We start from the raw sequence: 72089 nt of genomic DNA on the forward strand, positions 1-72089 counted from the left end.
GGGCGGCGGCGCGGAGGCGGGAGGTTGGGAGGGGAAATTTCCCTCCCGCGCGACGAGGAAGAGGAGTGCGGGTTGGGGGCTGTTTGGCCTCCCCAACCCCTACTTCTACAGGTTAAAAATGGGTTTGAGAGTTGGGCCTTTAAAACTCTTTAAGGGTTCGAGGGTTTATGGGTTCTAGTCTACGCGTTTTTCCTCTCATAAACTGTAAAAAAAACAGTTATTTTTGAGAGTTTAAGCGTTGAGGGCTCTACTAGTGATGCTCTTAGGATCGGAGCGGTACCTTCCATCTAGGACCGTTGGATAACTGAGCTCAAAATCATTGCCACATCCCTTGACACTTGTAATTCTTCAGTTAAGCCAGTTTTGACAGGCCCGCGTGCCGCTGGATGCGCTCACCGACCTCTTGACGTGCCCACTCAGCCAGGACCTCTTCCGGGAGGCCTCCGCCTTCGTCGAGTGCCTGCACACTTGTGAGTTCTTTTCTTTCTCTCTACCCTGCCGCCTCTCCGGCTTCGTTTCTTCTTGTCCCTCTGCTCTTTCGCGTGTAAGACCCACGCGCTTCCGTCACACGTCCTTGGTTTTGGTGTCTGATTCTGCTCTGTTCGGGTATCCTGGTGACCAGGTCGGTCCCCGAAGAGCGCCGCCGCCGTTCTCGAGTTAGTTTCCTCTGTAGGAGCTGCAACTCGCAGCCCCCTTCTTCCTCTACCTCTCAACCCTCTTGTTTATCTCATGAACACACACAAGAACACACGCACACAGGACCTGGACACACACATGCAGCTCGTGGCTACATTGTTTCCTCTGCCCGCAGGCCTTAACTTTTCTCATTAGATTGCTCAGACTTAAATAGCCAGTAGTACAAGATAGACTCACCCACTAACTCCACTAACTAGCATGCACACATGCACTAACAAAGCTGACCTATTCCTAAGCCTGCGGCCACACGACTCGGCCGCTTAGCCCACCCGGCCAGATGCATGCAGCTTATCTAACTAACTCGACTAACTAAACACGCTCAATTTGCATGTGTACAGATCATATCTCGTGCACACATTGCCGCAGCCTCACGCCTATGAAACTCAAGTACGAAATAAACATGATCTAACTACTAGCTAACAAGATTGGTTCCAACAATCACCTCCCCAATCTTGTTATTGCTTATTCCTCTCTTGAAACCAATGGACGCTGATGCCGTCGGTGCAGCACGGAGACGGCCACCAATGCCATCTTGCCACACCGATTGTCGTCGTCGCCGCTGGCCTCAATGAGAGACACACCTCCTACACCTTCACCGCGAGCGCGCCGCCGTGACATGCTCGCTGCCGCATGTTCGCCACCGGTGCCGCAAATCGCCGGTGACTCACCTCCATGTTGCCGCCGATGACGCACACCTCCTCAACGACTCGCACATGGACTCTTATTCACCACCGGTGCCGCAACTCACCGGTGACTCGCCTCCATGTTGCCGCCATGACACACCTTCTCGACGACTCGGACGTGGACGAAGAACTCCTCCCGGCAATGGCCTCACGATTTGGCCATCACCTCCTTGCCGCCGGTGGCACAACTTACCGGGCAGCACATCTTCTCCTTCGCTCGTGACGCAGCTCGACGACGACGGAGACTCGGACCTCGACGAACGAGGCTCTGATACCAAATGTAGGAGCTGCCACACGCAGCTCCCCTTCTTCTTCAACCTCTCTCTACTCTCTCACAAGAACACACCCAGGCTAACACACACACACACATGTATCAAGGAAGAACACAGAAGCTTTGCCGCGAGACTCCCCTCACAACCACAAGTGCTACATTTTCCACTCTTTCTCATATCTGAAACAACCGGTTACAGTGCCTTTAAGTAGTGCACGCGCATACACTCGGTCAAATTCACGAGTGCCTGATCTCCACTAGCCAGTAGATAAGAGCTAGTAACCACGATGGCCGAACCACTCGGCCACTCTCCTCGCAGCTGGAGAGACAACGGCTGATTACTAGGTCCACTACCTATCCGTGCATGCACATGTATATCTCTTCTCCTACTAGCCAGGCATGCAACTAAACTAACAAATATGCAGACTTGGCACCGTACAAACACAGCACCAAGCCAAACTTTGACACAACTAACAAGCTTGCATGCACACGTGAACACACACATCTACGGTGCAGACTGCCGCAGCCTAGACTAGATGCAAAACGGACTAAATAAAATATGATGAACTACTAACTAACAAGATTAGTTCCAACAATCACCTCCCTAATCTTGTTGTTACTTATTTCTCTCTTGAAGCTTATGGTCGTCGATGTCGTCGGTGCACCTCGCAGATGGCCGCCAATGTCATCTTGCACGCCGATTGCCGCCGTCGCCATTGGCCTCGCCGAGAGACGCACCTCCTACGCCTTCACTGCGAGTGTGCCGCCATGACACACTCAATGCCGCATGTTCGCCGCCGGTGCCGCACCTCGCCGGTGGCTCGCCTCCATGTTAGCCACCAGTGCCGCAACTCGCCGGTGACTCGCCTCCATGTTGCCGCCGATGACGCACCTTGTCGACGACTCGGACATGGACGATGAACTTCCCGCGGTAATGGCCTCTGCACCTTGGCCATCACCTCCTTGCCGCCAATGACCCAACTTACCGGGCAGCATACCTTCCTCCATCGCTCGTGACGCAGCTTGACGATGATGGAGACTCCGACCTCGATCGCACGAGGCTCTGATACCAAATGTAGGAGCTGCAACTCGCAGCCCCCTTCTTCCTCTACCTCTCAACCCTCTTGTTTATCTCATGAACACACACAAGAACACACGCACACAGGACCTGGACACACACATGCAGCTCGTGGCTACATTGTTTCCTCTGCCCGCAGGCCTTAACTTTTCTCATTAGATTGCTCAGACTTAAATAGCCAGTAGTACAAGATAGACTCACCCACTAACTCCACTAACTAGCATGCACACATGCACTAACAAAGCTGACCTATTCCTAAGCCTGCGGCCACACGACTCGGCCGCTTAGCCCACCCGGCCAGATGCATGCAGCTTATCTAACTAACTCGACTAACTAAACACGCTCAATTTGCATGTGTACAGATCATATCTCGTGCACACATTGCCGCAGCCTCACGCCTATGAAACTCAAGTACGAAATAAACATGATCTAATTACTAGCTAACAAGATTGGTTCCAACATCCTCTCCTTCTAGTCGCGTGCCCTGCGAGTCTAGCCTTGGCGGCCAGCTCGCGCCGCGTTCGCTCTCGCGTAGTGGCCGGGGCTCACCGTGCGCAGCCAGGGGCGCGTCTCGTGGTAGCCGCCGGCGGCTGCGATCCCTTCTGCGTAGCTAGGCCGTCTTTTGTTTGCCCAATTGCCCGCGCCCTGGGCTGCGGGCGTGCGCTCCGGAGCCGCCATGCCTCCTTCTCCGGAGTTGACAATGCTGCAAAGCTGCAGACTTGTGCCTCTCCGGGTGGTTACTATGTCCCGTCACCGTGGCTGCAGCACATGAGCAGTTTGAGCAGCCGTCGAGAGTTCCTGCCTCGCGCACTCCTTGGGGTGGACGCCGGCGCCCCTTCCTGGGAGAACACTGAGTTTCCTCACTCTGAACAATTTTCGGGCTGCATTTTGTTTTTCGAGCTTTTGAAGCTGGAAGAAAAAGTTGCAAAGCATTGGCACTTTTGCAGGATGTATGTGTGATGTCGAGGCACTCTAGTAGCATCCTGCATGTTCAGTAATGGTGGTAGAGCTTGTAGATGGTGGCACTCTCCGCTGGCTGTAATCAGAAATGCCTGTTGGTTCTGATTAGCAGTATTAGGAGTCAGTGGCGTGCTCCTCTGGTGCTTTCTAGTTTGTGTTTGGAGAGAATTGTGATCATTAATGATTTAATTCAGTATTGAGAAAGTACTTAAATTCTCTATGTTTTCGGTACAGCGTGGAAATCGGGGGCTTCACATTCTTGAATAAATGGGTGTATCTCATGATGTAGAAGCCGAGAGGATGGTTGCTCTATTATGTAAAGTACATTTCTTGATCGTAAGCCTGGCACTGCTTCTGCATCGTAAGTGATATTGTCAGTCTTGGCTGCACACTCAATCTTTTTCAGTCAAGGATTTTTTTTCCAGAAAAACACTTGCTTAATCTTGATGCAATCAATCATCTACTCTATTGCATTTTCATACTTGCTAGGATTTCTTTCCAGAAAAATGCACGCCAAGTTTTGATGTGGCAAGCACATAAAATTCAGTTCTTTCAAATCTCAAACTAGCATCACTGTCTCTAGAGTTGCTCTTGTGACCATCCTTTTGTAAGCAGTTTGCCGGGAGTGTATTAACAATAAAATAGATGATGAAGAGATCGACTCCTGCCCAGAATGCAAGATCTGGCGGACAAATTCATTGTGCGATCAATGCCCGAAGATTGCTGGATTTGATGTTTTCGATCGGGCGCACCCATGTTTTTTATCTGACCGTTTGGTTTCACAGGGAGTGCTTCGAAGCTCTTCTAGTTGTTAATATCATGGAGCTCGTTTTCTTTCCATGGTGCTGGCGGAGAAGGTCGTAAAAACCGAGATCGGTGGAAGAGCAATGGTGATCGGATATTGGTGATGAGGTGGAATTGGCTTGGAGCTTTGTGACTTCAAACATCGACCTGTATGTGGAAGTTCAGAGTTCTATCTCTCAGGGTGAAAATCCAATGTCTGGCCTTAATTGGTTGTGCCTGGCAATTTTCTTGTTGAAAGCATTGTTTTGAGAGGTATGACTTTCTTCGGGGTGAAAACCTAAGATCTATGATCAGGTGACGACAGCATTTGGGCACTGTTTCCTTCTTAGAGGTGTCGCTTATGGAGAAGCTGATCTTAGGGTCGTCGGGCTAAGCCCGGACGACGCCGACGGTGGCGGATCTTCGTCTCCCGCATCACATGGGGAGGGGTTGGGGCCTTCTTCCTCCATGGAGGCAGGGCACTTTCGGGAGGTGGATCTCATGACGGCCACGACGGGCACCGACGGCGCTCAGCTCTGAACCTCGACGCCCAGTCTCAGATGGGATCGGCCAGGTACATGGGTTCAAGCAGCCGATGGCTTGGCGGTGGAAGACTTCCTGATGGTGGCGGTGGTGGTCGCCTTTGGCGATCGATTCTAGAGGCGGCATCGATGCAGGGGATGGGCTCATTGGGTGAAAACCCTAGGTTCTTCTCTTTGCCCTCTTCATGATCCCATCTGTCGCTGGTGGAGGGCCGACTGGATGCAGGGCATTGCCCAGGTCTTCCTGGTGTCTCCGTGTTGCTTCAGCTGGCTTGGGATGGTCGGCTGCGTTGGGGCACGACCTGAATAAAGGTGGCGGTCCTAGGGTTGCTCTTGTGCAAAGATGAAGACCTGCCTGAGGCATGTCCTTCTCGATCTGGTCATAGTGTTGAGTTCCAGTAGGCACCACCGGTGAATGTAACAGTGCACATATTGTCTGGAGTTTGTTGGACAGGGTGGTATTCGGTCGTGCGCACTCATGTGTTCATTCCGACCGTTTGGTTTTCGGAGGGAGCGGCGCGAAGCTCTGTTCTTTCTTGCCATACAACGCCATTTTGGCCCTGGGTGAAGTCAGAGGCGGAGAATATCATGATGGCTGGATTTGGAGTACTAGCAATACAGGTCTAAGTCTATGAGCCGGTGAGAAACTTGCTTGGTGTTCTGTGCTTGCAGCAGCAATATGAAAGTGGCGGCGGCAACACATGTCAAGTTTAGAGTCCTGCCTTTTAGGATGAAAATCCAAGGTATGGCCTTAATTGGTTGTGCCTAGCAATGACCTTGTTGAAGGCATTGTTTTGAAAGCGCGGACTATCTTCAGGGTGAAAACCTAATATCTTTGATTGGGCGACGACGGCGCTGGTGCACCGTTCCCTTCTTGGAGGCATCGCTTTTGAAGAGTCTGAAGTTCAGGTGATGTCATGGTGGTGCTTGTATTGTTGTTGTTGGGGTTGGAATGTTGTGGCGGGGCTCTTTTTTCTTAGTTTCTATTTCTTTTTTGGCTGTGTGCATCCATATGGCCATTAGGGTGGTGTGTTGTTGTAGAGGCTGGATGTAATTGGTATCTTCTGATATTAATATATTCCTTTTATATAAAAAAGGAGGTCACGGGAGGGGACAAGGTTGGATGCCGCCTCTCCCTCCTGCCCCCCCCCCCTTCCCCACCACCACCCAAGTGGGCTGGCCGAAGGGCCCTCCAGAAACCTGGGTCACCCCTCTTCTTGGGGTGCATTGGTTCATCTCCTTAGGGGACTTTTAGGGTTCGTTCGGCTGGCCTAGGTGGACCCCTAAGGACCCATGTGGCCATCCTTGAAGGCATGGGGCCTTTTGGCCACCCATGTTTTCGTCTGGGCCTCTAAAAACAAATCTCTTCGTCTGGAATGATTATGAGACCTCTCTCGATGTCTGGAACTCCTAAATTCTCTCAAATAAAATTCGTGGAACAATTTCGAGTAATCATAAAACTATTTTTATCACTTTAGAACATTTAAAAAGTCTCTCTATATTAACATGCAGGCGACACGATGCAAAGGGCAACGCTTAACCCTAGTTTTTATATGGTATCAAAGCCAACTTCTTCCTCAAAACACATCTAACTTCCTTCCCAACCATGGCGTCCTCATCAAGCGCAGTGGTCGGGAATCCTTTCAGTCCAGATGTGTCGGAGAAGCTCACGCCAGAAAACTTCCTGGTATGGAAGGTGGTTGTGCTACTTGCGGTCCGTGGCGTGCGCCTGATCGGCTACCTTGATGGCACAATCGAGGCGCATCCAGAGGAGATCACCATCGAGAAGACATATGGAGCTGGGAAAATGGTGCCGGAGAAGGTGGAAAACCCTGATTTTGTGATGTGTAATGAGAAGGATTAGCAGCTCATGTCCTATCTTCTTGGCTCAATCTCTCAGTGAGGTCCTGGTGCAACTCACAGAGCATCACACTTCGCGTCTACATTGGCAAGATGAAAACAATTGTTGATGAACTGGCCATGGCAGGCAAGAAACTTGACAAAGATAATGTCATCAATGCAGTCTTAAACAGAGACTAGATGCGGAATACAATCCACGTGTGGATGCGATCAATGTCCATCTCCAACAGACTAGGATCTCACTTACTGAGGTCTATTCGATGCTCCTTTCTTCAGAGGCTCGTCTTGCTGCGCAGAGTGAGGACACTGGAAGTGGTGTCTCTGCCAACCTTGCGTGTCGTGGTGGTGGTGGCAACTCGGGTGGTTATCCCGACGACCATGGAGGAGGTCGCGTTGGTGACAATACCTATCGTGGTGGCTTCAGCAACTACGACCGTGGTGGCGGAGGTGGTCGTGATGGCTACCAAGGTGGGTGTGGCGGCTACACTAGTGGTGGCTACAATAATCGGCAACATCAAGGTAACCGTGCTCGCTACATTGTTCCACCCTATCAAATTTGTACCAAGCCTAGACATCCCGCCTACAAATGCTTCAAGAGGTACAATAGATCTTTTGTTACACCCGAGGTACAAGTCAATGCAGCAATGACAGGTTCTCATGGAGTAGACCCCCACTGGTATATTGACACATGCGCAACTGATCATATCTTTGGTGAGCTGGACAAATAGGCCATCTGTGACTGCTACAACGGAAATAAACAAGTCCACATGACAAATGGACTAGGTATGGAAATATAACATATTGGTCATGCATCGTTTCATACTCCTGGTCGTCCTATTTATCTAGCTTAAAAATATTCTGCATGTTCCTCAAGCAACAAAAAGTCTTGTTTCTGCATCAAAACCTGTCTGATAATAATTCCTATGTTGAAATTCACCCTAAATTCTTAGTTGTCAAGGATCAGGACACGATGAGTACCCTTCTGTGCGGCGCGAGTAGGGACGGTCTTTATCCTCTTCATGGATACCCTTCAATCTCTAGACAAGTTCTTAGTGCAAGCACTTCATCTGCTGCTCGATGGCATTCACATCTTGGTCATCCTTTGTCTTCTATAGTTAAACAAATTCTTAGTAGCAATAAAATTCCGTGTTCGGATATACATAATGAGTCAGTTTTTTGATGCATGTCAAAAGGGAAAAAGTCATCAATTACCCTATCGTAAATCTACTAGTGTTTTTAGTGCTCCCTTGGAGCTTATTTTCTCAGATGTTTGGGGCCATACCTATGTTTATTTTGGTCATTATAAGTACTATGTGAGTTTTATTGATGATTTTAGCAAGTTCACCTGGATTTACTTGCTTAAAAATAAGTCTAATGTTTTTCAGAAGTTTCTTGATTTTCAGTAGCAACGTCCTTTTGATAGAAAAATCTTATCGATTCAATCTAAATGGGGTGGTGAATATCAAAACCAGAGCTCTTTCTTTTCTCGTGTTGGGATTGCACATCATGTGTCATGTTCACATACTCACCAACAAAACAGTTCTGCTGATCGCAAGCATCGCCACATAGTAGAAGTTGGTCTTTGTCTTTTAGCGCATGCATCTATTACTCTCAAGTACTGGGATCAAGCTTTCCTTACCGCTGTTTATCTTATTAATCGCTTACCTAGTAAGGTTATCCAACATAATACACCAACTAAACTTTTGTTCCAAACACCACCAGATTAGATTATTCCTTCCTTCGCACTTTTGGTTGTGCGGTTTGGTGAAATCTCCGTCCCTATAACCAGCATAAACTTCAATTTCGCTCCAAAGAGTGTACCTTCCCTTGTTATAGTGGTCTTCATAAGGGTTACAAATTTCTAGAAATCTCTATTGGTCCTCTCTACATTTCTCGTGATGTTACATTTGATGAGTCCATTTTTCCATTTGCTCATCTCAGGACGAATGCTGGTGCTTTGGTCCGTGCTGAACTTCTTCTTTTACCCTCTGTTTTAACTTTTGAGGAATCCTTCCATGTTGGACCAGGAGAATGAATTACGTCATGATCATATGTCTATACCTATTAATTTTTCTGTTGATGATAGTTCACAGGATCCGTCCGTCGCAGGAAATCCGGGCGGTAATCCCGATGCTAATACACATGCGGATTCTCTGGACAAAAGGTCTGTCTTCGTCTCGGGATTGGAGGCTTCGTCCTTCCCGCGTCGTCCCCTACGCGCACCTTGCCTAGCGAACCACATAGCACGCCCTCAACCACGAGTTCCCCCGGGACCAGCCCCACCTCCCGGTCATGCAGAGATAGCGACATCGTTGCATCTCCTGCATGTCCTCTGCCCTTGGTGATCTCGAGAGATCCTCGTCTGACTCACCCGATCGAACGGGATCCTCTGTGTCGTCGTCACGTGTGCCTCCGCCAGCACCTGATCAACATGTCCGTACATGTTCGCAAAGTGGTATATTTCAGAAGAAAGAACTACGTGATGACTTTATTCGATGGGGTAATTTATGTGCTACAGGTGAACCTGAATGTCTTGAAGAAGTCCTTGGCCATGACAAATGGAAAGCAGAAATGGAGGAGGATTTTTCTGCCCTCATGCATAATCAAACATGGCACTTGGTTCTTGGTCCAAATGGCAGCAATATTATTGACTATAAATGGGTCTATAAAGTCAAGCGAAAATCTGATTGTATTATTGATTGATACAATGCTAGGCTTGTTGCTAAAGGGTTCAAGCATCGTTATGACGTTGATTATGAGGATTCTTTCGGTCCTGTGGTAAAACCTACAACAATTTGAATTGTTTTGTCTATAGCCGTGTCGTTATGCGTTAGTTAGATGTGAAGAATGTGTTTCTTATTGGCGTTCTGAAAGAAGTGTATATGAGACAACTTCCCGGATTTGAGCATTCTGTTACTCCTGGATATGTGTGCATACTTGATAAATCTCTCTATGGACTAAAACAAGCCCCTCGAGCATGGTATTCTCGGTTATCTTCCAAGATGTATGCTCTGGTTTTCCTTCATCCAAAGTTGATACTTCCTTATTCTTCTATCGTAAGAATGGCCTTAGAGCATCTCTAGTCACATCGTTTGAGGGATCGCGGACAAGAAATGGAGAAAACTCGTTCCAGTAGCGTCCTCCAAAGCTAAATAGCACCTCATATTGTGTCCGTCGTCCCCGGTAGAGACTATGTGTATATAGTCTCTACCAGGGACGCCGGACACAAAAACAGCGTCCGGATGCATGCATGCACCCCTAGTTCCCACATGTCATTCTATTTTCACACACTTTCTCTCACCTACTTTTCCCACATGGGATGGTCCCCTCTATAAAAATGCATGCTTCCGGAACCTGTTTGATGGACACGGCTAGGAAGGGCCTCTTTTTTATACAGATTTTTGGTATTTTTTTGTCCGGCGCTCCCAAATCATTGTGCCGGACGTTTTTTGAGGGACGCGATTGGAGATGCTCTTACTATTTTTATGTTCATCTATGTTGACGACATCATTGTCACTAGTTCTTCATTGCAAGCTATTGATGCAGTTCTTGCAGATTTGTGCATGGATTTTGCGCTCAAGGATCTTGGCTCTCTTCGTTATTTTTTTGGCACTGAGGTTCAGTTCCTGATGGTATCATATGTTCTCAAGCGTGCTGGCATGGGGGAGTGTAAGGTTGTTACCACTCCGCTTTCCACATCCGAAAATCTACCCCTTTCAGAAGGATACCCTCTTAATGTTGACGATGCTACTCGCTATCGAAAAATAGTTGGTTCTCTTCAGTATGTTACTTTAAGTCGGCCAGATATATCTTTTTGATGTCAACAAGATTTGTTAATTCTTGCATGGACCTACAACTCTACATTGGACAACTGTGAAGCGGATTCTTCGGTATCTAAAGTTTACCATCTCTCTTGGACTAAAGCTTGTTAAATCTGAGTCTACTTTGGTGAGTGCTTTCTCTTATGCAAATTGAGCAGGTTGTTCAGATGACAAGAGGTCTACTGAAGGTTTTGCAATATTTGTTGGTAGTAATGTAGTGTCGTGGAGTGCTCGCAGACAAGCCACAGCGTCCAGGTACAGTATTGGGTTGAATATAAATCTTTGGCAAATGCTACAGCTGAAGTGATTTGGGTACAAACTTTGTTGACTGAGTTGGGAATAGAACTTCCTAAGGCAGTGTCATTGTCATTGTGGTGTGATAATCTTGACGCCACATATAACCCAGTATTTCATGTTAGGACAAAGCATATAGAAGTGGACTATCATTTTGTTCTAGAAAGAGTTGCTAATAAGCAGTTGGATATCAGGTTCATTTTTATAGGTGATCAAGTTGTTGATGGCTTCACCAAACCATTGTCAGTTAGATGGATGGAAGCGTTTTATCGCAATCTCAACTTATATAAATTCAGATTGAGGAAGAGAGTAAAATAGCGTGTTTAAGTTGTACCGTGTTGTAGCTGTGTAATCATGCTAGTTAGGGATTCTCCCCATATGTTAACTTTGAGTAGAGATAAAGGAGAATCCCAACCGCACCAATCTCTGTAATCCGATGGATGTGCTATCTATATTAACATGTAGGTGACTCGAGGCAAAGGGCAAAGTTTAACTCTAGTTTTTATAATGCCGAGCGAAACAAACTTTCCTGCATGTACTTTCCCATGCTACAATTTTCCCTGACAACTTCCTTTTGTCGTGCTAGCGTAGACCCGATAATTATGGGCAAGCCTCGTCATTTGAAGCCGCCACGACCCGAGTATCGTGTTGTACTTATTGCAATAATATTGTAGTGTCATATCTTCAAATACTCCCTCCTTCTACCAAAATGAAAATTTTGAAAACACGAAGCCCACTTCCTTTCCCATATGGATTATTGCTACAACGACTCGAAGGGGTCCGGTTGACGCAGGGATCTGACGTGGTTAGATGGAGTCTAAATGAGAGTGGAAAATTCTCGGTAGATTCAATGTATAAAGCAATAATCCAATCAGATACGCCAGTAATTAATAATAAAAAAATCTGGTCTATGAAGATACCATTGAAAACAAAGATTTTTGCTTGGTATCTTCGTAGGGGGATAATTCTTACTAAGGATAATCTTGTTAAGCGTAATTGGCAAGGTAGTAAAAAGTGTGTATTTTGTCATCAGATGAGACAATTAATCACCTTTTTTTCAACTGTCAATTTGCGAGATCTATATGGTCAATAACCCAAATAGGTTCGACCTTGTATCCTCCTCAGAGTGTTGCCAATTTTTTTGGCAGTTGGCTCAATGGAGTTGATCGTAGGTATAAAACTTTTATTAGGGTGGGGGCGATTGCCATTATTTGGTCGCTTTGGCTATGTAGAAATGACAAGATTTTTAATGATACTAACTCTTCTTGTTTGCAGGTTATCTACCGATCCACCGCTTTGCTCCGTTCGTGGTCCTTGCTTCAGAAGACAGAGAGCCGAGACCTCTTTATGGAGGTTTCTACACGATTGGAGGATGTGGCGAAGGATATTTTTTCCCAACATGGATGGCGGCGTAATCTAAGGATAGAGTCTTAGCTGTCCTTATGTATCGTAGTCCTTCAGTATTGGGTTTTATCTTTCTTGTGTGAGTACTACTATGTCACTTTGTGAGTGTGCGGCTGTGTGCATCTTGTTATGCAGAGGCCGGGTGTGCTACTTTTAAAAGTAATGAAAGCGCCCTTTATCGAAAAAAAAATGTATATGCTTTCGTTATTTATTTTCTTACGAAGTTGTTCATCATCATATTAAATTGGGAGTCCGACTTTCTAATCACGGAGAGCTAGATCTTGCGTGCACTAGACTGCAAAGAGACCTGAAGCGGAGGCACACAACAAGCGAAGCGACGTAGTGTGGACTTTCACCTTGGATTGTCTATCTAACATTAATTGCATTTCCTTTTTATTAACTAAGAGTGCCGACGTGCCGAGCAGCGCGAGAAGGGCTAAAGCGGCGCACAACAAACAAAGCGAGATAGGTAGGCAGCAAGATCATGACGTGTGCTTTTTTATCGCTTCGACTTAATAAGGAGCGATAATGTCGCTAGCCGACATGTGGCTGCATTCTTTGGCATCGATGGTAGGGTATAGGTGCTTGTAAACCCAAATCAAGGAGGTATAGAGTATACCTGGCCATGGGAAGCCTGGCTCGATCGGCCCGGCCCCAAATTCCTGGGCTTGGGCCAGCCCGAGTATGCTCGTGGGCCAGGTCTATGCCAAAGATTTAGGTCCGATGGTTGCGCTGGGCCGGGCCTAGGCTTGAGAAATGTGCCAAATAAGTAAGAGGCGGGGCCGAGGCCCGAAGCCCGATGGGTATTTGTTGTGATGGGCCGGGCTTGGGCCAAAATTCTAGTCCCGACGGTCGAGCCGGGCCAGGCCTAGTTTTTTTGCGTCGGCCTTTGTTAGGCCCAGCCTGAAGCCCAGCCCGGCCCGAACTATGCCCAAGTATAGTATAGAGTGTTCTCAACAAAAAAGAGAGGAGGTATAGAGTTACACCACGAAAGTTATAGGCCCCTCTGCCAGAAGAAAAGGTTAGGAACAACAGTGTTATACAAAAAAATATCGGAAACAATAGAAGAATACTGTTCTTGAATACAAATGGTACGTAGATCGGCAGCATATACATACACCAGAGGGTGTACTCGTACTTAGAAAAGGTACCCCGGAGCTAAAATTCTGGTGGGCCCCGGTCCTAGGCTATGCGCACCCGGCGCCGCCCACACGCAATCGCCACCTCCCCACTATTTATACACAGCCAAATATATCAAATAGACTTTGTTGGTACTTCTCGGTCCCCCCAACCCCGTACCTCGCCGGAGCTCCGCCGCCGCCGCCCCTGCCGCCTTCGCCTTCACCCGCCCGTCAAATGCCCTGCACGCCACGGCTCTGCCTCGCGTATTCGTGATTCTCCCCCGCCCCAGGCCAGACGAGGAGGATCCTCCAAGAGAAGGAGGTGGTGGTCGGCGTTGTTGCCGGCGGCGGGGAGAGATGGAGACGGAGAACGGGGTGGTCCGCGTGCGGCGGGATGCGCTCACCGCCCGCTTGACATGCCCTCTCTGCCAGGACCTCTTTCGGGAGGCCTCCGCCTTCGTCGAGTGCCTCCACACTTGTAAGTTCCTTTCTCTCTCTACCCCGCCGGCCGCCGCCTCTCCGGTTTCGGTTCGTCTTGTCTACGCCCCCCACGCGCTGACGTCCCACGGCCTCCTGCGCCTGCGCCGCTATCGTCGCGTCGCGTGGCTTTGGTTTTGGTGTCGGATTCTGCTCTGTTCGGGTGGCCTGGTGATCAGGTCGGTCCTGGAAGAGCGCCGCCGCCGTTCCTCTCCCGCTGGTCGCGTGCCACCACGTGTGTATGTCCGTGATTCACCGTGCTCTGGGCTCACGCGCTTTCTTTCCTCGTGGCCGTGCCGTTATTCTCGTGGAGGCTCACCGTGCTCTGCCCTGCGCGCGTCTCGTGGTCCGCGTCGGCGGCTGCGATCCCTTCGCTAGGTCGACTCGTGTTCTTGTTGGGGGATCTCTCGGGTTGACTCCGACGGCCATCCATTCTGTCTGCATTGTCGTCTCGTCCCGGAGGCAGGCGTTTGCTATCCCGCACTACTCCGGAGAACTTCCGCGCGGCCGCCGCCGAGCGAGCCGTCTTTTGTTTGCCCAATTGCCCGTGCTCTGGGCTGCGTGCGCTCCGGAGTCGCCATGCCTCCTTCTCTGGAGTTCACAATGCTGCAAAGCTGCAGACTTTCGCCTCTCCGGGTGGTTACCATGTCCCGTCACCGTGCCTGCGGCACATTATAACAGTTTGAGCAGCCGAGAGTTCCTGCCTCGCGCACAGTTTCACTGCAGTGGACGCCGGCGCCATGGATGGCGTTCGTTCCGAGTTTCCTCATAGTTCAGAAAAAAAAAAGACACGAACTTGTAATAATCTGGCAGTTTAGAAGCTCACTGTTCTAGCTCGGTTTGTAGCTTAGGCGATCTACATGACCAGAGTGTGATATCTTCTGCCACCTGCCAAAGGAGCTGCCTTCTCCCAACCTGCTTATTTTTAAAGAACCGGACATTTCTCATTTTCCATAGATTAAGCAGCCCTGCTGGAAAACAAATTGCCCAAGCTTCTGCTGTGATCCCCCTGAATGTTTGTTTGGACAGTTTTGACAAATTGGGTAGTCGAGTTGGACTCGTTTGTTCATTTGCAATCCTCCATTTGTCCCATATCCAGTGTGAGTGTTTGCAGTGTAGTGCAATATGGTCGATTGATTCAGTTCCTGGGCATAGATGACAGCCAACATCGATACACCATTTTTTTTTTTTTGAGAAACACAGTACAACGTAGACACTCATATACACGCGCATACACTCACCCCTATGAACGCACACATGCACACCCTACCCCTATGGGCTGTTTGGTCGTCCGTGAAATGCCAACAAAGGAAGAACTTGTGTCTGTGAGGCACTGTCTGCGTCCAAACCATTGATGTGGTAGTCATCTGACACCGTGATCACAGAGCAGCTTGTAGTATTTTCCGAGCTTTTGATGCTGGGAGAAAAAGTTGCAAAGCGTTGGCACTTATTGCAGGATGTTGGGAACTGGGGGTTGTTAAGGCATTCTAGTAGCTTGCGGTGTGTCTGGTAATGGTGGCGGAGAGCTTGTATATGGTGGCATTCTGCGCTGGCTGTGATCAGAAATGTTGTGTCCTCGACACTTCTGGTTAGCAGAATGGGAATTCAGTGGCGTGCTCTCTGCTTCCTTCTAGTTAGTGTTTAGAGAGACAGTGGTGATCTGTAATTCTGTACTGTGAAAGTATTTCAATTCTCTGTGTTTTGGTTATAGCGTGGAAACCGGGCTTCACATTCTTGAATATAATTTATGTATCTCATGATTTAGAGGCCGGGAGGGTGATCGCTCTATTATGTAAAAGTACATTTCTTGACCGTAAGCCTGGCACTGCTTTGCACCGTAAGTACAGTGATATTGTCGTCTTGGCTAAGCGCTCAATCTTTTATTTGCTTGATGAACTTGTGGGTATCCAGGCGTCCTCCCAAATATTTATTTGCTACCCGTCTCCAACTTTCCAGATACATCCATGCTTGAAGTTTTCTTGCCCGCCATGATACTTTGCAACATGAAACAACTCCCAATTTTCAGTATAGTGTGGAAATCCGGGCTTCACATTCTTGAATAAAATTTGTGTATCTCATGGTGTAGAGGCCGGGAGGGTGATCGCTCTATTATGTAAATCACATTTCTTGATCGTAAGCCTGGCACTTGTTCTGCATCATAAGTACAGTGATATTATCAGTCTTGGCTGCACGCTCAATATTTGTTTCAAGTATTTTTTTTTCCAGACAAATGCGTGCTCAATCTTGATGCAGTCAAGCCTCTCTATTGCATTTTCAGTTCTTTCAAATCTCTGTATCAAACTAGCATGCTTGTTTCTAGAATTCCTCTCGTGACCATCCTTTTGTACGCAGTTTGCCGGGAGTGCATTATGAAGAAAATAGATGATGAAGAGATCGCCTCCTGCCCAGTATGCCACATTGATCTTGGTATCGCTCCTGAAGAGAAACTGAGGTAAGTAATGTTTAATATCAAGGTTTATCCGTATAACATTGTTTTTTCAACTTGTCAATTCTCTTTTCTTTCAGGTTACTGCATTTGAAATGTGTATGTACATTTCAGTAGAGCATCGTACTTACACACAACATTTTCACAGTTACAGCAGACTTACTCATTTTCGACCCTTATCTAACATAAAAATGTACTACTAAACATTGTTTGTCAAGGACAACTGGACAAGAGTCTCTGTACTGTTAAAGTAGCTCTATGCATTTAAATCGAAAATAGTTTCTTGTGGTTATTAGTTGAGAGTATACTACTACAAATTCTACTGTGTAAATCTAAGTTGCAATAGCCCTCAGGGCGCCTCGTGCTAACTGCCTGCTACATTGTTATCTTGTATAATAGCATTGGCTAAAATATGCACTTAATTGTCTTGTAAAGTAAAAGTTTAGTGTTCCAGCCATTTATTTGTTTTCATTTTTTTCGTGTGATATCGACTCAAGTACTCAACTATATGCTGCTACCTGACATGATTAGTTTCCTTCTTTGAAGGCCTGATCACAATATTCAGAGTATCAGGAACAAGGTGTTTCCACACAAGACAGAAGTTGATGCTTCTAAGGTTCCAAATATTACATCGCCAGCAAAGAGAAAAGAGAGGTCCCTTTCTTCCTTGGTAGTTGAAACCCCGAAGATAGCAACACAGACTAGTCTGACAGGACATAGGACCAAAGCTGTAAGAAGGACAACAACCTCCCATATCACTTCTCTCATTACAAATGGAACCATGAAATTACTAAATAATTCCGAAGGCCGCAATCAGAAGACTGAGAAAACCTCAGCACCACAGTCTAGCAAGATGACAACATCTGCAAATAAAACGCAGGTACTATTCAAGAACTATCAGATATGTGCACATAGTTTTTTTTTTGCAAGTTTGATACCAATTATCTTAATATTTGTTTATGTTAACTACACATTCTATCCCAAACAGATTAATGCAGATGTTATAGCCTCAAACCAGCCATCTTCTGAAGTTGGAGAGAATCGTGAGACAATTGACAATGAAGAACTTCAGAAACCCTTACACAGTTTGGTCACGGAAAGTGGGAAGAGATCGCTTAGATTAAGTCTTAAAAGAAAGTACGCTGCCGCCAAGGAGGACAAAATGAAAAGCACAAAGGGTGAAATCTCAATAAGGAAAAATGTCGCAGCAGATAAAGTGGCTATTACTGGAATAAGGGTGGGTAAGCACCCAAACAAGTTAAAACTTGTAGACGAAAACAAAGGCAATTCTTCAGAATCTGTATCAACCAATGATAAAAGAACCACAGAGGATAGTCTGAGGAAAATTACAGAAGCAGACTTGCAGGGAAAACCCTTGAACAGTTGTATTGAGGCAAGCAGGAATACATCGCTTGGATCAGGTTCTAAGAGCCATGGCGCTACCGCCAAGGAGGACAAAATTAAGAGCACAAATGGTAAACTCTCCATAAGGAAAGATGACATGGTAGAAAAACTGGCTATTGCTGAACTAAGCCTGAGTGAGCATTCCAATAAAACAACCACGGAGGATAATCTGAGGAAAAGCCCAGAAGCAGACCCACGGCAGGAACCGGTTGGTTCTACAATCACTGGTTCTTTGCATGATGGAGTAACTACCCCAGTCTGGTTTTCACTAGTCTCTTCACCGAGCCAGTAAGATTAGAGTTTATTCAATAGTTATACCTATTCTGATGGACCAAATATTTATTTCCTCACATCAAAATTTAACTGTGTTGCAGGGTACAAGATAAACTGCTGCCTCAGATACCAAATATGTACTTGAGAATTAAGTGAGTTTCCCTTTAATCTTGCAGTTTCTTTGACTTCTAGAATACTAGAGGCTTCTCAGACTTAGCATCCTCTTATTTGTAGCCTATATTTCAGGAAATACTTACCCAGCTTTATATGGATTGTTGTATCTGTTATGTTTTCTACTAGTAGCACCTGTGTATAAGCAAGTGTTTTTTTTTAAAAAAAATGTACCAAGGGGAAGTATGTAGAAAAACAGTGTTCTCGGGAATTTTATCAGCAATGGAGAAGATGTTTCATTTGAAAATCCTGTGTTGTTTGTTTAGTCTTCCCTACCAGCAATTCAGTTTTTCCCGATCTAATAACATGTAACTAGATTGCAAGAATTTAATATATTATGTTCAATATGATTTTTCTACTTGTTTCAGAGATAGGAGTATGCAGATCTCCTCCGTCCTGACTTACATTACAAAGAAACTTGAGCTAGCAAGTGATGATAAGGTGAGCTATTTATATGTCCTTGTAATTTCATTTTGACTGCTTTCACTGTCCCCGGCGTTTTCCACTAAAGAAACCACCAGGCTGCATTTGTAGATTTTGATGGTTACATATGATTTATGTGCATCATTTGTTAGTCTTTTGTGGAGGTGCTTGCTTTGAAGTATCAGATCATCTACCAATCCGAATACAGTTACCTGCTAGACTGGAGTTTGCTGCGTTTGGAGATTTGTTTTCATAAATACTGAAGGGGCCACTGTCCCCCACCAATTCCTGATAAAGAAACCACTAGGCTGCATTTGTAGATTTGGATGGTGACATAAGAACTATTTGCATCATTGTTCTGTTGCAAAGCTCCTAAAGAAAACACCACTGAACCATTGCAACGCAATGATCCATCCTATCATATCTTCCGGTTAGCTTGTGTGCGTGCCGATAAAGTATGTATATACATGCACAATGCTGAATCTGCTATTTCTCCTGATCCTGTACCTCTCTGCATGTGCAGCTGGAGATCCTATGCAATGAATGGCCAATCTGCCCCTCGACAACGCTACACCGCCTACGCGAACAGTGGTTGAGCCGCAAGCCAAAGCAGGAGGTCCGGGCGGCGGTGGGCGGCCCGGCCAAGGAGTTTGTCATGGAGCTGCGCTACCGCCGGCGGCCGGCGGCCGTATCTCTGTGCTGCATGATGAAGACAAACTCCGTGACAACCTCCCTCCCATGCTACTGCAGCACCTAGGTTGCAGGAGAAGAGAAACATTTTGCTGCTAGCTCCAATAATCGTTTACCAGCCAGTCAGCCTAGTAATAGTTGCATAGATATATTTGACCTTTACAATTTTGTGGGCCGAATGGGCCGTGTAAAGAGCGGTCGAAAGAAAGAGGTTAGGCGTAGCATTAGATTTGTTAGAGGCATCAAAAGAAGATGGAAGATTTATACCTTGGCTCCCAGAATATGCACTTCACATTTCCGACGAGAATTTACAGACCAGCTCAATTTTCTTAAATTGTTTCGTGTGTGTTTATGTGTGCTCTTACGGAGTAATTCTGTTTCTTTCCTGACGTCGTTCGTGCAGGTTTCGCATTATGTTGAATACTGGTATAGCTGAAATCTGAGTGAGATTGCCTGTGCCGTAGATACTTTTTGGTGTAAAATCTTGAATACCCCTCACCTAGACACCTTCTGCGTCCTGGCTACTATAGTGTGGTAAGGCCTGCAGAGCATAATAACCAGGATCCATACAAAGAGAATATCTTAGAATAGATTCTGCCAATAGCTTGTAGAATTATTTTTGTGAAAAAAAAGTACATGAAGAATGAGCGCTTTGGTCACGAAGTAGGGTTGTTAAGGGTCTTTGGTAGGCTTGGCCGATTTTCTGCTCCATGGGGGCAGACTCTGCGGGTATTAGCCCATCTGAAACGTGCTCTGAGCTAAAATGTAGACTTTGGACTGCATATATCGACTAGAGATATCGGGGTATCGTTCCCTAGAGGCCAACCTTTCCGAAGGGAAGATGGGCCAGCGACAGCGTGATCTCGCGTGGTCAGCCAAGCGAGCGCAGCTTACGTCCGTGCCTACTCGCGCAAAACTCTCCCGCGCGTACTCGCCTCGTGCTCCACATGTACTCGCTCCGTGCGCGTTGCTAACACTCCCGACACAATATGCGAGTACAGTTACGTATACCAGACGATTATAAGTGCGTACAACACACGAATACATTGGCGCACAGGAGGGAGTACAGTTGTGCAGACAAGCGAGTACAGTCGCATACACGAGCAGGTACATTCACGCACAACACACGAGTACAGTTGAACACGCAGGCGAGTACAAGTACAGTCACACACACGAGCAGGTACAGTCACGCACAACACACGAGTACAGATGAACACACGAGCGAGTACAAGTACAGTCACGCACACGAGAAGGTACAAACGCGCATACGAGCTGGTACAGTCGTGAACACGAGCAAGTACATGTACAGAAGTACAGTGGCAGACACGAGCAGGTACAGTCGCGTGTAAGTACAGGTACAATCCCACACACGGGCGAGTACAGTTAGCGAGTAAAGGGAAAAATTGCACCAAATACACTAAAAACAGAAGTACTTATCAGTTGAAACACGAGTACAATTAGCTACACATCACAGGTACAATCATAATATTATTGGAAGTACGAAAAAAAAGTATCTCCAAACCTATCAACATGGGATCTAGTTTTGAAGATCTCGACAGGATGATCTCAAAAGTGAAAACGGTTCACAATTTGAACTTACGGTTCCCAAGATATTTCATTTTAAAAAAACGAATCTAGAAGAAAAAAGGGAAAAACTGACACAACCCAGTCTTCTCTCTCCTCCCCCATCCCCACATTCGAGCAGGGAGACCACTTCCCAGGGATTTTTTGGCACCACAACGCGCCACTTGTCGCGTGCGGAGCGAGTTGCCTTCCCTTCGCGAAGGTCGGCCTTTTTTTAACGATTTCGGAGATATCCACTAGAGAGAAGAGGCCTAGAGCATCTTCACTGGGCCAACCCATATGGCATCCGTCTGTCGCATGTGTTACTTTTTGGCCCATATGGGGCCCTCGGCATAGCCCCAAACAATCGGAAAATTAAATAATATATTATATTTTTTTCGCAATGGGGATCCCCGGCCTCTGCATCGAAAGATGCACACAGCCTAGTTTTTATTAAAACAATCTGAGTACCAATTCATTACAATTTATGGATCTCATAAGGTCGATACAAAATCAACCATTGCGTATGATATTTTTAACTAGTCGTACTAATGTCTATCCATGTAGTATATGTCTTCAAACTTGTGCGAGCGGCGATGGTTGTGCGAGCGGGAATCATTGGCCGCAGCGGGTGCAGCCTTGGCCATGTTCGCCACGGCGTGCACGGTAGGTCTGCTCCTCTTCTCTCACTCGGACCGGGCGTAGCCCACCGGCGCCGGAGGATTGGGTTTGAGGGAGGCGCGTATGGCGGCACGCTGGCCGCGATACTCCTCTGGATCGTCGGCGTGTATGTAATGTTGCACAACCATGGAGTACGCCGGAGGCACCTGCCATTCCGGCTACGGCCGCACGAGCCGAAGATGCCCGCGTGGGGGCGAGTGTTCCCGGATGGCAGTTTCCACCGCGACTGCTGCCACCATTCTTCGGTTGGAAGTGCGGGTATCGAAGTCGGGGGTAATCACCCGCCATGATGTGGTCCATCGCGCTCTCGAGGGTCTGGCCACCCCACCATAGCCGCCGACCAGCCTCGTTGTTGTTAACAGGCGGCAGCCCATTCCCCTCGTACGTACCTAGCGAGCTCACTCTCCCGCCGGTTGGTGAAGAAGGCGTCCGAAGTCACGTTGTTGTCGGGATCCCAGTAAGGATCCATCCGATGCTCGGGTGTGAGCTCGACGTAGTAGTGGAGGCTGATGGTTGCACGCCGAGCCGCGCCTTGTGGGTCGGGAGATACCGGCACGCTTTCGGTGCTCAGCCTCCATCCGGGGGGCACTAGTAGCCCCGCGGGCAGGGGTAGTTGGAGGCGTGTAGCACCTCCGCCTCTGCCTCCTCGTAGGTTAGAGCTAGAACGGTAGAGAGCAAAGGAGAGTTTAGATGTACATCACGAATGGCGGCTGTTCCTATATCATATAGCGAGAAAAGGAAGCGGTGAAAAAGGACGGAAGGAAAAGCCGGGAACACGATGGTGGCGCGCATTTTCGCCGCCGCGTGGCCGTCGATGGGACGCGGCATTTTCACTACTAGGGCTTGCCCGCCCCGTTTTCCAGTCCGTCTAGCGCCTCCGCTAGCCCCCTGTGGGTTCGGTCCGGCTAGGGGGTGCCGGCTAATCGGACCATGCCGGCGCCAACATGATATTTTACAACATGAAAGAACTCCCACCTTTCAGTATAGCGTGGCAACCAAGGCTTCACATTCTTGAATAAAATTTGTTACGCGCTCAATTATTTTCGAGGACTTTTTTCAAGAAAAATGCACTTTCAATCTTGATGCAATCACACATCTACTCTATTGCATTACCGACATTTGCTAATTGCGTCCAATGAAGTTTTGATGTGTCAAGCGCATAAAATTCAGTTCTATCAAGTCTCAAACTAGCATGCTTGTTTCTAGAGTTCCTCTTGTCACCATCATTTTGTACGCAGTTTGTCGGGAGTTTATTATGATGAAAGTAGATGATGAAGAGATAGACTCCTGCCCAGTATGAAATGTTTATCTTGGTATTGCTCCTGAAGAGAAACTCAGGTAAGTTATGGTTAATATCAAGGTTTATCTGTATAACATTGTTTTTTCAACTCGTCAATTCCCTTTTCTTCAAAATGCTACATTTTAAATGCATTTCAGTAGATCATCGCGCTTACACACAACATTTATTCACAGTTGCATTTTATTTGTTAAGGACATTTATCTATATGCATTTGAATTGCAGAAAAATGTACTAAACATTTTTTTGTTAAGGACATTTATCTATATGCATTTGAATTGAAAATAGTTTCTTGTGGTTACTAGTTGAGAATATACCAGCTTATCACTAAACTCCTATAAATTCTACTGTATATATATCTAAGTTTTAACAGCCATGAGGGCCCCTCGTGCTAACTAACTGCCTGCTATATTGTTATCTTTTCTAATAGCATTGGCTAAAATACGCACGCTTACTTTTCTTGTAAATCAAAAGTTTAGTGTTCCAGACCGTGGTTGCGCCCTGGGCTACCGTCGGCACAGCATGGACGGCGCTGTGACAGCCTAACGGCTGGACCCGCCTGTCAGTTCGTGTGCCGACGGTTGCGGCTGTGCCGACGGTGGCCTTCGGGCTCCACCTAGCTGTGCCGACGGCCTCATCTGCGCCAAGGGTGACCGTCGGTCTGCCGTGCATTGTGCCGACGGCCGTGCTGTGCCGACGGTGAGCTCCGTCGCCGGTAGCTGGAGGGCTCTGTGCCGACGGCCCCGACATTTGGCCGTCGGCACATCGGCTGGCCGTCGGCACACGCCGTCTCTCCCGTAGTGTTGCGATCTCGACTCAAGTACTCAACTGTATGGTTCTACCAGACATGATTAATCTTTTCATCTTTGAAGGCCTGATAAAAATCTTCAGAGTGCCAGGAATAAGGTATTTCCACTTAAGCTTCTGCTTCTAAGGATCCATCTATTACATCGCCAGCAAAGAGAAAAGAGAGGTCCCTTTCTTCCTTGGTAGTTGAAACCCCGAAGATAGCAACACAGATTACTCTAACAGGACAGAGGACCAAAGCTGCAAGAAGGAGAACCACTTTTTTTTTGAAAAGGGGAAAAAGCCCCAGCCTCTGCATCGTGGTGATGCACACGACCTTTATTAATAGTTGCAACAGTCTTACAAGATTAAGCGTAACACAATTCAGGTATCACTCATGATCAATACATAAATCGAACATGAGAACATCGAAACTAGCAAACTAAGCATCCTGTAGTCGACTAGTGTGACACCAACCAGTCTGGGACAAGATAGCCTGAGCGACCGTCTGTAGATGGTTGCATCCAGTATCCATAAACGCCCGCTGGTCTTGAGGTAGCAGTAATGCCCACATTTGCACCCAGTGGACCATCATATGGATAACCTGCATAATGTTGAAAGTAGTTGAATTGTTAAACACGATATTATTGCGACACCTCCATATTGACCAGCATAGAGCGGACACACCAATGCGTATTTGATCCTTTGCTTTTTTGTCTACACCATTTAACCAATTACCAAACATATTAGTAATGTTAGATGGAGGTGGGAGGTCAAAAGCAAAAAACACCATCCGCCAAACTAACTTTGCAAACGGGCATGATATGAATAAGTGTTCAATAGATTCTTGAGCCCCACAAAAACAACACTTCGTGCATCCCTTCCATTTCCTTTTCGCAAGATTATCTTTAGTTAGCAACACCTTATTATTAAGAAACCACATAAATATTTTTATCTTTAGGGGGATTTTAAGATTCCATAAATATTTCCGCAAGAAAGGAGTATGATCATTCATCAAGTCTTCATACATAGATTTGACAGTGAAAAGTCCTGTGGTTGTTAGGTTCCAAACAAAGCTATCCGTTTGATCTTGAAGAGTAACATTCATGAGGTGTCGACATAAGTTCAACCAATCCATCCATTTATTCCAATGCAAACTCCTTCGAAATTGGATATTCAGAGGTACATGGGTTAACACATCGGCAACCAAGACATTTCTATGATGCGCTATATGATATAGAGATGGATATTGTTGTGCCAACGGTTTATCCCCCAACCAAACATCCTCCCAAAATCTAACCGTTGTACCATCACCTACCTTAAAGTGTCCACGTGCAAAGAAATCATCTTTCACTTGCATTAGCCCCTTCCAGAAAGGAGAATCTGATGGTTTAACTTGAACTTGAGAGAGAGTTTTTTGGGATAGATATTTATTATGTAATAGCTCCTGCCAAACTCCTTCTTCATTCAACAATTTAAATAGCCATTTACTTAGAAGGCATTTATTTTTTAATTCCAGTACCTCAATACCAAGGCCACCTTGATCTTTTGGTCTACATATAATATTCCATTTTGTTAATCTATATTTTCGTTTTTCCTCATCCCCTTGCCAAAAAAATATAGATCGATAAAAATCAAGTCTCTTTAAAACCCCTTTCAGAATTTGAAGGAAAGACAATCATTAATAATGGAACCATGAAATTATTAAATAATTGTGAAGACCGCGATCAGAAGACTGAGAAAACCTCGGCACCACAGTCTACCAAGACGACAACATCTGCAAATAAAACACAGGTACTATTAAAGAACTATCAGATATGTGCTCAACAGCACACAATTTCGTGCACAAGTGCGATGCCCATTATCTTGTAACATTTGTTTATTCTAACTACACATTCCATCCCAAACAGATTAATGCAGATATAGTAGCCTCAAACCAGCCATCTTCTGAAGATGGAGTGAATCGCGAGACTGTTGACCATGAAGAGCTTCTGAAACCCTTGAACAGTTTGGTCGCGCCATGCGGGAAAAGATCACTTAGATTAAGTCTTAAAAGACGTAACGCTACCGCCAAGGAGGACAGAACTAAGAGCGCAAATGGTAAACTCTCCACACAATAAGACAAACTGGCTATTGCTGGATTAAATCTGAGTGAGCATTCCAATAATACGACCAGGGGGGAGGGGGGGGGGGGGGGTTGTCACTAGTCTCTTCACCCAACTAGTAAGATTGCAGTTATATTCTATATTTATACTGATTCTCATGCACAAAAGGTTTTGCTTCCTCACATAAAAATTAAACTGTTTTCCAGGTTACAACATAAACTCATGCACATGAGAAGTTCAGAGTCTTATCTTTCAGGATGAAAATCCAAGGTCTGGCCTTTATTGGTTGTGCCTGACAATGTTTTTGTTGAAGGCATTGTTTTGAGAGAGATGACTTTCTTCAGGGTAAAAACCTAAGATCTATGATCGGGCGACGACAACGTTTGTGCACTGTTTCCTTCTTGAAGGCGTCGCTTATGGAGAAGCTGATCTTTTGGTGTTATCTTGGTGGTGTCAGTGTTGTTGTTTCAAGTTATGAATCTCTGTAGCGGGACCTTTTTTTGTATTTCTTTTTTCTTGTTTGGCTGTGTGCATCCTTTATGCCATTAGAGTATGATGTTGTTGCAGAGGCCGGGTGTAATTGGTATCTCCATGATATTAATATATGCTCTTTATCGAAAAAAAAGATAAACTGCTGCCTCAGGTGCCAAATATGTACTGAGAATTAAGTGAGTTTCACTTTAATTTTGCAGTTTATTTGACTTCTAGAATATTTGAGACTTCTCAGACTTGACAATCTTTTATTTGTAGCATATTTTTATGGAAATACTTACCCAGCTTTAGATGACTCAGTGTGTCTGTTATGTTTTCTACTAGTAGCAACTGTGCTCTGGTATAAGTAGCATGTTTTTTTTGAAACAAAAATATATTAAGAGGAAGTACCTTGAAAAACAGCCCTCTTGGGAATTTTATAAGATGTTTCATTTGAAATTCCTGCCCCGTTTGTGTCTTTCCTGCGAGCAATTCAGTTTTCCCTTGATCTACTAACATGTAACTAGATTGCAAGAATCTAATATATTCTGTTCAATGTGATTTTTTTGCTTGTTCCAGGGATAGGTATGCAGATCTGCTCGATCCTGAGTTACATTACAAAGAAACTTTACCTAGCAAGTGATGATAAGGTGAGCCTTTTATATGTCCCTGCCGATTTCCTGTAAAGAAACTACCAGGCTGCATTTGTAGATCTTTTATGGCGCCTTACGATTTATGTGCACCAGTTTTAAGCTTTTTATATGTCTTTGTACTTTCATTTTGATTGATGTCACTCCACAAAACCCATCGAAAGTCTTTGGCCTTTGTCGAGGTGCTTGCTTCGATGTATAGGTCATCAACCAATGCGATTACAATTACCTGTTAGACCGCAATTTCCTGGCTTTGTAGACTATTTTCGGATGGTGACATATGATCTATTTCCATAATTTTTTGCTAAGCATCCAAAAAGTGCATCACTATTTCAGCTCACTGATTCATCATGTCCTATCTTCCTATATGCATATATTCACAATTCTGAATCTACTCTTTCATCTAATCCATATGTACCTATATGCTTGTTCAGTTGGAGATCCTATGCAACGAGTGGTGGCCAATCTGCCCTTCGACGACGCTGGGTTGCCTACTTGAACAGTGTCTAAGCAGCAAGCCGAAGCACAAGGTCCGGGCTACGGTGGGCAGCCCGGCTAAGGAGTTCGTGATGGAGTTGAGCTACCGCCGGCGCCCGGCACCCTATCTCTCTGTTGCATGATGAAGACGAAGTCCAAGACAACCTCCCTCCCATGCTACTGCAGCACCTAGGCTGCAGGGGATAACTAGGAGAAACATTTTCCTGCCAGCTACAACAATAGTCAGTTAGTCAGTCAGCCTCAATATTTGCTTTACCATTTTTTGGGCCAAATGGGCCGTGTAATGAGCGGGCAAAAGATTAAACCATCTGAAGATTTTACCTTATCTCCCCCAATATGCACATCACATTTTGGACGAGAATTTTATCTTGATAAAATGAATATTCTTAAATTGTTCCCGTGTTCTTGTGCTATCTAGACAAAATGAATATTCTTAAATTGTTCCTGTGTGTTCTTGTGCCTGCATATGTACATAGTTTTATTTCTTTTCCGCCTTCGATGCTACTGCGGCACCTAGGCTGCAAGAGGATAACCGAAGAGAAAAGTTCAGTGCTGTCAGTTAGTCAATCACCCTAGCAATATTTGCATTAGCATTTTTGGGCCGAATGGGCCGTGTGTAGAGCAGACGAAAATAAAAGGTTAGGCATAGCATTAGATAGCTGTTAGAAGCATCTGAAGATGGTACTAAAAAAAGCATCTGAAGATTTTACCTTATATCCCGGAATATGTACTTCACATTTCAGACCTGACAAAACGATTTTTCTTAAATTGTTCCTGTGAGTTCTTGTGTTGCGTACGTACGTAGTTCTATTTCTTTCATCGCATACTGGTATAGCTAAGTAGAGTGATTTTTTGGGAGAAAAACGCTTCGTCCCTAGTCGCTCCCCACGGGCGACGCAGGGCGACGCCACCCACCTCCACCTCCCCCGACCTCCCATGCACCTCTCCTCCGGAGTTGGCAGAAGTTGCTGGGCAAAGCCCTGGCGGTGCCGGCAGCAACGACCCTCCCTTACCTTGCTTTAGGTCAGACCACACGCAAGAAGAGCTAAGGGAGTTATTGAGGGCACCCGACGAAGAAGACGATGCCATCGTAGATCGGGTGTAGGGTTGTTATCGAACGTGGGTGTAGTTTCTAGGGTTTTGAGTTGCGGCGGCCAAGAGGAGCTTGGCGGTGGCGGTTTTGGCGACCGCGGAGGCGATGATCATGGGGATCACAACGACGACGGTTGTTTGTAGGGTTTTTGTTTATCGCTATTGCGGCGGTGATCTAGGAGATCACGACGGCGGAGTTTGTTTGTAGGGTATTGGGCTATGCGGCGGCGGTGACATCGGAGATACAGCAGCGGTGGCAGTAGCGGCGCCGGAAAATATTAGTTTAGGGCTAGACGTCGATGGAAGAGGCAAGCTCTGATACCATATCAACGTATGTTGGTTGTGGCGGAAACGGTAACCTCGTTGGAGGTCTCGGGTGCATGTTATATAGGTGAAAAAACTTATATGAGTCAAGGTGGAGTACTACTTTATACCGGGTCATATACGAAATTACATGGCTTAACATGTGTCACGTTGTCATGTAAGAGCACCCACAACGTGATGCTTAAAAGAGGGCGTCGTAATTCTCATCATAGTCTATTATCAGTTGTCTGGAACTAATTAATCAAGGGCCCTTCAGCCGTCGGTACAATCTCTCTTGGCACAGTCCATTTGGCTGCAGGCATAGCCACTGCCGTCAGCACAGCCCTCAGGTGGGCCCGCTAGAGGCTTAACAACTGTTAGCCTAGGAAGGTCATCAGCACATGTGCATCTTTTTCAAAAAACAACATTTAAAAAAATTCGACGAATTTTTTTGAATTGTTTGACAATTTAATCCGTAAGCATACTTAATATTATATCACATTACTTAATAGTAGTCAAACTTCCCACTCGGTTACCTTTCATCAAACTGCTTTTGTTGTGAGTATACTTTATGGGTATATCAACGACGGGGTCTAGATCCGGCAAGACCGGGTGGCCCACAGATGGTGATGGTGGCATATGGCCCATCGGGCGGCCCAATTGCTGTTGATAGAAGATGGATGAAGTCCAGCCTAGGAACAGGAGCCGGATCTCAACCGACCTATGCAGGAGTCGGATCCGTGAAGGCCCATGAAGTATTCGTATCCACTACGGCGAGTAAGGAAAGGTGGATCCTTAACGTGCACGGCAATGTAATATTCCGTAGTTAGACATCTTGTATTCCGTCTAGGACTCTCCGTGTAAACCCTAGATCCGAGCGCCGGATCTTGGGAGCCCTAGAGACACAACCACAACTCATTGTAACAACGTGAAAACGCCCAGATAATTCCAGACAAGTAGCAGTAGGCCTTGTCCTCGAGCAGGTGTTCCGAAGCTGGGTAAATTGCGTACCATCGTCCCAAGGACTCTCCGCCCTATGACCCCTACTTCTTCTTCCCTCCATGAGGATCCCTCCTCTAGAGTACCATCGAATAGGCAACGACAGCTCTCATCCCATCACTTGTAACTTTTTCGTTTCTTCCGGATGAGCTTCCGGCAGAGGAGTTATTCCTTTGTTGACAATACTATCCTATCAATCCTATTGACCCTTGGGCCATGGCATTACACTTCTTTATTATTTGAATTCCAAATAATTATTTGATAAAAGAACAATAAATACATTATTGACTTTTAATAATAAATCTTGAAACAATAAAATAAATTTTTATTTTTATATTTTCATCAAAATCTAAAACCTGAAAAAACCTCCTATTTCCTTTTTGATTTTGAGGAATCTAAAAAATGGTAAATGGCCGTAGGCGGTTAAAATCAGATGTAACTTTTTTGTACATATATTTTCATATAAAAAAACATTTTCATTGGAGGTCATATGCAACTAAAAAAACACTTTTACCAAATCATGACGCCATTTTGGATAATATATCGAAATTTATGTTTGTTAATTTTCCTAACAACCCTAAACACATAATACATGGTCGCCTCAAAGGATTTTTTTTTTGAAATTTTTAACATTTTCTTATATTTTTTAAAAAATTTAAAAGGCGATTCGAGGGGGTCGTGGAGCAAAAAGGGGAAAAAATGTGCCAATGGCTATTTGCTCGCCTTCACGGCGGAAACATCCGGTGCCACGCATCCCTAGCTATGTCGATGGCTAACATGTACCAATGGTGGCCGTTAGTACAGGACTCCTATGCTGATGTCAATCCTATACAGAAGGCCGTTCTGGATGGCAGGAATGGGTCTTGTGCCGATAGCCCCTAGAAAAAGCCGCCGGCACTGGATATGGCCATCGGGCCTTTGTGTGTTTCCTGTAGTGACTCGTATTTTCGCTTCCTGCGGATGAATCGGAGACATGTTCGAGCGTAAAATTAATGTATGAAACAAGAACTAGCGTTGCAAAGGTTGGCACTTGGCCTCTTATTTTAAAGTTGGGGACACACAACAAGCGGAGCGAGCGAGGTAGGGTGGGTAGTAACTAGTAAGGTCATGCATGGCGCGTCCTTTTTCATCGATTCAACTTACTGAGGGGTAATCACCTGGGGCGGATCTAGCATTCTTCGAGTCCGGGCAGCCGCCCAAGTTTGCCAGCGGCACACATGCTTGTGATGTGTGAGTTTTTTTTAGTAATTTTCCCATATTGACATATTGAGCACGTTTGTGTCAAGGATTCGAGAAGTTTCTGGATCTGTCACTGGTGATCATGTGTTCACGTCGTTAGCTGGCATGTGACTGCATTTCTTGGCTCCGATGTTAGGGGTTTTGGAACTTGTAAAACCGATAGGATAGAAAACTTGAGTTATGCGCATGTTTATCAGAAGAAAACAAAAGTTAGAAACAACATAGTGTTAGACAGCCGTATTGGAGAATCCAGGAAAAAAAGATATTGGAAACAAAATAGAAAAACTGTTCTGACTACAAATTATACATAGAGATCGGCAGTGTATACATACTTCGAAAAGTACCCCTGAGGCCCTGGGCTAGAAATTCTCGCATCAAGCCGAAACGATCCGGCGTCTCGTTGTCAGTAACATAGGTATGAAGTATGTATGTCTCCGTGTTTCAAACCGTTGGTACCTCTTGGCAAAGTGGGCCCCGACGTTTCTCTCACGGCAGTCTACCCAGATTCAGATTGTGTTTCTTTCCTTTTAATTCCAGTGAGGTGGCATCGACTATATATACGAGGTACTGTACGCAATTACTACGTAATAGAGTCCATTTAATTTTGCCAGGGAGAAATATTATCTGTCCTGCCAACGACAAAATAAATTACTATCCCGAATATTGTTTTTGGCAAGAAGTTAATTGCTACATCGATTAGTCTCGACAGGATTTTTTTTTTTGCGAACTAGTCTCGACAAGATGTTAGGTGGCAGTTTTTCATCTCAAAGAATACATGCGACCTTTGTTCATTCGAAATGGGGTGTCGTGGCTAAGTTACATAATTTTCTTTTCAAGGGTCAAATCATCTAACAAAATTGGAGTACCTTTTTAGGATGTATTCTTCCAAACAATCAAATTGAAATATTGTTGTAGTGCATTCTCTCAAAGAAAAAACTTCCTCCTTTCTATACTATAAACCATAGAAAAATAAAAAATTACACAGTTTTGTTCTCATTTTGCGCTTGTTTATTCTCTCCTCCACTTGCCTATCATGGTTTAATTGTGACACCAACATTTTAATCACAGAGAGCATGAACGCACGTAACCAAATCTCGCATGAAGTAGAGCGCGGAAGGGCTAAGGTGTGGGCTCGCAACAAGCAAACCGACTTAGCACGGCTTTCTCTTCCTGTTATCGATCCTTGCATTTATTGCAATGCCGACTTTTAAATCAGGTCTAACGCATGTAACTAAAACTTGAGTGCACTTGAGCGCGGGAAAGGCTAAAGCGGTGGCACACAACAAGCCAAGCCGTGTAGCGTGGGCAGCAAGGTTATGCATGGCGCGCGCTTTTTCATTGGTTCGACTTAACGAGGGGTGATCACGTCGTGCGCCGACATGGGATTGCATTCCTTGGCGCCAACATTAGATATTTGTATACCCGACTTGAGGGAGTATAGAGTTACAAGTTACAACACGAGAGTTATCTGCCGTCTATCAGAAAAAAAAAGTTAGGAACTACAAGGAAAATTGAGAAACAATAGAGGAAAACTGTTCTGAATACGTAGGTCGGGCAGCGTATACATACACCAGAGAGTGTACACGTACTTCAAAAAAATACCCCGGAGGTAGAAATTCTCGGGGGCGCCGGTCCTAGGCTACGCGCACCCACACGCAACCGCCACCTCCCGCCTCTATTCATACTTGATACTCTTCGGTCCCCCCCAACCCCAAGCCTCACCGGAGCTCCGCCGCCGCCACTACAGCCTCCGCCTTCGCCCGCCCCCTTTCAATGCCCTTCAGGCCATCTCCTTGCCTAGCGTATACGTGATTGTCCCCTACCCCCAAGCCTGACTAGGAGGAGGCCGACGAGGATCGGCCAAGAGAAGGAGGCCGGTGGTGGTTGCCGGCGGCGGGGAGAGATGGGAACCGGGAAGGGGGAGGTCCGCCGGCCACGGGGTGCGCTCGCCGACCGCTTGACGTGCCCGCTCTGCCAGGACCTCTTTCGGGAGGCCTCCGCCTTCGTCCAGTGCCTCCATACATGTAAGTTCAGTTCTTCCATTATCTCTACCCCGCCGCCTCTCCAGTTTCCTTTCTGTCGCCTCACCACGCGCTGCCGTCAGAAGTTCTTTATGCATCGCGTCAGGTCGCGTTGGCGTCCTTGGTTTTGGTGTCGGACGAGCCCCGCCGCCGTTCTCGCGTTAGTTTCTCGCCTTCTAGTCGTCGCGTGCCCTGAGAGCCTGGCCATGGTTGCCAGCTCGCGCCGCATTAGTCCTCGCGTTTACATTCCCGTGGCCGGCTTTCTCCCCGGGCTCACCGTGCGCAGCCGGGCGCGCGTCTCGTTGTTGGCGCCAGCGGCTGCGATCCCTGCCGTGTCGCTAGGAGCCTAGGACTCGGCTACACGAACGTACAGGTGCGGGATATGGTGATCCCCCTCCCCGGCGCTCAACACGAATTGCCCAGTGCCGGTGCCGGGACGCCGTACGGCGCGTCTGACCTCAACTACCCGGCCATCGTGCTCGCCGAACTGGGCGTCGCCGCCGCGACCGTGAAGTGGACAGTGGCGAACGTGAGCCTCCGGAGGGACGAGGTATACCATGCCACCATCGTCAGCCCCAAGGGCGCGCGCGTGGCGGTGTGGCCGCCGGCGCTGACGTTCTCTCCGCGTTCTGGCAGGGCCGGCTGCACCGAGTACTACGTGACCGTCACGCTGGCGAGGCTGGTATGACTTCGATGAGATCGTCTGGTCCGATGGCTACCACCGCCCGCGCCGTCATCAGGTCACCAACCTGCCTGACGCCGGCACTCAGTCCATGGATGACGACAGGGCTACTGATCATCGACAGTCTGCATGACATCAAGAAACCTTTGAATAGTGAGAGATTTCACCGGACACTGAAGATTAGTACTCCGTAGTTTTGATCGTGGGATCAGAAAGGTGTTGGGCTGTCCTCGGCGACACACGCCGAACCAGCCCTCCGGCAACCAACACCGCGGCCCTCTCTCTCGCTCTGAGGTTGGTGCCAATGCATCACGCCCTATAGCCTCGCCACGTCAGCTTTTACCCTCACTCTCACCCCACTCGCACCCTACTCTCACCCCACGGTGCCAGTGCACGGGCTATAGTGCCAGCTCTCACTTCTCTCTCCACATCAGCTTTTCTCTCTCCTCGACATCAGCATTTTTTTTGCAGATTACAGCATCTCTCGCCTCTCGTCCCGACCTGCCAATGCTGTTGCCCCCCTCTCGCCCCCAGCGCGGGCGGCAGCCGGGCGGTAGCGGGCGCTACCGCCGGGCGGTGGATCCACCGCCCCGCGCTGCTGTCTCGCCCGCCTCTCGCCCCTACGTGGGCGGTACCGCCGCCGCTCCAGCCCGCGTTGGCACCAGCCTAACAAGGTAGGAGAGACACACGTATTTTTCTCCGGCCAGCGCACGAACGCCGCCGTGTGCGCGCACAGACACCCTACTTTCTTTTTCAGCTAGCTCTTTCCAGTACTTACAAACACACATACATGAGGTTTTATAGCTAAGTAGGGGCTAACGCTAGGGAGTACGAACTCCACGTCCTCCACTCTGCCGCTGCGATCCGGCCGGCGCGCACGACGCGCGCGTATAACGCGGCTGCTCTAACAGCTCTAAGAGCATGTCTAGCAGGCCCCTTATAACCCGCCCACCCCGTAAAATTCCGGCGAGATACGGGGCAGCCGCGGTTTGGGCCGTCTAGCAGGCCCCGTATTCGGGACGGCCCGTTTCAGCGGAATACGGTGCCTAGGAAATCCGCCCCGCCGCCCCCTACTTATACCGGACGAACGTGCGAGTGAGGGGTCACTCGCAACCCTAGCTCCGCCCCCTACTTATACCGGACGAACGTGCGGAGGAAGCGGAGGCGATCCGCGTGCCGGCGAGGAGGAAGCGGAGGAGGCAGAAGAGGACGCGGCATACCTGCAGGCGGTGGCCGAATCCGAGGCGGAGGCCGCCGAGAAGGCGCGGGCGGAGGCAGAGGAGGAGGCGGCGGCCATCGCCGCCGTTGCGGCATTCCAGGCGAAGGAGGCTGCCGCCAGGGCGGAGGCAGAGGAGGAGGCTGCCGCCAGGGGGCCTTTCGTGCCATTCATCATCCTCGACGAGTAGCTAGGATCGCAGTGTAGATCGCTATGTATGTATGATCCAGCGTATGATCAATGAAGATAAACTATGGTTTAATTTTCCTGGGGTTTTAATTTTTTTAAATACAGGGCGAAATACGGGGTCTGCTAGACGGAATGGTTCAGCTAGACGCACTTTTAGGATACGGGGCCGGGGCAGAGAAATAAGGGACCTGTTAGACATGCTCTAAACAGCCTGGGTCAATCAGCTCTAAACGGCCCGTATTGCATGCTACGTACATGAACTACACGAGAAGAAACTCGCGCACACACGCGACAACCATAAATCGTGGTTTATATGCTAACAATCTCCCTCTAAACCGTGATCTCGTCGCGCCACGGCCTTGCTCCGAACAGACGCCGCAGCTTCCATCTTCTTCCTCAGCGACACACGCCACGCCCTGCACGCCCCGGCTCGCGCACACGATCACGCACTAACGTGATCGACACGGCCGCCCTGCGCTCCGCTGGGCGTGTTCTCCTCCGGTGATCCGCACGCCCTCGGCTCACGCACATGTCACGCCCTGATGCAAGCAACGTGGCCAAGCAACGCGGCCAGCCCGGCGCGCCCAGGACGCGGTCCTCTTCCTCGGCGACACACGCCGAGTTTCTTCCATGGCCGTCGCATGGCGCCGCTACGGCCTCCGTGGCCGCGCAGCTCCTCCACGCCTCCGCCATGCCGCGCCATCGCGGCCTCTGCGCCACCACGCAGGTCCGCCGCGCTCGCTGCGCTCGCCGCACATACGGCGTCCCCTCGTCGCCTCCGCATCCGCCGTGCTCGTCGCGGACTGACCGCGCGCCACGGCCGCGCCTCGGATCAACAAGGCTCTGATACCAATTGTTGTGGCTGGCCTCGGCAACACATGCCGAACCAGCCCTCCGGCGACCAACGCCGCGACCCTCTCTCTCTCGCTCTAACAAGGTAGGAGAGACACACGTATTTTTCTCCGGCCAGCGCACGAACGCCGACGTGGGTGCGCACAGACACCCTACTTTCTTTTTCAGCTGGCTCTCTTTCCAGTACTTACAAACACACACATACATGAGGTTTTATAGCTAAGTAGGGGCTAACGCTAGGGAGCACGAACTCCACGTCCTCCACTCTGCCGCTGCGATCCGGTCGGCGCGCACGACGCGCACATACGCTCTAACAGCTCTAAATTGCCTGGGTTAATCAGCTCTAAACGGCCCGTATTGAATGCTACATACAGGAACTACAGGAGAAGAAACTCGCCCACGCACGCGACAACCATAAATCGCGGTTTATTTGCTAACAAAAGGATCTTTTTTTTTACGAAAATCAGAAAGGTTCCTATTCTAGCTGCTGCCCACTTTGCTGCTATCTAAGGTCCATGGGAGCCGCTCCGCTGCAAGATGGACTGCAGATCGACTAGAGAGAAGAGGCCTTAGAGCATCTCCAGTAGAGCCCGAAAAAACGCAAACTGAAAAGCGCGAGTTTAGTTCACCAAAAACGCGAGTTCTGACGAAATTCGCGGTTGCGTAGAATAGAAGCCGTAAAATGGAACTGAAAACAGGAATTCGAATTGGCGCGAGTAATTTTAGGCGATGATCGTAGTTTATAGATGAAATAGATGCTCCGATTGAGCATCGATACTTACATAGTGCAGGGAATTGACATTACTACTCGTACACCGGCAACCTAACCTAGCTAATGAGCAAAATGCGGCCTACTTCAAGCTATGGCGCGCGCGGCGGTGCCGGTGCTGGCGTAGATCGTCGGCAGCGTGAAGTCTTCACGCGTCCTCCTTGTCAAGCTCGACTATTTCGAGCTTGACCTTGCGGACACGGGCCTCCCGGCGGGCCGCCTCGTACTCCCGTACCTGGCGGACGGCGTCGGCCTCCTCCCGACGGAAGCGCGCCCTCGCCTCCGCCTCGTTGATGGCGAAGGTCTGCGCCATCACCGCCTCCTCCTCGTCGCTGCCGTGGACGTAGTCCCCGGCGGAGAAGGTTTGCGAACGAGCGGGGACGAGGTCGTCCTCCTCGATGCTCGCCGCCACGGGAAGCCGCGGTGCATGGCTCGACTGCCTGGAGGAGGAGCCCTCGGCCTGGTTGCCGAAGCGGGCGAGCTTCCCTGGGGGCGTGAGCCGCTAGTTGGTCCACCGGCGAGCGCTCCTCTTGCGCGCGCCCTCGCTCCGCTTCCACTTCCGCCGGTCCGCCTCGGTGCGGAAGACGGGCGGACGCGGCGAAGAATCGCCGCCGCCCAATCCCGCGGCACGGCCCTCCGAACCTCCACGGGAGGCCATCGCGCGGCGGCGGGCGGAGGATCGGTGCCTGGCTAAGCGTGGATTTCTTGTCGGGGCGCGCTACTGGCGGCGGCGGAGGGAAAGGAGACGGCGGAGGGGAGTAGGGTTTGCGAATCGAACTCCCCTCCGCGATCCCTTTTAATAGGGGCCATGCGGGGAGTTTCACGGGCCGTGAACTCCGTATTCGGGCCGGCCCACGTTTTCGGTCACTGATCGGCGCACGTTTCGGCCCGAACCCGTAAATCCGCCGGAAAAGTTTGGTTCCGGTGGGATTTACGGGCTCTGTTAGAGATGCTCTTAGAGCATCTTAACTGAGCCAACCCATACAGTGTCTGTCCGTCGCATGTGTTTCTTTTTGGCCCATATGGGGCCCCGTTGGCGCGATCACGGAAATACTGCAGCCACATACAATAGAAAAAGTAAATATCATTTTATCGTGTATGATATTTTTAACTAGTCGTAATCATGTCTAGCCCTGTAGTATATGTCTTCAAAGTCGTCGTACTCGCCGCCGTCGTCATCGCTTGGCGCGCTCGGCTGGAACCAGTGTGGCGGTGGCGGTTGTGCGAGCGGGAATCGGTGGCCACAACGGCTGCAGCCTTGGCTGTGTTCGCCACAACGTGCACGGTAGGCCTGCTCCTTCTTCTCCCACTGTGACATCCTGGCCTAGGGCTTAATAGGATTGATAGAATACTCATACCAACAAGTTGCAACCTCTTTTCTGGAAGCTCATCTCCAAAGAACTCCAAGGTTAAGTGTGCTTTGGCCCAGAGCGATTTGAGGATGGTTGACGGACCGGGAAGTACTTCCCTGGTGCGCACGAGTGAGGACAAAGTGCGCAGGAAAGACATGTGTTGGTATGTGGGGTTAGTCTAGAGATCCTAAAGAGCTGCCAGGGGTGACATGCCCGGTCGAGGGGTGGCCGGGGTGTTACACCCACCCGGACCGGGCGTAGCCCACCGGCGTCGGAGGATTGGGTTCAAGGGAGGCAGGTATGGTGGCACACTGGCGAATATACTCCTCCGGATCGTCGGCGAGTATGTAATTTTGCGCGGCCATGGCGTACTCTGGAGGCACCTGCCACTCCGGCCGAGGCCGCATGAGCCGAACATGCCCGCGTGGGGGCGAGTGCTCCCGGATGGCAGTGCCACCGCGACCGCTGCCACCATTCTTCGGCTGGAAGTGGGGGTATCGAAGGCGGGGGTAATCACTCTCCAAGATGTGTTCCATCATGCTCTCGAGGATCCGGTCACCCCACCATAGCCGCCGACCGGCCTCGTTGTTGTTCAAAGGCGGCGGCCCATCCCCCTTGTTCCTGGCGAGCTCACTCTCCCGCCGGTTGGCGAAGAAGGCGTCCGAAGTCACATTGTTGGCGGGACCCCAATAAGGATCCATCCGCTGCTCGGGAGTGAGCTCGGCGTAGTTGTGGTGGGTGATGGTTGCACGCCGAGCCACGCCTTGTGGGTCGGGAGATATCGGCACGCCTTCGGCGCTCAGCCTCCATCGGGGGGCACTAGTTGCCCGGGCGGGAGGGGTAGTTGGAGGCGCATAGCACCTCCCTGTAGGTTAGAGCTGGAACGGTAGAAGACATGAGAGCAAACACGAGTTTAGATGTACATCACGAATGGCGGCTGTTCCTACATATAGCGAGAAAAGGCTAGAAGCGATGGAAAAGGCCAGAAGGAAAATGCGGAAACACGATGGTGGCGCACATTTTCGCCGCCGCGTGGGCGTCGACGGGACGCGGTGTTGACGCGCATTTTCACTGCCAGGGCATGTCCGCCTCGTTTTCCAGTCCATCCAACGCCTCCGCTAGCCTCCAGTGGGTTCGGTCCGTGTAACATCCCAAGTTTCAACTTAATAAAGAGAAGGGAATTTCAATTACTCAAATTTTACAACTAACAAAAACTTTTATTTGCATATAGTGTTATGCATAGTGTGCATGCATTCTTGTGTGCATTTGCCATGATGAGTGTTGGTGTGTTTATCAAATGTGCTTAAACCCTAGTACATGATCATAGAACCCCAAATAGAGAGAAATAAAAGAAATAGAAAAATACCAATTTCACTCACATACACATTTAGCCAAATATGCAAATCATTAATCAATGCCACCAAGGCTTGTGCCATTGCTTGGGAAACACTAATATATCAATAACAAACACATTTGCATCAAAGAAACACAAATCAAATCAAAGGAAATTGCAAATTCCATTCACATATGATAATGGTCAATTTGCACTTTTATAACATCATGCCCACTTTGAGCCCCTGTTTTGCAGATTCTTAAACTAAAACCTCTCACTTCTTTCCACCTCATCCAAGACCATACCAAGATGAACATTTTTGGTGTTGACCACCATGGTTGACTCTGCCTAGTTTGCCCAATATAATTGTGACAAGTGGCAACCTTGAGGCAAAGAGAAGATCATACCAAATTTGAAACTTTGCAAACCAGCACCATTTTTCAAACCACCATCACCATTCCACTCCAAACAATATTCAAATCAACTCCACTAAAAAGAATTGAAAATTTTGAATATTTTCTTCATGCAACCATTTCATCGAGCACATGGCCGACATCAATTTGCATTTTACACACGCTTTATTACACAATGAATTTTAGACTAAACCTCTTTTGCTTTGAGCTCATCATGGATCCTCTGCATCTCCTGCATCAAGCCAAGGACAATCCCTTGATGATTAAAGTCTGGAGAGAGCTAAACAAGCACCATGCCGTGCACCATGCCGGCCTCATGCCACTCATCACCTCTGATCCTCCTCTCTCACTTTAATCGTGTCCTGGAGAATCCCCTGGCACTGCTGATGATCTCCATGCACGTCCCTGGCTCGCGCGAGGCTGGCATTGGCCAGGCCATAGCACGCCCAGAGCCGCCCATGCACGCCAGCGTGCGCGCTCACCGCGTACTGGACGCGCCAGAGCGGCAGCTCGACCAGTCTCCTCCGTCCTCTCCTACACCTCTTCCTCTGCATCAAGCATCACCTCCACACCCTCTAGCTCATAGACACGCTCGAGTGCACGCGGATGCACCGTCACAGTCGTCCTCGTCAACTTTCGGCCGCCAGTACCATGGCAGAAAATGCATGCGCCCGAGCGATCCCGTCACGCTTTTGCCGTGCCAGCGAGATGTTGAGCATCGCCATGATGCTGGCCATCGCGTGCCGTCCTTGCCTCGCCCCTTCATGCACTGGAACGGCCGCGCCATGCTCGACCTTCACGGACCCCGGCCGCTCCCCTTCTCCGCTATAAATAGAGCTCCTCTGCTCCTTCATTCTTCACACTCATCGCTTCTCCTCCCATCCTTGCTTCTCCTCGACCAGTTAATTAGCCACCACCTCGCCGGAGCAGCACCAATTTGAAGCCGGGGCCCGCGAGTAACCGCAGGTCGCCGCCGTCGATTGGGGCCTCCTCAAGCGACGCCGCCGGTACCAGGAGACTCCCCGTCCTCGCCAACGTCGCGGCACCTCGCCATCGACCGCCGGAGCCCCGGTATGCTCTCCCATCCCCTAGCCTCACCGCCAGCACGTCGGGATCTCGTCGGAGACGACGACGATCCACGGCCGCACGATTCACCTCTAATCCAACGCCTCCTGTCCCTCCTACCGATTCGCCTGTTAAGTGGCGCTGACAGCATGGCCCCATTGTCAGGTAGCCCACTCGCGCGAGACGCGCAGATGGGCTGGCCCAACTCATTTTTCTCTGTTTGGCCCAAGTCGTTTTCCCGCACTGGCCCAACCATTTGAATTTGAATTAATTCAATTTAGCCAATTTCAACACTGGATACATTTTCAAATTTAAATAGAATAAAATCTACTGAACCAAATTTGACAAATTTTATATATCTAGAAATCTTAGTAAATTATCTACCCAACCACACTGGTCTCATCTTTAGATTCCTTGTAGAATTCAAATAGTAAAAATAACAAGGCTAAAGATGGCAATGGGTACCCATCACCCGTGTACCCGGCGGGTAAAAACCCAATAGGAGTACGGGTATGGGACAAAAAATTTCCCATGGGTATGTAAATGGGAAATTATTGTACCCATCGGGTAGAGAGGGTATGGGTATGGGATCGTAGAACCCATACCCGCTTACCCATCTACCCGTCCAATATGTTTTTTTTTTTTGCGGGTAAAAGTGGGTTTTATTACTCAATAGGGATTACAATCAGGTCGGATTCGAGGACCTGACGAAGACAATCAGGCCCTGAATCGTTCCATATCAAAGTTCTACCCTGTTGTCTCGCAAAAGATGCAAGACAATCACTAGCCCTACTAGTTGAATGCCCGTGCGTTGCTACGGTTTCTACTTTTGCCGACAACACATATAATTCATGTGGATATTCATGTGCATAAAAAAGATAACACATATTGTAAAAATATTAAGATTCCACATGTTTAAAGTGTATTTTATCCTCTAGTAAAATTGGTTTTTTGCCTTGATTGGTTCTCTCAAACTTCAAAGCAACATCTATATTAAGTCCTCCGAAGTATATGTTGTCATATAAGAGTTGTACCGATCAAGTCTGCATTATAATTACTCGCTCTGTCCCACCAAAATGTTTCATCTATTTGGATGTATCTATACACTATCTAGTAGATAAATACATCTAAATTTTAACAAAGTTGAGATCCTTTTGGTGGGATGGAGAAAATACATGGCTACCCTCGATTTTTCTTTACTCTGTTGTAAGCCTGCCTAAGTCCTTTTATAGTGCTAGCTAGCTAGCACTAAATAGTATGATCGATTCCTTGAGGTCGACATTTAGATGCTCTGTTATTTTCTTACTCTCATTCCTGTAGTATTTAAAATACATTAGGAAAGCTCTATCTTTCCCTTCCTTTCCACTACAACTAAAAGAGTAGAAACTCAATTCAGCTCTACGGAAGGAAAAGCATATCCACATAACTTCACTGGATCGCCTAGTAAGAAGCCCTTTTTTCTCAGATAAATGGGGAATTGTATAGCTCAAACATGATTAGTATGATGTAACGGGATACATAATCAGGTACATGTCCTAGCCCAAACCACATAGCAGTATTACTTGGTTAGCTAAAATACGTGGTGCAGCCCTATTCTGTATACGGTGCTTGATCTCCACCTCTATAAGATCATATTTACCATCTCCTCGATATAACAATCCATTCCCGGAGGCTGGACCGTCTCCTCCAGCTTCTTTAGTGTTGCCTTCTCTTCCTTGAGCTAATGTTTCCTTTCATGACACATTGTAATCATAACATGAGGATAGATGGTTGAAACAATGCAATGCATTTTTTGTGTGTAAAGTATATCTAAAATACAATTCACAAAATAATTAGTTTAAGTCTTACTCTTCAAAAGGAAAATTGGGCACTAAAATGATTGGGATGTCACGTGAAATGATTGAACATGTATTCTTCCGTGAAAATTTTGGGCATATAAATACATCTAATCACATTCTCAAAAAATATGTTACTCTCCTCCTATCCATATTACTTGCACAAAAGGAGTACGGTATATGATAAGCAAATATATTTAAATGAAATAATATAACGACTTGACAAAGTCATTTCTGTACAAGTTAAAGTTAACGTTTCTTTTCAATTTCCTCATAATCCCTTTGTTCAACTGTTATGATGTGCAAATACACGATAAAGTAAGACAATACAAGAATTGTATTTAAAAAATGACCAAGCAGTGAAACAAATTCTACGTTGTCAATCTGTAATGCCATCAAATAAACTGCAAGTTTATTGTCCTGTTGGGTTCACGACATCATATGCAACTTGCCTCAGGTGGTACATGGCAGAGTAGACGTAACCAAAATAGACATGTTCAAGTTTATTTCTTGAGCAGAAATTTCTTGGTGCCTTTCTAAGCGCTTTGGAGGAGTAGATCTTCACGTATTCGTAATTGTCCTATTTGGTTTCACCGACATCTTATGCAACTTGCCTCACTAAATGGCAGAGTAGTCAGAGTTTGCTTCAAATGGCAGTAAACCCAAATATGCGAGGTTAAGCCATTTGACAGTTTGAGCTGAAAGCTACCTCCACTAAAAAATACTAATATAATGCTTGTTGGACAAAAGACAATCAGTGGTTCCACAACCATGGATTATTAGCGACTACAGAAATAAACATGGTGTCCACACTAATTGATTCTGCCAGTATTACAAGCTTTGATATTCTTACACTTATAAAACGGTTGTATTAAAAGTACTTAAAATAATTGCTCAATAGGGCATGGGCATTTCTGAAGTTACAATCAAGAGCATTTCTTCACATAGATAATTTACAATGTGTCTTAAAGATCATTTCTTCACATAGATATTTTAAACATGTAAATTGAGCATCATATGCAAAAATTAAAAGATGTGCAGTAATAAGTTCTTTTGTATCAAGTACATGCTTTTCTTTTGTAGCATTTTTAGGTGTCACGTCCCGGCATAATAAGTTCCATGCAGTTGATCTTTTCATTGTTATATATTCTTCTTACAGAACAAATAGCAAACATCAGCAGACTGCAATGGTAGTTTTCTTTACTCCAAAGGGTTATCTTTTTAAGGTAATTTGGTGTTTGTAAATACAGAATTGTTGCCATCAGGGAGTTCATGCCATACCTCCTTATAGAGCTTACCTAAGCAGATCATTCTCCATTATCTGCCTCAGCGCCACAATCCCTTCCATCCAATATTTCGAATTGCTCAAGACTACTGTTTATGTAACTCATTCTAAGTACTCATTTGTTCCTTACTTGAGCACCGACAACAACTGGATGGCAACTTTCTGGTCATTCTTCAGCTTTCCTGCATAAAGCTGACCATAGCGTGAGCACTCATGAATATGGATATACAAGTGCTAGAGTGACTCTAAAGTACAAGATGTCTACAAATGATGTGTTGTAGGAGCAAGCGGTTGTGGTGTTTGGGCTTTAATATTTCAATAAAATTAGTGTACAAACTGGCAAATGAACCTACCAGGTAGGTGTAGCCAAAATAGACATGTCAAGTTTGTTTCTTGAGCAGAAATTTTTTGTGGCCTTTCTAGGCTCTTTGGGGGAGTAGATCTTCGCGTTTTCATAGAACGGTATATCCGTGAATGGAATAGTGTGATTTTGCAAGGTTTCACGATGCTTTAAAAAAACAAAAGCTAACTGAGATATGCACATATATATGATGTTGTCCGACCAAGCCCTAGTTCAGTCCTCACTAAGGAGCTATGTGCAGTTCCCTAGCAGAACAAGGGATAAAAGTGAAACAGGCATGGTTGTATATATCAAAAGTACTTACTTCTCCATGTAGGATATCTAATGAACAATTTCCATAATCTTGGTCCATGAGCATAATCATGATCAGCATGCAGAATATTTTCAATCCAAGAAGCTAGTTACATGGACGTTTAAATCATCGGAGAACTTCTGACTTCCTGATATCCAAGCCGGATAGAGTCATTTTTCCTAAAAGCAACACAAGAATAATTCCATGGCTTGTGTTAAAATATGTGGCACATATATTGAACGCAACAATTATATTTGAATGCTGCTTGCCAAAAGTACTCATTGAGCTTCCTGTAGAATTTCAGATGAGGGTTAATAGTTAAGTTTGATATGGGAAAAAATAAATAGTCTGAATACAAACATACAACTATACCTCCTCCATAACTCTGTAGTAGTATATCGTCTCAACTTTCATCAAGAATGTCTCATCATTGCCACCAAGAGTTGGTTTAACATCTGCGCCTCCTCGCCGCCATTCCTGCGCTGTGGTAGGCTCCTTCCGCACGCGGCCCTCCCGCCGGCCGCAGCAGTTGACGAACGCCTCCTTCGTCACCATCGGCCACCATAGCCACGCATGGAGCTCCGCCGCCTACCCTGCCCTCGGTAGCTCGCCGTGGCCCGACTGGACACGGGAGCGAGCGCAGGCATGGGGCCGGCCGGCAGGTATGCGTGTCATCCGTGTGGTACTCCACGATCACCAGGAGATGAAGCGGCAGATGAGCTCTTAGGCGTGGGAGGACCGGACGGCGGTGGAGGGGCTGGGGTGTCCCGCGAGGTCGGTGGTAGAGGCGGGGACAACACGATTGGATCCACATAGAGAGAATTGGGGAGAATGGGATCAGGTGGAGCCGTGGAGGCGCACAATGAGCGTTCCTGGACGATGATGATGATGGCGTGTGAGATTCCTTTCGAAAATAGGAAAGTTATTCCTAGTTATTGCGCCCTAATTACCGTGAGAGTTTAAGGTAGGAGTAGAAGCACGGCAGAGGAAAGATATCTCCTCATACCATAATACACTGAGTTTTATTCGGCATACCATCATTGCGTCCTTAGGCTTGATTTGCTCTGAAATTAGATCGGACAAAGCCGAGCCGTGGGATTAGATTGGACGGATGAGATGTTTTTAATGACGACCATCAAACGCGTTGAGTGTCAAACGACCAACTCCCATTTAATAGTAAAGATTTTGTGTTCTATCCACTTTTACAAAGGAAATAGTACTACCACCAGAAATAACTAAAGCTTTAATCTCAGCTATAAGAAACGAAAACGTCGACCGGTCTAGCATAGGAAAATATTATTCCAGTAATCACGTAAGCCGAAAGGCCAAAACTAACTCTTCCAAATCACAGGCGATTGCTTCCCCTTGACTACCGCATGGAATTGAATGCTTGATAGACTACCTAATTAGGACATGGTTACTCCAACCCAGACCCCTCTGCCTGATGCCGCTCTCCGTCTCCGGGCACCGGGAAAGGGCCAAGCCCCAGGCCAACGTCCTGCTCCTCCTGCTTCAGGATCTAACACGCAAAAGCGCGGCAGCAGTACGCCGATGGCGTCCGGCACGAGAGGACGCCCTCCATCATCATCTGCTGCCAGGCAGAAGAACAAGAGCAAGGCGGTTTCCATGTGGTGAGCTTTTATTTTCTGTACGTTTTTATGAATATGCTGATGTTGTGATCCATGTACGGGTGAGATAAAAATAAATGGTGCCAAAGCGTTGATTTGCCTGATTGTTTCACAACCAGTACTCTGTTCCAAGCTTACTCATATTTATACTGATTGTCCGTCTAGTGCACTTTGCATCATGGTAGAGTCACATGCATGCAGAGAGATTCTACCAATTGACTAGATCATGGAATTAGTGAATCAAGTAGTGGCGTGAGTGTACATGGCATGCCTGCCTAAGAGTTGTATATATATATATGCTGTTTTGAGTAACGGAATAGGAGAGTTCGTGAATATGATGTATGGAATTTTCTTTCTCAGAATTTGATGTATATTTTGTCATCTATCTTCCTTTTGTAGTGTGACTGTCGATGATACATCTGCTCCGATGGATGAAGATGGAGGTCATGTTGTCATTTCAGATGATGAAGATCAACAAGAGGAGGATGTGGTAGAGGTGAACGGATCTGGCAAACGCAAGAAAACTTCTAATGTTTGGTTAGAAATGAAGGAGGTGAAGGTCGGGGGAGAAACTAAGGCAAGGTGTAACTACTGCCACAAGGATCTTACTACAGGACCCAGATCAGGCACGAAGCATCTCGCCGCCCATCTAAAGGTTTGTACTCTTAAGAAGTTGAAAACCAAGGGGGGCAAAACAATGTCTCAGTCATCATTGATGATGAATGCTAAGGAGGATGGAAACGTTTCTGTGGAGAGCTATACTTTTGATCAAGAGGTTGCTCGAAGAGAGCTTGGCAACATGTTGGTGTTGCATGAGTATCCACTGTCTATAGTAGATCATGCTGGTTTTAGGAAGTTTGTTCATGCACTTCAACCACTATTCAAGCTACATACAAGAAATACTTATAGGTATAACATGCTATGGTTTTATTTAATTTATTTCATGCTTACTTTTTTCTTAGCAATCATCAGGTAACATATACTACTCTTCTTTCGTTTTGTAGGAATGATATTGTGGAAAACTTCAAGAAAGAAACAAAGAAGGCAATTGATTATATGGGCATGAACCAATCAAGGGTAGCTATAACCACAGATATGTGGACTGCTGATAGCACAAAGAAGGGTTATATGGTTATCACCGCTCATTTCATTGATGATTCTTGGAAGCTTAGGAGCATTATCATGAGGTACTAATATGTGCTGATGAATAATATGTGTTGCTGTTTTCAATGTTTTGTTGTATAGTATGTGCTGTTGTTTATAATGTGTTGCTGTCTTCAATGTGCTGTTGTATAGTATGTGCTGCTGTTTATAATGTGTTGCTGTTTTCAATGTGCTGTTGTATAGTATGTGCTGCTGTTTATAATGTGTTGCTGTTTTTGACAATATGTTGAATACTGTAGGTTTATATATGTTCCCGCTCCACATACTGCTGATGTGATATGTCAAGAGCTCTACGACTCCCTGCTTGAATGGAATATTGATGAAAAATTAATGTCCGTGACAGTGGACAATTGCACCACAAATGACAAGGCAATTGACATGATCGTGAGGAAGATAGGGAAGAAGAAGCTCCCTTTGGAAGGTACTTTGCTGCATATGCGCTGTTCTGCACACATATTGAATCTTATAGTTAAGGATGGGTTGGATGTTATGAAGTCAGCAATAATAAACATTAGGGAAAGTGTGGCATATTGGACGGCCACAGGGAAAAGGATAGAGAAGTTTGAAGACATGGCAAAATTTAAGAAAGTGAAAATAACAAAAAAGTTGATCCTTGATTGCAAAACTAGGTGGAACTCTACTTTTGAGATGCTAGAAGTAGCTTTGCCATATAGAGCTGTTTTTGAACGTGCAAAGCAAACTGACAAGCAATATGAGTGTTTACCTACTGATGAAGAATGGGAGTTTGCTACATATGTGGTAGATAAACTTAAATTGTTCTATGATATAACTAAGCTTTTCTCGGGAACTAAGTATGTGACTGCTAATATTTACTTCCCCAAAATATGTGAGATTAAAATGAAAATGAGACAGTGGGGCACTTCTAGCAACCCAATTATCAAAAATATGTCAGAAGAAATGACTACCAAATTTGATAAGTATTGGACGGACATTCAAGGTCTAATGGGGATGGCTACACTTCTTGATGCTCGATACAAGAAGCAAATGTTGACAGCTTGTTTTGCCATGCTCCATGGAATTGAGCCAGCTTCTTATGAGTGTATTGAGTTGGTTGATGATTTAGTTGGTAGACTGCATGCATTGTTGGAGGAGTATACAGTGGAAGAAAATGAATATCAACCATGTGAATAATTGATTTCTTCAAAAACTCCTGCCATCATGAATGTATTCAATGAAATTTTTGCCAAGCAAAGTCCCGCAACGGCTAGGCTACAAAGTGAAATAGAGATGTACTTGTCAGATGCCTTAGTGCCTTACACAGAAAATTTCAATGTGTTAAATTGGTGGAAAGTAGATGGACTAAGGTATCCAACATTAAGGAAGGTTGCAAGAGATGTTTTTGCTATTCCTGTGACAACAGTTGCTTCGTAGTCAGCCTTTAGCACAAGTGGTAGAATACTTAGTGAGCATAGAAGCCGCCTAACACCTGATATGTTGGAGGCTTTGATGTGTTCCCAAGATTGGCTTAGAAACAAATATCAAGGTACATAAATATATTAGTTTGTTCATATTTTCTCTTTTAAGTAACCACTACTAATAATGTCTTTCATGTGTGTGTGAATTATTTGTTCTAGATTCTATTAAAGGAGACGCTAGCTTTTGGACTTGCCTTCAAGACATCCAAGAGGGGGTGGAGGTTAGTAATTACCAACTTGAGTATTTGAGTGTATCTATACAATGCAAATTCTAACACGTGAATGTATTCCTTTTCCCACTAGGACTTGGCCCTTTGAGATGTGTGGAGGCATGGTCTCGTGAAGTCCTGGTCAAGATTAAATAAACATTGTGCCAATGTCTTTGTTAGGCCACTATTGGATACCTCTAGTTTATTTTGGTTGAACTTTATATTGTTGAGACTTTATTGTAATGCTTATTTTCTGGCCTTGTGTACGGTCAAATTACCTCTATACTTTGTGAGTTTGTGAACTTAAAGTGATGACTATTTGCTACTATATTTGATTGTGTGTTACAATTTTCATTTATGCTGTGTTGCCGTGTGTGGGAAGTGATTTACTGATGTTGTTTAGGAGAATTTGTTTTTGTTTGTAATATGCTGATGTTCACAAGTATGTATTGTTGTTTATAAATTATTATGGTTATATGTTGTCGCTTACGAGTACTTTTTACTCAACTTGATGTGTTGTAAACACGGGTATTTTTTACCCGTGGGTACCCATTTACCCTGTCGGGTGACGGGTATGGAAAAAACTTGTACCCGTTGACGGGTATGGGTACGGGTGATGGGCAAGACTAAAGGTGATGGGCACGGGTACGGGGTGGCTCCACCCGTGCCCATACCCTGCGGGTGCCATCTTTAAACAAGGCATGGACTTTTCAAACTTCAAATATTTATTAAAAATTAACAATAAATGATTTTGAGTTGATTCCAAATCTCATAAATCACAATTCAAATACTCTACATGATTATGTAAAAATATGACATGGTTACTTCATATGATCATGGACTAGAGCAAAATAATGGCTATGTGGCCATTTCTAGCCCATTTAAATTATCTCAATTAATTTATTTAATTAGTATGAGAGTTACTCTCTCATTTAAATCTTGATCCTAAGTAATTCAATAAGAGGTAATGACCTTGGTCTAATAAACCTCAGATTTTATTACTTAGTGATATTAAATTATTACCATGCTATTATTAAAATGCATGAGGTGTAGCACCTCATTTAAATCATACTTCCAAATAATAAATATGAAGTGTTGACCTTGGTCAACATATATTCATACCTTGTTATTATTTGAGGAGATTAAATATTAATATGATTCAATGAGAGGAAATTATTTTTCCAAAGAAATAAATAGCTTAAAATAAAAACTAAGTCAATCACCATGCTAATAAGGATGTGATGCTAGAATAAGCTTGTGTGAACCTTTGGTGTGTTTAGTCTAGCACTTAAGTTTTGTGTGGTGATGGTATACCTCGTATTCGTCTATAGACGCTAGTACCGAGGAGTACCAGGAGGAGGAAGGCTACTCTCAGGAGGAGGAAGAGAACTTTGATCACTACCCCACTCAAGGCAAGCTAATATTCTTGCAAGCCACCCAAATGCAAAGCTCCACAAGAGCAAGGCACCATTACATGTTACTTTATGTTTAATGATCCTATCCCATGTTTTTACCTTGCAATTATTTTGCTTATTGTATTTCAAAGTTTACTTTTTGATTCATGATTCACTTGGTCTAGAATAGAACAAGAGCGTCAAATTGAGCCTAAGCAAACAGAGCTAGATAGCACCCTCATGACTAGTTGCTATTGCTAAATAAATAAAATTGACTACTCTAGATGGGAACTTGTGAAGTGAAATGACTTTGAAAGATTTTTGACGATGAATGTGACATGAATGACTTGGTGAATTTTGATGAAAACTGATGATTGGGTTCACATGCGATACCATTCCAATTATACAAGTACCCCCACAATACCTGATTATGGGTAGGGCTTAACTAGAAGCTTATGTAGTTTAGTATGGGTTCCCTCTAAACAAGCATCATAGGGGTTATGCCGAGGCTGCCTCCGTTGAAGGTGAAATGATGTGAATATGAGGTAAATGTCAGACCCAAGCCCTGTGCAGTTCTCGGGTTGACGGTTTGTCTTCACCGGGAGGCCAAGCTCATGGGGAGAGGTGCCTATACTAGGGTATATAAGTGAAAGGTTATGGTTGATGATCCGCGTACTGAGTTACGATGATTCAGGGTTATCCCTGACGGATGTAATCAAAAGTTGTGACACAAGAGTACAACCTCTGCAGAGTGTTAAACCTATTCGAATAGCCGTGTCCACGATTACGGGTGATTGGAAAGACCATACTGTTCCGTTGTCAGATCTTTTTCTTAAAAAGGAATGATGAATTGAAAGGTGACTTGACTTGAATTCCAACTAAGTTGTGGGAATGACACTAATGTTCCCACTTGAGTTAGTCTAGCAAATGAAGAGTCTTTACTAAATGCTTACGAACTAAACTTGGCTTTATGCAAATAAACCTAGAGCTTAGTACCCCTTCTAAGATTGATAAGTACTTACATTAGTATTAGTTTGCGAGTACTTTAAAGTACTCATGGCTGTGTCCCTGGCTATTCAAATGCCAGACTATGAAGATGAGCAACAGTATCAAGAAAACGGACAAGAGGACGTCTACGATAACTAGGAGCATCTTCTAACGTCAAGCGTTGCCTGTGGAATAGATAGTCCACTATTACTTCGCTTCTGCTACTTATGTTCGTTGATCATTAGATCAACTATTTGTGTAATATTGGATCGTGTGATCTATTGTTGTAAGACGTTTATGTGTTGTGTTGTAATAAATGATAACTCTATGATATTCAACTGTTATGTCTCGCAAAAACAATCTTCATATGATTGCGATGTATGGCATAATAGGCTTCTGGACTTAAAAACCCGGGTGTTGACAGTCCGGCTAGCGGGCATCGGATTACTAATCGCGCCTGGCCGGCGCCGCACATTTTTGGCGCCGGCACCCCCCATAGCCCTTGGGGTGGGGAGGGGGGGGGGGGCAAACGGAGATGCTCTTACTCCATATGGATCGCTGCGTCTACTATAACTTGACTGAAGAAGACGGTAAATATCTGTTCATTAATTGTGCGATCCTTATGTAGATCTTACTCCCAAATGTTTATTTGCTATCGGCCTCCAACTCAGCCAGATACATCCGTGCCTATAAGTTTTCTTGCCCCAGCATGCTATTTTGCAACATTAAAGAACTCCCACTTTTCAGTATAGCGTGGAAACCCGGGCTTCACATTCTTAAATAAAATGTGTGCATCTCATGATGTAGAGGCAAGAATGATGATCTCTCTATTATGTATATTACATTTCTTTATCGTAAGTCTGGCACTGCTTCTGCATCATAAGTACAGTGATGTTATCGGTGTTGTCCACACGCTCAATTTTTTTTGTGCACTTTTTTTTCAAGAAAAATGCGCTTTCAATCTTGATGCAATTAAGCATCTACTCTATTGCATTAATGATATTTGCTAACTACGGCGAATGAAGTTTTGATGTGTCAAGTGCATAAAATTGAGTTCTATCAAATCTCAAACTAGCATGCTTGTTTCTAAAGTTCCTCTTGTGACCATCCTTTTGTACGCAGTTTGTCGGGAGTGTATTATGAAGAAAATAGATCATGAAGAGATCGCCTCCTGCCCAGTATGCAATGTTTATCTTGGTATTGCTCCTAAAGAGAAACTCAGGTAAGTTATGGTTAATATCAAGGTTTATCTATATAACATTGTTTTTTCAACTCTTCAATTCCCTTTTCTTCAAAATGCTGCATTTTAAATGCATTTCAGTAGATCATCGTGCTTACACACAATATTTATTCACAGTTGCAGCAGATTTGTTAAGGACATTTATCTATATGCATTTGAATTGCACAGAAATGTACTAAACATTTTTTTTGTTAAGGACATTTATCTATATGCATTTGAATTGAAAATAGTTTCTTGTGGTTACTAGTTGGGAATATACCAGCTTATCACTAAACTCCTATAAATTCTACTGTATGTATATAAATCTAAGTTGTAACAGCCATCAGGGCCCCTCGTGCTAACTAACTGCCTGCTATATGTTATCTTTTCTAATAGCATTGGCTAAAATACGCACGCTTACTTTTCTTGTAAATCAAAAGTTTAGTGTTCCAGCCACTTATCTATTTTCAATTTTTTTCTTGCGATCTCAACTCAAGTACTAAACTATATGGTGCTACGTGACATGATTAATCGTTTTCATCTTTGAAAGCCTGATCTCAATTTCAGAGTATCAGGAATACGGTGTTTCCACTTAAGACAGAAGCTTCTGGTTCTAAGGATCCAACTATTACGTCGCAAGCAAAGAGAAAAGAGAGGTCCCTTTCTTTGCATGATGGAATAACTACCCCAGTATGGTTGTCACTGTAACTTGACTGAAGAAGACGCTGCGTCTACTGTAACTTGACTGAAGAAGACGGTAAATATCTGTTCGTTAATTGTGCGATCGTTATGCAGATCTTCCTCCCAAATGTTTATTTGCTATCGGCCTCCAACTCAGCCAGAGACATCCGTGCCTATAAGTTTTCTTGCCCCAGCATGCTATTTTGCAACATTAAAGAACTCCCACTTTTCAGTATAGCGTGGAAACCCAGGCTTCACATTCTTAAATAAAATTTGTGTATCTCATGATGTAGAGGCAAGAATGGTGATCTCTCTATTATGTATATTACATTTCTTTATCGTAAGCCTGGCATTGCTTCTGCATCATAAGTAAAGTGATGTTATCAGTGTTGTCCACGCCCTCAATTTTTTTTTGTCCACTTTTTTTTTCAAGAAAATGCGCTTTCAATCTTGATGCAATTAAGCATCTACTCTATTGCATTAATGATATTTGCTAATTACGTCCAATGAAGTTTTGATGTGTCAAGTGCATAAAATTGAGTTCTATCAAATCTCAAACTAGCATGCTTGTTTCTAGAGTTCCTCTTGTGACCATCCTTTTGTACGCAGTTTGTCGGGAGTGTATTATGAAGAAAATAGATCATGAAGAGATCGACTCCTGCACAGTATTCAATGTTTATCTTGGTATTGCTCCTGAAGAGAAACTCAGGTAAGTTATGGTTAATATCAAGGTTTATCTGTATAACATTCTTTTTTCAACTCGTCAATTCCCTTTTCTTCAAAATGCTGCATTTTAAATGCATTTCAGTAGATCATCGTGCTTACACACAACATTTATTCACAGTTGCAGCAGATTTGTTAAGGACATTTATCTATATGCATTTGAATTGCACAGAAATGTACTAAACATTTTTTTGTTAAGGACATTTATCTATATGCATTTGAATTGAAAATAGTTTCTTGTGGTTATTAGTTGAGAATATACCAGCTTATCACTAAACTCCTATAAATTCTTCTGTATGTATATAAATCTAAGTTGTAACAGCCATCAGGGCCCCTCGTGCTAACTAACTGCCTGATATATGTTATCTTTTCTAATAGCATTGGCTAAAATACGCACGCTTACTTTTCTTGTAAATCAAAAGTTTAGTGTTCCAGCCACTTATCTATTTTCAATTTTTTTCTTGCGATCTCGACTCAAGTACTAAACTATATGGTGCTACGTGACATGATTAATCGTTTTCATCTTTCCACTTCTAAGGATCCAACTATTACATCGCCAGCAAAGAGAAAAGAGAGGTCCCTTTCTTTGCATGATGGAATAACTACCCCAGTATGGTTGTCACTAGTCACTTCACCGGACCAGTAAGACTGCAGTTATATTCTATATATATACTGATTCTCATGCACAAAATGGTTTGCTTCCTCACATCAAAATTAAACTGTTTTGCAGGTTACAAGATAAACTGCTGCCTGAGATGCCAAAGATATACTTGAGAATTAAGTGAGTTTCACTTTAATTTTGCAGTTTATTTGACTTCTAGAATATTTGAGACTTCTTATACTTGGTATTCTTTTATTTGTAGCATTTTTTCCGTGAAACACTTACCCTGCTTTAGATGACTCATCGTGTCTGTTATGTTTATTACTAGTAGCAACTGTGCTATGGTATAAGCAAGTTTTTTTTAAAAAAATATTAAGAGGACGTACATAGAAAAACAGCCCTCTCGGGAATTTTATCAGAATGAAGATGTTTCATTTAAAATTCCTGCGCTGTTTGTGTCTTCCCTGCCAGCAATTCAGTTTTTCCATGATCTACTAACATGTAACTAGATTGCAAGAATCTAATATATTCTGTTCAATATGATTTTTTTTCCTTGTTCCAGGGATAGGAGTATGCAGATCTACTCGATCCTGAGTTACATTACAAAGAAACTTGAGCTAGCAAGTGATGATAAGGTCAGCCTTTTATATGTCCGTGCCGATTTCCAGTTAAGAAACCTCCAGGCTGCATTTCTAGATTTTTTATGGCGCCTTACGTTTTATGTGCATCAGTTGTGAGCTTTTTATATGTCTTTGTACTTTCCTTTTGATTGTTCCACAAAACCCATCGAAAGTCTTTGGCCTTTGTCGAGATGCTTGCTTCGATGTATAGGTCATCAACAAATGTCTATACAGTTACCTGTTAGGCTGCAATTTCTTGCATTTGTAGATTATTTTCGGATGGTGACATGTGATCTATTTCCATAATTTTTCGGTTGCTAAGCTTCCAGAAAATGCATTACTATTTCAGCTCACTGATTCATCCTGTCCTATCTTCCTATATGCATATATCCACAATGCTGAATCAACTCTTTCATCTAATCCATATGTGCCTCTCTGCATGTTCAGTTGGAGATCCTATGCAACGAGTGGTGGTCAATCTGTCCTTCGATGACGCTGGGTTGCCTACTTGAACAGTGGCTGAGCAGCAAGCTGAAGCAGAAGGTCCGGGCTACGGTGGGCGGCCCGGCCAAGGACTTTGTGATGGAGCTGAGCTACCGCCGGCGCCCGGCAGCCCTATCTGCTGCATGATGAAGACGAAGTCCGAGACAACCTCCCTCCCATGCTACTGCAGCACCTAGACTCTAGGGGGGATAACTGAGGAGAAACATTTTGCTGCTAGCTACAACAATAATCAGTCAGTCAGCCTCAATATTTGCTTTACCCTTTTTTGGGCCGTGTAAAGAACGGGCAAAAGATTGAACCATCTGAAGATTTTACCTTATCTCCCCCAATATGCACTTCACATTTTGGACGAGAATTTTATCTAGATAAAATGAATATTCTTAAATTGTTCATGCGTGTTCTTGTGCATGGTGTTCTTGTACCTGGGTACGTACATACTTTTATTTCTTTTCTCACGTGCTTCCGATGCTACTGCAGCACCTAGGCTGCAAGGGGATAATTAAAGAAAAACAGTTTGCTCCTGTCAGTTAGTCAGTCACCCTAGCAATATTTGCATTACCATTTTTGGGCAGAATAGGCCGTGTAAAGAGCAGCATCTGAAGATTTTACCTTATCTCCTGGAATATGCAGTTCACATTTCGGACGAGAATTTTATCCTGCCAAAACGATTTTTCTTAAATTGTTCTGTGAGTTCTTGCGCTGCGATACATACGTAGTTTTATTTCTTTCATCACGTGGCCGTGCAGGTTTTGCAGTAGTACAAGTAGAATACTGGTATAGCTAAGTAGAGTGATTTTTTGGGAGAAAAAACGCTCCGCCCCTAGTCGCTCCCCGCGGGCAACGCAGGGGTGACACCACCCACCTCTGTCTCTCGCTGGCATCCCTTGTACCTCTCCTCCGGCATTGGCAGAAGCTGCTAGGCAAAGCCCTAGCGACACCGGGGGTGATGACCCTCCCTTACCCGGCTTCAGGTCAGACCACATGCGGGAAGAGCCGAGGGGGTATATTGAGGGCACCCGACAAAGAAGACGATGCCATCACTGCTCGGGTGTAGGGTTGTTATCGAATGTGGGTGCAGTTTTCTAGGGTTTTGAGTTGCGGCTGCAAGGAGGAGCTTGGCAGTGGCGGTTTTGGCTACTGCGGCGGCGGCGGCGATCGTGGGGATCACAGCGACGGCGGTTTCTTGTAGGGTTTTTGTGTATGGATATTGCGGCAGAGATCTAGGAGATCATGACGGCGGAGTTTGTTTGTAGGTTATTGGGCTATGCGGTGGCGGTGACTTCGGAGATACAGCAGCGGCTAGGAGTACTCTGTGGTGGCAGTAGCGGTTGGTGTCCAACAGCGGCGCCGGAAAATATTGGTTAGGGCTAGACATCGATGGATGAGGCAGGCTCTATACCATATCAACGTATGTGGGTTGTAGCGGAAACAGTAACCTCGTTGGAGGTCTTGGGGGCATGTTATATAGGTGGAAAAAGCTTATACGAGTCTAGGTGGAGTACTACTTCATACCGGGTCATATACGAAATTACATTGCTTAACAGGTGTCACGTTGTCATGTATGAGCACCCACAATGCGATGCTTAAAAGAGGAGTGCCCTCGTGCTTGCCATTGGCCTCGATGAGAAGCAGGAATGGCTTCAAATTCACGGATCATCCGCGTGCTCCTTGTGATCCCACCAGGGAGATAACTTGGCCGAGGAAGTACAGCAGGGGCGGAGGCAGCGAGGCAGACATGATTGATGGGACATGATAGTTGGTGTTATTATGTGAGAGAGAATAGGCGGTGAGTGGAATGGAGTCCCAAGCAAGGAGTAATTGCAGCGACGTCTCCCGCACATCTCCACGCGTGCAACCGTTACCGATTTCAGTAACAACGCGTGTTTTAAGACATGTGTTGGACACAATGTAGAGGGAGCCCAGGCATCCAAACGGACCAAAATCTTCTCCACAAGGCCTAGTTACAGGTGATCCGAACTAAAAACATGTGTCCTCACTGTGTCTGACTGATCGAGTGATGCTCAACATGGGCGGGTATGTGTATGCAAAATTGCAAATGCTGCATCGGTGGGAGCAACCAAGAGGAGCGATATGGACCTAGCGGGAAGGTTTCTCTACCATTCATGATCGATTGTATGGTGCACACCAGAGGATATCCAATAATATCACACTGGAACGGGCCGGTGTCACATTGTCATGTAATGTATGTCCGTGTCCTACCGTTGGTAGATCTCTGGCATGTGGGCCCGGACTTTTCCTCCTAGAAGCTAACCTGATCATGTTTCCTTCCTCTTAATTCCAGTGAGGTGCATGGATATACTAGGTACCAAATTAATAGACGAGACGACAGACAAACCAGTTAACTAAGAGGTATACCCCATCTCCTCCCGCACAGGAAAAACTCCTCCTGCACCCGCGCGGTGGCGCCGCGCCGGGCGGCCCCCAGCGACTCCCCTCTTCCTCCTCCCCAGCGACTCCCCTCCTCCTGCCGCCGCCGCCTGAGGCGCCGCCAGGCAAAGTCCTGGAGGCGTGGCGGCGGCGGCGGCGGCGGACTTCCTCGGCCACGACATCCGTGGGGGCGCGGGTTTGCGTCTCCGGCGGCGGCGAACCGCATTGGGCTGTCGATGGAGGTGCCATGGAGCTGCGGCGACTAGAGGAGGGAGAGGAACTTCATCGTTTGGCGGGCGGCGGCGGTGGTTTGGGTCCGATCTGGGTCCTGTCGTGCTCGGGTGGGCTGCGATCTTACTGCTGCGGTCACAACGATGCCGACTTTCATGCAAGTTTCTGGGTTCGTTCCGAGGCACGGGGACGCCATGGGCGACTGTCCTTGGCATGGTGGTGGCGGCCTCCTCCTTCACCGGAGGTGGTTCGCTGGTTGCTGGGGTGGTGGATCACGAGATCCGTCTACTCCGGCGATGAAGATCTAGTCGACGACGAGCTAGCGGTCAAGGGGCCACCGGTGAAAACCGCGCCCTGACATTGTTCTTGGCGGATGATGGCGGCGGCTATTGGCGTCGTCCCCTTGCGAAGGCATCATCTTTGCTGGCCTCTACGCTTTCTCTTGCCGAGTTGGGGACTAGCGGCTGTCGGTGAAAACCGTGCCACGATTGGCGGGCGATGGCGGCGTTAAGCGTCGCTTCCTTCTTGAAGCCATCATCGTCACAATCTATGGCTACTCACTCGTGCTGCTCCGGGGGAAACCCTAGATCCAGATCTCCCGGATCGGATGATGACGATGCTTCGTGCGTCGTTCTACCTCTTGGGGCATCATTTTTGTAGCAACGGCTGGATGGAGGTGGATATTTGGTGGAGTGGTTGATACGTCGCAAACGTATATATAATTTCTTATGTTCCATGCTACTTTTATTACAATACTTGAGTGTTTTACACATACTTTACAGCATTATTTTATATTTTCCGGCACTAACCTATTAACAAGATGCCGAAGTGCCAGTTGCTGTTTTTCTGCTGTTTTTGGTTTCAGAAATCCTAGTAAGGAAATATTCTCGGAATTGGACGAAATCAACCCAGGGGCCTATTTTTACACGAAGCTTCCAGAACTCCGAAGAGGAGACGAAGTGGGGCCACGAGGTGGCGACACACCAGGGCGGCGCGGCCCAGGCGCTGGCCGTGCAGCCCTGTAGTGTGGGCCCCTCGTGACGCCCTTTGACCTACCCTTCCGCCTACTTAAAGCCTCCGTCGCAAAACCCCCTGTACCGAGAGCCACGATACGGAAAACATTACTGAGAGGCCGCCGCCGCCAATCCCATCTCGGGGGATTCAGGAGATCGCCTCCGGCACCCTGCCGGAGAGGGGAATTGATACGTCTCCAACGTATCGATAATTTCTTATGTTCCATGCCACTTTATTGATGATACCTACATGTTTTATGCACATTATATGTCATATTTATGCATTTTCTGGAACTAACCTATTAACGAGATGCCGAAGAGCCAGTTGCTGTTTTCTGCTGTTTTTGGTTTCAGAAATCCTAGTAAGGAAATATTCTCGGAATTGGACGAAATCTTCGCCCAGGGTCCTATTTTTGCACGGAGCTTCCAGAAGACCGAAGAGGGAAGGAAGTGGGGCCACGAGGTGGCCACACCATAGGGCGGCGCGGCCCAGGCCCTGGCCGCGCCGGCCTGTGGTGTGGGCCCCTCGCGCCGCCTCTTGACCTGCCCTTTCGCCTACTTAAAGCCCCCGTCGCGAAACCCCCAGTACCGAGAGCCACGATACGGAAAACCTTCCAGAGACGCCGCCGCCGCGAATCCCATCTCGGGGGATTCAGAATATCGCCTCCGGCACCCTGCCGCAGAGGGGATTCATCTCCCGGAGGACTCTTCATCGCCATGATCGCCTCCGGAGTGATGAGTGAGTAGTTCACCCCTGGACCATGGGTCCATAGCAGTAGCTAGATGGTCGTCTTCTCCTTGTTGTGCTTCATTGTTGGATCTTGTGAGCTGCCTAACATGATCAAGATCATCTATCTGTAATACTATATGTTGTGTTTGTCGGGATCCGATGGATAGAGAATACTATGTTATGGTGATTATCAATCTATTGTTTATGTGTTGTTTATGATCTTGCATGCTCTCCGTTATTAGTAGAGGCTCTGGCCAAGTTTTTGCTCTTAACTCCAAGAGGGGGTATTTATGCTCGATAGTGGGTTCATGCCTTCATTGACACCTGGGACAGTGACAGAAAGTTCTAAGGTTGTGATGTGCTGTTGCCACTAGGGATAAAACATTGATTCTATGTCTAAGGATGTAGTTGTCGATTACATTACGCACCATACTTAATGCAATTGTCTGTTGCTTTGCAACTTAATACTGAATGGGGTTCGGATGATAACCTGAAGGTGGACTTTTTAGGCATAGATGCAGTTGGATGGCGGTCTATGTACTTTGTCGTAATGCCCGGATTAAATCTCACTATATTTATCATATCATGTACATGCATTGTTATGCCCTTCTCTATTTGTCAATTGCCCGACTGTAATTTGTTCACCCAACATGCTTTTATCTTATGGGAGAGACACCTCTAGTGAACTGTGGACCCCGGTCCTATTCTTTACATCGCATACAATCTACTGCAATACTTCTATTACTGTTTTCTTGCAAACAATCATCTTCCACACAATACGGTTAATCCTTTGTTACAGCAAGCCGGTGAGATTGACAACCTCACTGTTTCGTTGGGGCAAAGTACTTTGGTTGTGTTGTGCAGGTTCCACGTTGGCGCCGGAATCCCTGGTGTTGCGCCGCATCACATTTCGCCACCATCAACCTTCAACGTGCTTCTTGACTCCTACTGGTTCGATTAAACCTTGGTTTCTTACTGAGGGAAACTTGCCACTGTGCGCATCATACCTTCCTCTTGGGGTTCCCAACGGACGTGTACATCTACGCGCATCAAGCAAAATTTCTGGCGCCGTTGTCGGGGAGATCAAGACACGCTGCAAGGGGAGTCTCCACTTCTCAATCTCTTTACTTTGTTTTTGTCTTGCTTTATTTTATTTACTACTTTGTTTGCTGCACCTAAACAAAACACAAAAAAATTAGTTGCTAGTTTTACTTTATTTACTGTCTTGCTCTCTATATCAAAAACACAAAAAAATTAGTTACTTGTCTTTACTTTATTCGCCTAGTTTACTTTTTGCTTATTGCATCATGTTTCCTTTTGATTTTACCACAAAAGACATACCGGTAGGACGTGGGTCCATAGTTGGGAGAAATAATATAGAAGAATTTTTGAATCATGTTAGTATTACTGAAGATTTTGAAGATAGACACTTGGTAGAACTTGCACCTACCTATGAAATTGCTGCTGCTGCTTTAGTTCGCATGTTGGAAACTAAATTTTTTAATCTCAATCCTATAATCCAACACATGTTTCTTACACTCGGTGATATGGAAGAAGGAGAAAAGAAAGATTTTGTTCTAGAAACTCTTCTTAGAGAATTTGGTGGTCTAGCAAGAGAGGCTAGAAAAGTTTTTGCTAAATTTAATATGCTAGATTCTCATACTAATTTTGTTGGTCTCCTTGAAAAAATGGACATAGATAGAATAAGATACACTAATAATATTAATGATGGTGGGGAGATCAAAGCACCAATACCATGTAAACTCCTAGCTATGAATGATGCACTAGAAAATAACTATGCTTGGCTTGTTCCTGAAAATTTGTTCGATGAGAGTAGCAAGCCCAAGACTAATGAAAAGGGAGATGCTAAAACTTATGTATCCAATATACTATGCTTGGTTGAGAAAGCTCCCAACTCTGAAGGTAATAATGTTGATGCTTCTACTCTCGATGTTACTTGATTTGCACTTTCTGCGCCTAGCTGAAAGGCGTTAAAGAAAAGCGCTTATGGGAGACAACCCATGTTTTTACTACAGCAATTTTTGTTTTGTTGAGTCTTGGAAGTTCTTTACTACTGTAGCAACCTCTCCTTATCATGTTTTTGTGCCAAATAAAGTTTCTATGTTATAGTTGATGTTATATTTGGGATCGCTGCGCAGAAACAGCATTGCTGTCTGTCACGAATCTGGGCACAGGCCTCTGTAGAAAATTCGAAAAAATCTTCCAATTTACGAGCGTGATCCTCAGATATGTACGCAACTTTCATTAGTTTTGAGTTTTTCCATTTGAGCAAGTCTGGTGCCAGCTTTAAATTCGTCTTTACGGACTGTTCTGTTTTTGACAGATTCTGCCTTTTATTTCGCATTGCCTCTTTTGCTATGTTGGATTCATTTCTTTGATCCATTAATGTCCAGTAGCTTTATGCAATGTCCAGAAGTTTAAAGAATGTTTGTGTCACCTCTGAATGTGTGAATTATTAATTGTGCACTAACCCTCTAATGAGTTTGCTTGAAGTTTGGTGTGAAGGAAGTTTTCAAGGGTCAAGAGAGGAGAATGATATACTATGATCAAGAGGAGTGAAAGCTCTAAGCTTGGGGATGCCCCCGTGGTTCACCCCTGCATATTTTAAGAATACTCAAGCGTCTAAGCTTGGGGATGCCCAAGGCATCCCCTTCTTCATCGACAACATCATCAGGTTCCTCCCCTAAAACTATATTTTTATTCAATCACATCTTGTGTTCTTTACTTGGAGCGTCGGTTTGTTTTTGTTTTTGTTTTTGTTTGAATAAAATGGATCCTAGCATTCACTTTGTGGGAGAGAGACACGCTCCGCTGTTGCATATGGACAAATATGTCCTTAGGCTTTACTCATAATGTTCAAGGCGAAGTTTCTTCTTCGTTAAATTGTTATATGGTTGGAATTGGAAAATGCTACATGTAGTAATTCTAAAATGTCTTGTATAATGTGATACTTGGCTATTGTTGTGCTCATGTTTAAGCTCTTGCATCATATGCTTTGCACCCATTAATGAAGAAATACATAGAGCTTGCTAAAATTTGATTTGCATATTTGGTCTCTCTAAGGTCTAGATAATATCTAGTATTGAGTTTTGAACAACAAGGAAGACGGTGTAGAGTCTTATAATGTTTACAATATGTCTTTTATGTGAGTTTTGCTGCACCGGTTCATCCTTGAGTTTGCTTCAAATAACCTTGCTAGCCTAAACCTTGTATCGAGAGGGAATACTTCTCATGCATCCAAAATCCTTGAGCCAACTACTATGCCATTTGTGTCCACCATACCTACCTACTACATGGTATTTCTCCGCCATTCCAAAGTAAATTGCTTGAGTGCTACCTTTAAAATTCCATCATTCACCTTTGCAATATATAGCTCATGGGACAAAATAGCCTTAAAAACTATCGTAGTATTGAATATGTACTTATGCACTTTATCTTTTATTAAGTTGCTTGTTGTGCGATAACCATGCTTCTGGGGAACGCCATCAACTATTGTTGAATATCATGTGAGTTGCTATGCATGTCCGTCTTGTCTGAAGGATCTATCATTTTAGTGGTTGGAGCATGCAAAATTGTTAGAGAAGAACATTGGGCCGCTAACTAAAGCCATGAATCATGGTTGAAGTTTCAGTTTTGGACATATATCCTCAATCTCATATGAAAATAATAATTGTTGCTACATGCTTATGCATTTAAGAGGAGTCCATTATCTGTTGTCCATGTTGTCCCGGTATGGATGTCTAAGTTGAGAATAATCAAAAGCGAGAAATCCAAAATGCGAGCATTCTCCTTAGACCTTTGTACAGGCGGCATGGAGGTACCCCTTTGTGACACTTGGTTGAAACATGGCATGCAAAGATCCGGTAGTCCAAGCTAAGTAGGACGAGGTGCGGGCACTATTAGTATACTATGCATGAGGCTTGCAACTTGTAAGATATAATTTACATAACTCATATGCTTTATTACTACCGTTGACAAAATTGTTTCATGTTTTCAAAATAAAAGCTCTAGCACAAATACAGCAATCGATGCTTTCCTCTTTGAAGGACCATTCTTTTACTTTTATTGTTGAGTCAGTTTACCTATCTCCCTCCACCTTAAGAAGCAAACACTTGTGTGAACTGTGCATTGATTCCTACATACTTTCATATTGCACTTGTTATATTACTTTATGTTGACAATATCCATGAGATATACATGTTATAAGTTGAAAGCAACCGCTGAAACTTAATCTTCCTTTGTGTTGCTTCAACACCTTTACTTTGATTTATTGCTTTATGAGTTAACTCTTATGCAAGACTTATTGATGCTTGTCTTGAAGTACTATTCATGAAAAGTCTTTGCTATATGATTCACTTGTTTACTCATGTCATTACTTTTGTTTTGATCGCTGCATTCATTACATATGTTTACAAATAGTATGATCAAGATTATGATGGCATGTCACTTCAGAAATTATCTTTGTTATCGTTTTACCTGCTCGGGACGAGCAGAACTAAGCTTGGGGATGCTGATACGTCTCCAACGTATCGATAATTTCTTATGTTCCATGCCACTTTATTGATGATACCTACATGTTTTATGCACATTATATGTCATATTTATGCATTTTCTGGAACTAACCTATTAACGAGATGCCAAAGAGCCAGTTGTTGTTTTCTGCTGTTTTTGGTTTCAGAAATCCTAGTAAGGAAATATTCTCGGAATTGGACGAAATCTTCGCCCAGGGTCCTATTTTTGCACGGAGCTTCCAGAAGACCGAAGAGGGAAGGAAGTGGGGCCACGAGGTGGCCACACCATAGGGCGGCGCGGCCCAGGCCCTGGCCGCGCCGACCTGTGGTGTGGGCCCCTCGCGCCGCCTCTTGACCTGCCCTTTCACCTACTTAAAGCCCCCGTCGCGAAACCCCCAGTACCGAGAGCCACGATACGGAAAACCTTCCAGAGACGCCGCCGCCGCGAATCCCATCTCGGGGGATTCAGAAGATCGCCTCCGGCACCCTGCCGGAGAGGGGATTCATCTCCCGGAGGACTCTTCATCGCCATGATCGCCTCCGGAGTGATGAGTGAGTAGTTCACCCCTGGACCATGGGTCCATAGCAGTAGCTAGATGGTCGTCTTCTCCTTGTTGTGCTTCATTGTTGGATCTTGTGAGCTGCCTAACATGATCAAGATCATCTATCTGTAATACTATATGTTGTGTTTGTCGGGATCCGATGGATAGAGAATACTATGTTATGGTGATTATCAATCTATTGTTTATGTGTTGTTTATGATCTTGCATGCTCTCCGTTATTAGTAGAGGCTCTGGCCAAGTTGTTGCTCTTAACTCCAAGAGGGGGTATTTATGCTCGATAGTGGGTTCATGCCTTCATTGACACCTGGGACAGTGACAGAAAGTTCTAAGGTTGTGATGTGCTGTTGCCACTAGGGATAAAACATTGATTCTATGTCTAAGGATGTAGTTGTCGATTACATTACGCACCATACTTAATGCAATTGTCTGTTGCTTTGCAACTTAATACTGAATGGGGTTCGGATGATAACCTGAAGGTGGACTTTTTAGGCATAGATGCAGTTGGATGGCGGTCTATGTACTTTGTCGTAATGCCCGGATTAAATCTCACTATATTTATCATATCATGTACATGCATTGTTATGCCCTTCTCTATTTGTCAATTGCCCGACTGTAATTTGTTCACCCAACATGCTTTTATCTTATGGGAGAGACACCTCTAGTGAACTGTGGACCCCGGTCCTATTCTTTACATCGCAGACAATCTACTGCAATACTTCTATTACTGTTTTCTTGCAAACAATCATCTTCCACACAATACGGTTAATCCTTTGTTACAGCAAGCCGGTGAGATTGACAACCTCACTGTTTCGTTGGGGCAAAGTACTTTCGTTGTGTTGTGCAGGTTCCACGTTGGCGCCGGAATCCCTGGTGTTGCGCCGCATCATATTTCGCCACCATCAACCTTCAACGTGCTTCTTGACTCCTACTGGTTCGATTAAACCTTGGTTTCTTACTGAGGGAAACTTGCCACTGTGCGCATCATACCTTCCTCTTGGGGTTCCCAACGGACGTGTACATCTACGCGCATCAGGAATCATCACCGGAGGGGCTCTACATCATCATGCCCGCCTCCGGATTGATGCGTGAGTAGTTGATACGTCCAATTTGCATCACTATTTTGTATCATAATTTGCTGTTATTCATTGATATATTTCATATTGGGACACAATACTTATGTTATTTCATCTATTTTTCATGTTTCATCATTATTGGAGGATCAAACACCGGAGCCAGGATTCTGCTGGAAAAAGCACCGTCAGAACGCAATATTTCGGAAGATCAACTGTGGAAGGGAATTTCGCGTAAATTCCTATTTTTCCAGATGACGGAGGGAGCCAGAAGGGGGAGCAAAGAGGAGCCACTGTGGGCCCAGACCCTAGGGCGGCGCGGCCCAGGGCCTGGCCGCACCACCCTGTGGTCTGGGGGCCCCACAACCCCTTTCGCCTCCTTTTCTTCGCGTACTCCTTCGTCCCGAAAACCTAAGCCACAGAGAGGACCTCACGAAGGGTTACAGCCGCCTCTGCGGGGCGGAGAACACCAGAGAGAAAAGAGCTCTCCGGCGGGCAGGAATCCGCCGGGGAAATTCCCTCCCGGAGGGGGAAATCGACGCCATCGCCATCGTCATCGAGCGGGACATCATCTCCATCATCATCATCATCATCTCCACCATCTACACCGCCATCACCACCGCTGCACCTCGTCACCGCTGTAACAATTCGGGTTAAATCTTGATTGTATGATAGGGGAAACTCTCCCGGCATTATTCTCTACTTGTTATAGATGCTATTGAGTGAAACCATTGAACCAAGGTTTATGTTCAGATTGTTATTCATCATCATATCACCTCTGATTGTATTCCATATGATGTCTCGTGAGTAGTTCGTTTAGTTCTTGAGGACATGGGGGAAGTCTAAATGCTAGTAGTGAATTATGGTTGAGTAATATTCAATGTTATGATATTTAAGTTGTGGTGTCATTCTTCTAGTGGTGTCGTGTGAACGTCGACTACACGACACTTCACCATTTATGGGCCTAGGGGAGTGCATCTTGTATTCGGTTGCTAATTGCGGGGTTGCCGGAGTGACAGAAACCTAAGCCCCCGTTAGTATATCGATGCAGGAGGGATCGCAGGATCTCAGAGTTTAAGGCTGTGGTTAGATTTATCTTAATTACTTTCTTGTAGTTGCGGATGCTTGCAAGGGGTATAATCATAAGTATGCATTAGTCCTAGGAAGGGCGGTGCATTAGCATAGGTTCACCCACACAACACTTATCAAAACAATGAAGATTATTAAACCACATGAAGCGAAAGTACTAGACTAAAATCCCCGTGTGTCCTCAGGAACGTTTGGTCATTATAAGTAAACAAACCGGCTTGTCCTTTGTGCTAAAAAGGATTGGGCCACTCGCTGCAATTATTTCTCTCGCATTTTACTTACTCGTACTTTATTCATCTGTTACATCAAAACCCCTTGAATACTTGTTTGTGAGCATTTACAGTGAATCCTTCATCGAAACTGCTGCCAACACCTTCTGCTCCTCGTTGGGATCGACATTCTTACTTATCGAAGATACTACGATACACCCCCTATACTTGTGGGTCATGAAGACTATTTTCTGGCGCCGTTGCCGGGGAGTGAAGCGCTATTGGTAAGCGGAATTGGTAAGGAAAACCTTTACTGTTTGTGCTGATTTTATTTCTGCCTGCTGCTATAAATCATTATGGAGAGATCTTCTCTTCAATTTCTATTTGGGAAATCTACTACTACTGCAACGGTAGTGGATGAAGCGCCAGGTGAGGAAGTAGTACCATATAAAATACCTATGAAAATTATTGAACGTGTTATGGATAACCGCTATGAAGGGGATGGAACTGTCCATCCTGGTGATCATTTATTGTTTTTGCATGAATTATGCGGGTTATTCAAATGTGCAGGTATTTCTATGAATGAAGTTAGGAAGAAACTATTCACTATATCGCTGTCTGGTAAAGCGGCGCACTGGTATAAATTGCTGAAGAATGGTGATTCTATTGATTGGGAGGACATTGTGCCATTATTTTATTCCAAATTTTATCCTCCAAGTGAAATTCACAAAGATCGGAACCGCATATATAATTTCTGGCCTCATGATGGAGAGAGTATTGCCCAAGCTTGGGGGAGATTGAAGTCTTTAATGCTCAAATGCCCCATTCATGAGCTTCCTGGTAATGTTATTATTGATAATTTCTATGCAAGACTTTCTTTTCAAGACAAGACCTTGCTGGATACTTCTTGTTCTGGATCATTTACACGCAAGAATGAAGAGTTTAAAAGAGACCTTCTTGATCGGATCCAAGAAAATACTGAAGGATGGGAGAACGACAAGGATAGAGAGTCAGGTATAATTTATGATTATAAATGCATTGAAGCTTTTATGGATACTGATAAATTTCGTAATATGAGTGCTACATATGGTCTTGATTCCCAAGTTTTTGCAAATCTTTATAAAGCTTTTGCCTCTCATTATGAACTGCCTAAGAAGAATTTTGATAAGTATCATGAACCGTATAAAGATAAATTTGATTCATCTGTAAACAAATGTGTAGTGATTGAAACTGTTGATAATGTTATTCCTGAAGCTTATATTGAAAAAACTTCTTTCCCTGCTAAAATGAAGGAGTACTCTGTCATATCTAGTGCGGTTAATAAAAGTGAAAAGAAACCTAAAGAACCTGAAGAACAAATTAAAATTGAACCTGATGTTGCATTAGTTAAAGATCTTGTGACTGAAAATGTGGAGGATGGTCATATTATTTTCTGTGAAGATGCTTCTAATATTGTTTCACATCCTAATAAATCCAAACAAGTTAGTGTTCCTATGCTATCTGTTAGAATTGGTGATCATTGCTATTATGGTTTATGTGATATTGGTGCAAGTGTTAGTGCTATTCCTTATGAGCTTTACACGGAGATTATGCACGAAATTGGTTCTTGTGAACTTGAAGATATTGATGTGGTTATTCATCTGGCTAATAGAGAAACTATTTCTCCAATTGGTATTGTTCGAGATGTGGAAGTTCTATGTGGTAAGATTAAATATCCTGCTGACTTTTTGGTACTTGGTTCTGCTGCTAGTGATCATTGTCCTATCATTTTTGGTAGACCTTTTCTAAATACTTGTGGAGCTATTATAGATTGTAAGAAAGAGAAAATTTTGACTAGATTTGCTGGTGAACCTTATGAATTTAACTTTTCTAAATTTACCAAAACTCCTTATAAAGCTGACTTGCCTAGTAATGATTTTAAAATGGAGCAGTGTGCATCTATTGTTCTTGTTCCTAATAATCCTTTGCAGCAACATTTGGAGAATAGTGAAAGTGAAGCTTTTCGGAAAGAAAGAGATGAGCTTGAGGAAATTTTTCTTCGTCAACCTATTCTCAAGCATGATTTACCGGTGGAAGATTTGGGTACAACACCGCCACCAAAGGAAGATCCTGTTTTTGATTTAAAGCCTTTACCTGATAATCTTAAATATGCTCATATTGATGATCAGAAAATATATCCTGTTATTATTAGTTCTAAGCTTTCAGAGATTGAGGAAGAAAGGTTATTGGAAATATTGAAGAAACACCGAGGAGCTATTGGCTATACTCTTGATGATTTGAAAGGGATTTCTCCTTCTATTTGCCAACATGCTATTAATATGGAAGAAGATGCAAAGCCTGTTGTTGAACATCAACGTAGTCTAATTCCGAAGATGAAGGAAGTGGTAAGAAATGAGGTATTAAAAATTCTTGAAGCTGGTATTATATATCCTATTGCTGATAGTAGATGGGTTAGTCCTGTGCATTGTGTTCCTAAGAAAGGAGGAATGACTGTTGTGCCTAATGATAATGATGAGCTTATTCCTCAAAGAATAGTTGTAGGTTATAGAATGTGCATTGATTTTCGAAAAGTTAACAAAGTTACTAAGAAAGATCATTACCCTTTACCCTTTATTGATCAAATGCTAGAAAGGTTATCTAAAAATACTCATTTTTGCTTTCTTGATGGTTATTCTGGGTTTTCACAAATTGCTGTTAAAGCTAAAGATCAAGAGAAAACCACATTTACTTGTCCTTATGGAACTTATGCTTATAGGCGTATGCCTTTTGGCTTATGTAATGCTCCTGCTACTTTTCAAAGATGCATGTCTGCTATTTTTCATGGTTTTTGCGAAAGTATTGTAGAAGTGTTCATGGATGATTTTTCTGTCTATGGGAATTCTTTTGATAATTGCCTGCGAAACCTCGATAAAGTGTTGCAGAGATGTGAAGAAACTAACCTTGTTCTTAATTGGGAGAAATGCCACTTTATGGTTAATGAAGGAATTGTATTGGGACATAAAATTTCCGAGAGAGGTATTGAAGTTGATAGAGCTAAAGTTGAAGCAATTGAGAAGATGCCCTATCCGAGGGATGTTAAAGGTATTCGTAGTGTTCTTGGTCATGCTGGGTTTTATAGGAGATTTATTAAAGATTTCTCTAAAATTTCAAAGCCTCTTACTAATCTTCTTCAAAAAGATGTACCTTTTGTTTTTGATGATGATTGTAAGGAAGCTTTTGAAACTCTAAAGAAAGCCTTAACAACTGCTCCTGTAGTCGAACCTCCTGACTGGAATTTGCCTTTTGAAATTATGTGTGATGCTAGTGATTTTGCTGTAGGCGCTGTTCTTGGACAGCGGGTAGATAAAAAATTAAATGTTATTCATTATGCTAGTAAGACTCTTGATGCTGCTCAAAGAAATTATGCTACAACTGAAAAAGAATTGTTAGCTGTAGTCTTTGCTTGTGACAAGTTTAGACCCTATATTGTTGATTCGAAAGTTACAATTCATACTGATCATGCTGCAATTAGATACCTTATGACAAAGAAAGATGCTAAGCCAAGGCTTATTAGATGGGTACTTCTGTTGCAAGAATTTTATTTACATATTATAGATAGGAAAGGTGCTGATAATCCTGTTGCTGATAATTTGTCTAGATTGGAAAATATTGCTTATGATCCTGTTCCTGTTAATGATAGTTTTCCAAATGAACAATTGGTTGTAATAAAGGTGAGCTCGCGAGAGAGCCCTTGGTATGCAGATTATGCTAACTTTATTGTTTCGAAGTATTTGCCTCCAACCTTTTCAGCTCAGCAAAGGAGGAAATTCTTTTATGACTTGAGGCATTATTTTTGGGATGACCCACACTTATATAAAGAAGGAGTAGATGGTATTATGCGAAGATGTGTTCCTGAATATGAACAACAGGAGATATTGAGTAAATGTCATGGTAGTGTTTATGGAGGACATCACGCTGGAGATAGAACCGCGCAAAAGGTTCTACAATCAGGTTTTTATAGGCCAACACTCTTCAAAGATGCAAGGAAATTTATTTTATCTTGTGATGAATGTCAAAGAGTTGGTAATATCTCCAGACGCAATGAAATGCCTATGAATTATACTCTTGTTATTGAACCATTCGATTGTTGGGGATTCGACTTCATGGGTCCTTTCCCTGCTTCAGACGGTAATACTCATATACTTGTCGCTGTTGATTATGTTACTAAATGGGTAGAAGCTATACCTACAAAAAGTGCTGATGGTGAGACCTCTATAAAAATGCTTGTAGATGTTATATTTCCTAGATTTGGAGTACCTAGATATATTATGACTGATGGAGGTTCTCATTTTATTCATGGAGGTTTTAGAAAA

At 45.1% G+C, this 72089-nt stretch overlaps 1 protein-coding gene and 1 pseudogene across 1 annotated transcript; both read left to right on the forward strand.

Annotated features, from left to right (window-relative positions):
* The first annotated feature begins 13649 nt into the window (after positions 1-13649).
* LOC127292931 (E3 ubiquitin protein ligase DRIP2) lies at positions 13650-19672 on the forward strand. The gene is made up of 7 exons (XM_051322478.2): positions 13650-13991; positions 16343-16442; positions 16983-17316; positions 17425-18128; positions 18215-18265; positions 18653-18725; positions 19231-19672. The coding sequence occupies exons 1-7, from the start codon at positions 13871-13873 to the stop codon at positions 19462-19464; spliced, it is 1617 nt and encodes a 538-aa protein (XP_051178438.1). The 5' UTR covers positions 13650-13870; the 3' UTR covers positions 19465-19672.
* A 1884-nt stretch (positions 19673-21556) lies between these two features.
* On the forward strand, positions 21557-27570 carry LOC127346878 (E3 ubiquitin protein ligase DRIP2-like; annotated as a pseudogene).
* The last annotated feature ends 44519 nt before the right edge of the window (positions 27571-72089 follow it).

The sequence above is a fragment of the Lolium perenne genome, chromosome 4 (assembly GCF_019359855.2).
Source record: "Lolium perenne isolate Kyuss_39 chromosome 4, Kyuss_2.0, whole genome shotgun sequence".
Classification (NCBI taxonomy): Eukaryota; Viridiplantae; Streptophyta; class Magnoliopsida; order Poales; family Poaceae; genus Lolium; species Lolium perenne.

Coding starts and splice junctions, on each gene's coding strand:
- LOC127292931 (XM_051322478.2), top strand. CDS start 13,871: ATGGAGACGGAGAACGGGGTGGTCCGCGTGCGGCGGGATGCGCTCACC. Junction 18,266..18,652: donor AATATGTACTTGAGAATTAA/GTGAGTTTCCCT, acceptor TACTTGTTTCAG/AGATAGGAGTATGCAGATCT. Junction 18,726..19,230: donor AGCTAGCAAGTGATGATAAG/GTGAGCTATTTA, acceptor CTGCATGTGCAG/CTGGAGATCCTATGCAATGA.